The following is a 72,089-nucleotide window of genomic DNA, read 5'->3' on the forward strand; positions in this document are numbered from 1 at the left end:
CAGGCCCTGCCCACAATTGAGGCGGGGGATTGTACAAGAGCGAGGGTCACCAGGGGTTCTGTTAGGATGTGCCCTCCATAGAGCAGCTCAACTGATCTGGAAACTTCAACTTGGAACCAGACTCACCATTTCTCCTCTTCCAACTCCCAGGTATCTATTAGCATAACCACTAGTCTTCCAGCCACCAGATTTGTATCCTGAGTATTCATGTTGACATCTGTTTTTGTCATTTTATTATCTGTTCACTTACTGAGTCCTTAAATTTTCCTTGAAATGCCCTTTGAAATCTGTCTTCCTAAACCCTGACTTTTGCATCCCTGTGTCTCTCTGTCTCTGTCTCTCTCTCTCACACACACACACACACACACACACACACACACACACGCAAACACACACACACACACGTGTTGAGCCTCTCTAGAGTCTGGTGTTAGCCTGATTGTCCAACCTTTTCCCGACCAGCAAGTTGCCTCATTCCCACATTTCTGCCCAGATAGTTTGGAGCTTGTCTGTCCCTCCAGAAGAGTCCTCAGGCAGCCCCCTTAGGTTAATCCTCAGAAGCCATCCCCCCACCCCTCCCAAGCCTCCTTGATCATTCTTTTCTCTGAACTCCACTTACACCTGGTGCTTTTCACCAACTCCCCACTGCCCCCCATGTTGGAATCATCAAGGTCACTTGAATTGGATTATTCAACCATGTATAGACTTGGCTAACTTCCGTATACACGGCACTATTTTTTTTTTTATTAAAGTAATGTTGGGTGAATTATTTGAATTAAAAAATTCATGAGAAGAATATGATTTATGAAATCCAGCCTGCTCTTTGGCAATCCGAGTCGCCTCGCACGCCTGTCCCTTCAGGCTGGCCGTGTCTGTGGCCGGGCGTCCCAGACAGCGGCAGGCGTGACTGATGGCCGGTGGCAGAAGGCCTGTGGCCCACTTGACTGGCTGTGCCTGCCGCTCGAGGCCTGATTTGTGCTCACCTCTAACTATAAATCACCGCGCGGTACAATGCAGATGATGAGGTCTGTGCTAGCACGCGGGGCCTCAGCCTTATCCATCTCGCATGCACCCTTCTCCTCTCAAGTTCTCAGTTTAGCTTCTTAGCTTCATTGACTTCTGGATTGATGAAGAGCTCTCTGATGAGGTCTGAAGCCCCCAAGGACGGTTTTCATGGACTCTGGAAGAGGGAGAGGCCTCCGTATCTCTGGGGCCCCCTCTGCGGGTCAGCGCTGCTGGGTGCTCTGCACTTGGCAAAGGCCGGGAAGCAAGAGGCAGAGAGAAAGCACGCGTTCTGCCTTGAAGGCACTTAGATCTGGGCAGGAAGAGGGGCACCCCTGAAAAAGAGCTGCACTTCCTAATGGCAGGATGGGAAGGAGAGCTGCGTGGTTACACGGGACCTGCTTCCTACAGAACATCAGGGAACCTTGCTGGAGAAGTGTCTGAGACTTGCTTCTCTGGAGGAGAAGAGAGGCCCTCTTGTTGATGACAGCGATGTTGGGAGGGACCCCTTTAAAAGGAGATCACTGGAGGGATTCCGGTTCTTTTGGGAGGCTATGGAGTTGTCTGGGATAGGGGAGGGAACTGAGTCCTGCCTCTGGGTCACGACAGCCCATGGGGAGAAGGACAGTGATACTCTGCAGGGCTCAGCTGAAGCCTTCATGAGCATCTCCTCCCAACATCCGTGAGATTCTGCTCCCAGGGGAGAGGCGAGGCCGGCGGGTGTGTGCTTGCTGCCCGCTACCGGACAGGTTGCCCCAAGGAAGACCCCCCCCGCCAAGACCCCAGGCACCTGCCTTCTTCGTCCTAGCCTGCCGGACATTGGCGTTTCTGCCTCATCCAGTTACGTCCATGTGTGAGTACTTTCTGCTTGCTCTTGGCCCATCTGTAGGGAGCCCTGCTGGTACTTTATGTAGACTTGAGTCCATACGTTGTCCTGATGCCAAGACAGAAAAGGGAGCTGTGACACTGCCAGGCTGGTTTCTCTGTGGAAGCAACTGGTATTTTTCTGGATGGAAACTTTGTGGAGGGGCCTAGTGGTTAATGAAAAACAAAACAGCAGCTACTTATTTTTTTATTTTTTTGGAGCATCTACTATGTGTCTGGCGTTGGATTAAATCCTGACTGTCCATTGCTTCATTTGCTCTCCAGAACAATCCACGGAGATAGATGCGATCAGCACATCTGCTGTTGCAAATGGGGAAACCGAGGCAGGGAGCGGTCAAGTACCTTGGTCATAAGGATCTTTAGGAGTGGAGGCCGGGGGACTCAACTGGGTAGAGTTGGACTCTGACCCCAAAAACCCATGTCCAGAATATAGGGATTTTCCAGCCTGTCTTGTCTTAGTGGTCTTTGCCTTCTGAGAGCTGCCACAGTTCTGAGTGTGGAGTCCTGAGTGATGCGGAAGTGGTACCCCCACGTCGGAGGTGGCGTTGGGCATGAAGGTTTGCCAAACACCGCCACAGTGGGTCTCTGTCCTTGGGCTTCTCTGCGCCATGCTTCTAACTTAGACTCTAGCCTCTAACCTTGACCGGGATATATGTTTTAGTGGTGACCAGTGTTTCTCATGTGTTTATATTGGGGCCTGTTATACTTTCAGTGTTGTGATGGTCAATTTTATGTATCAACTTGCCTGGGCCACCTGGTGCCCAGATATTTGATCCAAATATTTTTCTGAGTGTTTCTCTGAGGACTTATTTTTTTTTTTTCCTTAAAGATTTATTTATTTGATGGAGAGAGAGAGAGAATGGGGTGCGGAGCAGAGGGAGAGGGAGAGAGACTCTTTTAAGTAGACTCTGCACTGAGCATGGAGCCCAAGGTCACGACTTGAGGCGAAACTAAGAGTTGAATGCTTAACCAGTCTGAGTCGCTCAGGCGCCCCTCTGAGGACGTTTATGAATTGAGGGACAGAGTAAAACAGATTGCCTACCTAATATGGGTGGGCCTGGCCCAATCAGTTAAAGACCTGAATAGAACAAAAAAACAGACCCTCTCCCACATTAGGGGGAATTCCAACTGTCTGACTACCTTCAAAGTGGGACTTCAGTCTTTTTCCTGCCTTTGGCCTTGACTGGAACTATACCCTCAGCTCTCTTGGGTCTTTAGCTTGCCAGTGGTGGATCTTGGCTTTATCAGCTTTCATAACTGTGTGAACCAATTCCTTAATAAATCTCTCTGTGTCTCTGTATGTGTATCTATGTATCTAGATATATGTGTATATATATCAACATGCCATTTTTTTTATTTCTAAAAATTAAAAAGCTATTTTTTCTGTATCTCTGGAGAACCCTGACTAATACAGTGGTCATGCCAGATCACTGCCCATCTCCTCATTTCTCAGGTCAACAGTCATCTGACTGCTTTTCCCACGGGTGCTACAGGGAAGCATCTGAGCCACAGTCTCTTTACTTCCATTGTCCACTTCTGTTGCCCCTCCTTTATCTCTGATCCCACAGCTCAGTTTTTAACACAGCTCATCCTCACATTCTTCCTCCTTGTCCAGTTCCTTTTCAGTGACTTTAGGAACGTTTCTTCCCTCTTTCTCTGCTCGCTCCATCTTCTCTGCTCTTTTCTCAATCATTTTCTCTTCTCTTTTCCCCTCCTGCTTGCTTTTCTTTCTTTCTTATTGTCCTATTTAGGATCCACAATGTCCCTAATTATTGTGGTTTATGAAGGTTCAGGGTAGTATTGGTATCATTATCTTCACCTGAAATTCTTTTTTTTTTTAAGATTTAAAAAAAAATTTATTTGAGAGAGAGACAGACAGAGATAGTGACAGAGAGAACAGCAGGGAGGAGAGGGAGAAGCAGGGAGCCAGACTTGGGGCTCGATCCCAGGACCCAGGGATCATGACCTGAGCCAAAGGTAGATGCTTAAAGGACTGAGCCACCCAGGTGCCCCTTCACCTGAAATTCTTTTTTTTTTTTTTTCCTGAAATTCTTAATAATAAATCAGGCCACAGGTCTCAGGCCCACTCTAGAATTTCCAAGAATAACTCTAGCCATCCTATTTTCTTCTGATTCAATCTGCTTTTCTTCCAGCACCAGCTTTTTTTTTTATTAAATATTTTATTTATTTATTTGACAGAGAGAGACACAGTGAGAGAGGGAACACAAGCAGGGGGAGTGGGAGAGGGAGAAGCAGGCTTCCCTCGGAGCAGGGAGCCGAATGCGGGGCTTGATCCCAGGACCCTGGGACCATGACCTGAGCCGAAGGCAGATGCTTAACAGACTGAGCCACCCAGGCGCCCCCAGCACCACCATTCTGGAGGGCTGGGCCTGAGGTCCAGCCTCTGAGGAAAACTTTCTCAGAACCCTGGGTTCCAGGGATGTTTGTTGAGTGCCTTCCTAAGTGCCACGCCCCATGCTAAGTGTTATGCTCACTTCATTTAATCCTTATAATAGCCCTCCAAAGCACATCTATAACATTCTGGATCGAAGGGGCTTTGGTGGGCTGGCTGAGAGTGGGCCAGATGCTTCGGTGAGGCCCATCACTGGAGCGGAAGGCCTTCGTTGTCCCACGTCCCGACTGTGGTGAATGAATATCTCCACTGGTATGCTGGGGACGCTCCATGTTTCTTCTCCGCATTTTTCTCATTCATACCTTGGTGCTCCGTGGGCTTCACCTAGTAGGACCCATCATCTTGCACTTGGTCATGTTGTGTGGAGGTCCCTCCGTGAAAGCCCGTGTGCAAGCCTCCACTGCCGGCCCAGTGAGCTCCGGGCGAGGGGACAGATGGCTTGGTGCGTGTCGCCCATGGAGTGGGAGTCTGGGTCATGATGCACAGGATAGCCAGAACTTACATCCCAGTCTTCACTAGATAACTGCTAGAGGTTGCTTATAATCTTTAGCTGCAGAAATTGTGCAGAGTTCGTTTAAAAAAAAAATAGCAACAAAGAAATCCTCCTGAAACTACCCTCCCCAAAACTCAGACCAAAAATGCAGCCAGCAAACCTCCAGTCTCTGCTTTGTTGCCCTCCTCCCTGGCTGCCTTTGTTTCCTCGGTCGGGTAGGGCTAATTGATAAATTCAATGGATATATGCCAACTCAGGAAGTAATGGGTGGTGGTGTCAACTCTTGGATTTTTTTATAAGGATTTGGGGTATTGTAGGTCTCTTAGGAAGAGAACATACTTTTGGGTGTTGCCAGGAGTTTGAGTGTCTGAAATCTCTGCCAAGGAGGTAGTGAGAGGGCAGCATGTGTGACAAGAGTCAGGATTCTGTGTAGCTGCTACAGGCCTGAGTCTCCATTAATTGGAGTTGTAGACAATATCCAGAATGGCAAGAGGAAGCTGAACATTTCCTTGATTTACTAGACCATTTTCCACAAAATTTGCACCTGCCATGAAGAGTCTTCTGGAGCAAGTATTGCCCCTCTTTCAGCAAAAACCAAAATGTAATATAATAGAGCTGTGGTAAAAAAACATTCTAGAACACACTTGTACTCACCACAGTAAGGCTTGTCGTGGCATTACAGAATGTTAAAGCCAACGGGAGCATAGTGATCAAATGAGTTTAGATTCTTTATTTTACAGATTAAGAAACTGAGGCCCTGGAGTGTAAGTGGTTTGCTGAAAGTCAAGATCCACTCATCACCATAGACCGTTTCTCAAATTAGCCTGTGACATTTGATGCATTCCATGTGCTAGGTGGTATTTCCCACAGAAATGTTACCTAGTTGTTACTGATGATAAAATTGTCTATAGCAGAAGCAGTAGTTGAATAAGTATTCTCTTATTCTTAGAAAGGGTTGCTGACGTACATTTTTTTATTGTTAAATATATAATGGTAGACACCAGTTAATTCGGATATTGGATCATTATTTATCTGAGGTTCTGATAAATGGTCCAGTCTCATTTTCCTCAAGCTGATAAATTTCGCCTCGGTGCTTTTGGGGAATGTAAATATGCAATTAATATTGTAGCAATTAGTCATCTATCCCGAATTTTTTCCTTGTAAATTCCCAGAGCATGATATGAGCATGAAATTCACTCGTCGTGACCCTCTATGCTTTAAAACCATTGTGGCATTGTAGATACATTTCACTCCTCCTTTGGAATTTAATGCAGTCAGGAATTGAGTAGAAGCCTGCCTTTATGGATCGATTACTTTTAAATCAGGAAGCTGTATTTCTCAGTGGCTGTTTTCCTGTGTGGGTGCAGGCTCTCAGCTCTATGCTTTCGCACAGCAAGAAGAGCCACGCAAATTCTTAATTGTAGTGCCTCTGCTTAGGAGACTGTATTAAAATCGTTTGACAACCACTGTTGTGATTTCTGCTGCCGTGTCTTTAACATGTCCGCATCAACACAGGTCTTGTTGCTGGGAGCTAAAGGGGTTAGGATTGATTTTCCCGAATTTTTTCACTTAATGAAATCTCATCAGTTTCTATCCTCCCGGCTATTTTAATTTGAGACCGAGGAGGGTCCAGGGATGAATGGCTTACAGACTGTGGTTTCTCTTTGGCTTTTTGGGAGGTAGCACTGCATGAGGCCAGCTGTCTTGAAATATGTTGCAAATGACTTGCAGGGGAGCCAGCTCTGTCTGATGTTTTATATTACATAACAGGTCAGATTCATGTGGCCTTCAGTGAATTCCAAATCCTAGTTTTTTAGGGATTTGTAAGAGGGGTAGGAATATTGTTAAGAGCATGAAAACTGGAGAATGAAAACTTGGAAAACCGTAATAATTCAGGGCTCGATGGAGAAACCATGGCTATGCAATAGGATTTTTTTTTTTTTTTTGGTCCCAATATCAGAAATTATACTTTGAGAGCTGAAAGAGATTCACAACTTGGACCCCAAGAGTCTAAGGTCTGGGGATTTTATTCCAGTGGTGGTGGGTCAGGTGAAATTCTTACAAGAGGATATTTAAACTGGTCAAGCGGGTCACCTAGGGTGGCTCAGTTGGTTAAGCGTCTGCCTTTGGCTCAGGCCATGATCTCAGGGTCCTGGGATCGAACTCCACACTGGGCTCCTTGCTCAATGGGAGTCTGCTTCTCCCTTTCCCTCTGTTGCTCCCTGTGCTTGTGCTCTGTCTCTCTCTCTGTCAAATAAATAAATAAAATCTTAAAAAATGTATATATACATACATACTTTAAAAATAAATAAATAAACTGGTCAAGTAGGGCTTGCTGGTCAACTAGGTCTTCAACAGGCTAATTGGCAAGGCAGGGGAAGAGGTTGGAAGCAGAAGAGGGCATCGAAGGAATAGTAATGCTTAACTCTGCATGATAATTTGTGAAAAGCCAATTTCAAAGAAATCAACCCCTTTTTCAAAGGGCAGAGCAGTAACCCGGTGAGGATATATATATAGAAGAGTGGTCAGTAGACTCTGAACCCAGTTCTAAAGTGTTTGGACTGTGGGGGCATGTGGCTCTCTAAGGTGAGGGTCTTGTGAGAAAAGGTTGCCTCCCCCCACTTGCCATTGTTTTATAATGTCTGGGGAGTCGTGAAATATCTGTTCATATTCCTTGCCCATTACTGGAGGGTCTAATTACTCCCAATGACTACAGGCAGTTGGGGAATCTGACAGGCCTGGCCATGCCCCGCATTGGGCTCTTGTGTAACCCATTCCTTCCCATACTTCTCTTTCCTTTGTTCTTCAGAGGTAAAGCTCTGACATGAAGGTTAAGAGTCCAGGATTTCCACTTTTTAGGTAAGGATGCTTTCTGCTTAAATTGCTCTAAGGTAGTTAGAAGTTGCTCTCAATCCTGGGTAACATACATGTAGAGAGACACAGCTGAATTTGGTATTTTGTATATTCGTTCACTGAAACACTGCATCGAACGTGATGGATCAGTGGAGACTTCTAGTCCTGGCTCTCTCCGTATCTGCTTGTGTGGCCTGCTGTAGTAGGGTATTTCTAGCCCTTCAACTTATTTTCCTTCCCACATCTCAAGGAGGTTGTTAACATGCAGGATTCCAGGGCCCTACCTTGACAAAGTCTCTCCTCTGGACCAAACTTTAATTGGCTTTCTTTAATTGGGCTCTCTGTTTGACTAAGGCCTCGACTTTGGTCCCTAGTTCACTCTTCGTTCTGCCCAGCCCAGTCTTTTCAAAGAATCCTGCTAAGTTATCCCCACCCTTGATATCTGATCAAATTCCTCATCCCCCACCTTTTAATCCTGGGCCTGCCTTCAACAAGAATCTCGTTATGCCAGTTTAGCAGGAATCCCCCTTGATGTCTCCTTGTACTGATTTTTCTATCCACCGACCCCCTCGCCCTGATCCTTTGCTCTAAATTCTCACTTGTCCTTGTTGTTATTGGAGTTTGACCCCTCTCCCTTATTGCAATACTCCTAATGGTACTCTTTTTTCCCCCCCGCTATTTTAGAGTTTATTTATATTCAAGTTAGTTAATATGTAGTGTATTTTTAATTTCAGGGGTAGAATTTAGTGATCCATCAGTTGCCTATAACACCCAGTGTTCATTTCGTCAAGCGCCCTCCTTGATGCCCAACCCCCAGTTACGCCATCCCCTCACCCACCCACCTCCCCTTCAGCAACCCGCAGTTTGTTCCCTAGAGTTAAGAGTCTACTCCTATTGATAATCTTAAATACGTCTTCCTTACCATTTCAACAGCTGTCAGAATAATTTATTCTTTAATAGCCTCTAGATTCTTACTTGATGGGTTCAAGACAAGACCCTATCTATGCATTATTAGCTAGGGAAGGCTAACTTTCTGAAAGAAAATCCAAAATTACGTGGCTTAACCCAACAAAAGTTTTTTTCTTATCCACATAACGTTCTCTCCCAAATGTGATTCTAAGACCCAGTCTCCTTTTACACCATGGCTCTATCATCTCCAACATGTGCCTTCACTGCTTGCCATATTCCTGTGAGTCAAATCATGGGAAGGGAAATAGCACAAAGGCTTGTATGAGGGAGGGCACATTTTTCCCACTCACATATCATTGGCTAGAATCAAGTCACATGGTCACATTTCTCTTTAAAGGAGGCTGAGAAATGTAGGCCAGAGGAAGAGGGAATACGTTTGTTGAACACCAGCCCATCCATCTTCATTTTCAATAAGTGTCCATGTAATTCTTGGGCCACACCTTGAGAAACGGTATACATAATGATTGCCAGGTATCTTCTAGACCCAAGGTTCTGTGATCCTGTCATGTTGGGATTATTCACACAGAAAAAAAGTGAGTCCTTCCAAAGTGAAGGGAGAAGTTGAGCAAACAAAATCCCAGTTGATTTTTGTGCCCATATTCTAAGTTTGGAAAAATGTGTTGACCTGTTCTGACCAGCTGATTAAATGGTCAGGGTTATCATCTCTTCTTCCCCATGGCCCATAATCATTTTTTTGACACTCCTCTGCTTTGGGAACATACTAGGATGTTACCTTCCGGTTCCTCCTTACATAATGGGGTCCTGGGGGCCAGAATGGGCAGCACAGGAAATATGCTTGTTAGCTGTTGGGCATCCAACAGCTAACATTGATAGACTACTTCCTGCCTATAGTCTTGGTTATTTTTTTTTTTAAGATTTTATTTATTTATTTGTCAGAGAGGGAGAGAGAGCAAGTGAGCACAAGCAGGGGGAGCGGCAGGCAGAGGGAGAGGGAGAAGCAGGCTCCCCTCTGAGCAGGGAGCCCGACGTGGGGCTCCATCCTAGGACCCAGGGATCATGACCTGAGCTGAAGGCAGATGCTTAACTGACTGAGCCACTGAACCACCTAGGCATCCCTATAGTCTTGGTTATTATTTGCTCATCCTAACAACACTAGAAGGTGTTAGTGCGATTTTATCTCTGTTCTACCAGCTGAGGGAAATTGAGGCTGAGGCCCAGGGAGTTTACTAACTGCACAAGGTTACATTGTGGAGAATTGAGACCCCGCTCACAATCAGAAGTAGAAATAACCCATACTTTTCTTCTTTCTCAGTTTGACTTGTTCTGCATTAGCTCTTATATTCTTGTACAACCAGCGGCTTTTGGAGCGAGCCTTCTCTTTCTTTGCACATAGATTACACGGAGCAGACAAAAGTGGTTCCATTTCCTTTCATGAGAATTATGGTTTTGGGGTTAGCATTCAGTACTGCCAGCTCTTTGAGGCTCTGTGGAGTAGAGTCAGCTCTATTTCTTTTTTTTTTTTTTTAAAGATTTTATTTATTTATTTGACAGAGATAGAGGGAGAGCACAAGTAGGCAGAGCGGCAGGCAGAGGGAGAAGCAGGCTCCCCGCTGAGCAGGGAGCCCGACGCGGGGCTCAATCCCAGGACCCCAGGATCATGACCCGAGCTGAAGGCAGCTGCTTAACTGACTGAGCCACCCAGGCGCCCCGAGTCAGCTTTGTTTCTTACCAGCCTTTGATAACACCCAGCTCGCTCAAATAGTATAGGAAGCTTATAATTAATGACTAGTCAATTATGTTTCTTTTCAGGATCATTTCATAGGATGTTAGCAGTGAAATGCATTTTACAGAACAGAATGTGTTTCAGGTTTTTTGTTATTTTTCTCATGGAGTCGCGGGCAAATGGCACTGGGTGTCTTCGCAGGCAAGTTGTAAACATGGCGCCAATCGGCACCTCCCGTCCAGCAGTTTTTGGCAAATGAATGGAGGGGGCAAATACCCATTCCCAGCCCATGGCAGACATCACCAACCAACTGTAGCCCTTTCCCCTGGCCATGCCATCAGGTGAACACTATCACTCAATCATAGTCAGCAAAGTAGTTGAGACCAGATTCTCACTCCTGGTTGGCCCATACCCTGCCTTTATTATCAAATAACTAAATGGTTAATTTAATCAGTGGTTCTCAACTGGAGTTGAAGTTGCTCTCTGGGAGACATTTGGCAAGGTGTGGAATTGGTTTGGTTGTTACAGTGTGGGGGTTTGCTACTGGTGCCTACTGGGTGGGGGCCGGGGATGCTGCCAAACATCCTACCATGCGCTGAATCTCCGCTACATTCCCCATGGCAAGGAATTATCCAGCTCTGTCCAGCCAATGGTGCTAAAGTTATGGAACTCTGATTTGACCTTTGGGGGGCTTCTGAACAATTAGTAGGGAGTAAGGAGGAGGATATGGAAGAGAGATATCTGGAAGAAAAGGAGGAAAAGCGTTTACGCCTTAACATGTTAGCTTAAGGTAGGTCTGTGCACAGAACTCTCCCCAGTGCCCTGTTTGAGAAACACAGCAGAGCGTGTCAGCTCACAGAGAGGATCTCAGTGTGTATGTCTGGCTTATTGACATGGTCTCCTCTTGGGCCTTTTTGTTGTCTGGTGCTTGGGGCGTTTGTAAGAACTAGATGATGAGGGTAGCTGCTCATTCATCAGCTCCTGTGTCTTCACTTTCAAATGGTAGATCTTTTATTAATAAAGCAATCTGAGATTTGGGCAAAGATCTATCCATACAGTGCCCATCCCAAGCCATTAGAAGTCATCTAACTGTCTAAACATGAAGAAAATGAGGTAGGCAGGCTGGATCTGAGGACCCAGAGGGGATCCCTCAGGACCAGTCAAGAGGGTCCTTGCATTCATGCAGGATAGAAATCAAATGCAAGCCAGGAGGAGGTGAGGGCAGAGTTTATTGAAAAGTGTAAGTGATGGAGTGTGGCAGACAGAGTGTCTGGGAGACTCGGGAAAGGAGAGAGAATCTCCCCATCGCTTGGGGGTAGGGGTTTATTTGGAAAGGGGTCCGGAGTACGTGTTCCTTCAGGCATCCAGGGGAGGGTGTGATCAAAGGTGAGTGTCAGGTGTTATTCCATGAATTATCAAAGGTAATGGGTACTGACATCGGTGGCAACCAAGATTTGTTTGAAGCTAATGTCCCAACATGTTCTGGACCTGGTTCTTCTTAGGTGTTATTAGGTGTATGGGGGCCTATGATGAAGTTCAGAGAATGATTAACTTTCTTGCCTCCTCCTTCAAGTGGGAACATAGCCTCTTTCGTTGACTCAGATGCAAGGTGAAATCTAGAACATGAGTAGATGGGGCCTAGCAGAGAAATAGCAGAAATGGAGTCTTTCTAAAATGGAGTTCCTTCAAAAAAAAAAAAAGAAAATAAATAAAAAATGAAATAAAATAGAATAAAATGAAGTCCCTTTAGTTTCTCTATCTCAAAATAGTTAAGTAAATGATAGAATATCCATGTAACATAATTTAAATCATTTTTTAATGACATGGAGACATTTTTGGATATGTTAATAATATATATAATGTGATCTTAACTTGGCTATATTTATACCAAAAATAGACTTGGAAGGCTTCCAGTTTCAATGGTAAAAGACTGTTTTCCCTATAGTTTGATGTATTTTCCAGATTTTTAATGAAGACAGGTTACTTTTGAGTTGAGAAAAATGTAAATATTTTAATGTTAGCCGCAATGATGAAGTTTCTATGTTTATTTTATTTTTTTGAAGATTTATTTATTTTAGAGAGAGAGAGCACGTGAGTGGGGGCAGAAGCAGAGGCAGAGGGAGAGAATCTCAAGCAGACTCCTTACTGAGCGTGGAGCCTGATGCGGGGCTCAATCCCATGACCCTGAGATCATGACCTGAGCCGAAATCAAGAGTCAGATTATTAACCGAGTGAGCCACCCAGGTGCCCCTGAAGTTTCTATGTTTAACTAAACTTATCACAGGGGACAAGGGTCATTTGTTTATCAAGTGACTGTTGTGTGGCCACTAACAGAGCTGGACACACCAGGCACGGATACGTGGATGGAAAGATTTCCCCACCGTGGACCAAGTGCTGGTGTAGGGATGGGAATAAAGTTCTGTGGGATAACAGAGGACAGTATAGCCAAGCTTCCTTACAAAATGAAGGAAGACTTCATGGAGGAGGTGACATGTGAGAAGGGTCTTGATGGCAGGCGAGGAGTTTACAAGGCGAAGGAGGGCTGAGAGACCCCAGTCCACTTTTCTCATCACTTCCTGGACCGTGGATGGGAGTTGCCTGGTCACTTGTATCACTGATCTGTGAGTTGCTCTGTGAGTGGAAGTTAACTTTATTTTTAGCTCTGTGTATAGCAGAGATGTGTGAGCAACCTGGAACTTAACTTCCCACTGGTCCTTTCTGTATGACAACTGGATTGATCATTTCCCCTGAATTCATTATAGTCTTGTTTGCGTTAATTGACAAGGAACTTCGTGGCCTTAATGGGCACATTATCTGTAGAGTTTTACATTCCTTGGGGGCCATAGAAGCAAACCCTTTTTTACCTGTTGCATTATCTTGTGGCTTTAAACTCTAGGACTAAGCGCCTTTCAAAGGCTAACTTGAATGAAGTTGGATGTTGGCTTCGAAGACATGAAAGCTGCCCGTGGTGGAATGTGGATTCCACTGTTCTTCTACAAACAGGTTCAATAGTGGCCAGTGGCCCAATGCTCTGGATGGAGCTGTGGTTACCGCTCTTAGTGAGGAAGTGCACAATTAGCCCTCTTGGAATCGACCAGTGTCTAACTGGTCTGTTCAGGTTGACCTGAACAGGAATCGGTTATGAATTTAGAAAAGGAAATATATGTTGCCCGAGACTTTAAGTCATAATATTTGATTCATTCACTAATGAACGAATGAATGAATCCAAGGGGATTGTGCCCAAGCACCCCTATTTTGACCATTTTTTTAACAATTATTTCTGGAGGTTGTGTACATCCGACCCGTTATTTTGTCTTGGCTGGATGTGGAAGTTCTGTAATATATTTGACCATGCTTTCTTTCTCTTTCAAACTAGATTTTAAGAAGTTAAAAAAAAAAAAGTTTGGACATTGGGAAATACTAAGCTTTAGTTGCATGGTAAGTTCACATATGTGGAATAGCGTGTTCCTTGACAGTCTTTGGTAATTAAGTTGTTTCGTGCGTATGAGCTTGGCATTAAGATGTATTGGAGTGTAAGTCAATTATTACCTTACCTTAAAGCATAATTAAAACCTCTCTTCTCAGCCATCAGGGGATCGGTTCCTTTTTAAAATCTGCCTCTTCTTTGTATGTTTTGAGAAAATTGTTCTAAAAGAAAAGCGTGAGTTTCCAAAGTTCGGCAGGCCTTGCCCTATCTTTGGACTAGAAATGTGGACTATAAAACATAATTGCAGTTGAAGTATAAATGAAACTACTTGATCTATTTTCCGAGATTGTACTCACAAATGGCATAACTGATGTGGGTTTTTGTCCTCTTTACACCCAGTGTGCTCATTTAATCACCTGAATGTTGTTAATTTGGAGGTAAGGTGCATTTCTGAAGACTTTGGCTTTTAAATAAAGAACAAGGTAAATTGAGCTCTTCTGCCAAGTCTCCGGGGATATTGACAGCTATACAAGGCATCGTTTCTCCTAGTGAAGTCTTTCTTAACTGTTCACGGCCGGGTTCGTACCTTGGAGCACTTGCCTATCTTCTTTGCTCTGGAGAGGTCTGGTATTCAATTAGTTATTTACCTCGCTTAAGTTGTTTCTGCCATGAACTGAGATAGAAGGAAAAGAGAAAATAAAAGGCCTTTATTCAGGGGTTGATAAAGACATACTTCTACGAATTTTGGGTTGTTTCCTGTTTCCTTTGCAATTTCACTCAGCATTTCTTTGATTATTAGTAAAGCTGAGCACAGCTTCTCCAAGGCCTTTTTTCTCATTCATTCAGCCACCAGAGTCGTTTCTCCAACATGTGGGTCTGATCATTGTCACCCCCCTATGACGGGAGTTCCCGCATCCAGATTAGAGTCTGTTTGTGACATGGTATTTTAGACCTTCCACCGTCTGACCCCAAATTGTTTTCCAGTCCTGGCTCTTACCACACGGTACATTTCAGCTATAGGGCAGACATCTTGGTGTTGCTGGGACATGCCATATGTTTTAATGCCTCTGTGTGTTTGATTCCATTGTTTCCCTGGAAAATCCTCCCTGTGCCCCCTTCTCTCAAATCATGCATGCTGGGATATCTTCCCAGCCTTCACAAGAGAACTGCTTCCTCTCTTGTCTAGATTCCTAGGACCCTCTCCCAAACTAGCATGAGGGTATGTCTGGGAAGGTGATGGTCACTGTTATCAGGAAGGTAATTTCTAAGCCTGAAGGTCAGATTACCTGAGCGCAGCTCCTGGATTTCGCACTGCCAGTCAGCCATATAATTGTACAGGTAGGAGAGGAGGGACAGAAGACAAAATATAGCACGGCATTTGGGAAAATGGTCTAGGCTTTTACCATTGAGAAGTTGGGAGCAAAAGAACAGCCAAGTGTTCTCTGTCCTTCTCCTATTTTGGGCTTCATTTCCTGTTGCCTGGAGCAACAGAGAAAGGACAACAGTTATGTAAAATGTGGAAGGCTTTTCACAAAGAGTGGGTACGAATAAAAGGAATCTTGGATTTTTTGACATTTTCACCTGGTATTTACTAAGGTCTCCAGATTTCACAAAGGTATGAACAAGAAAATAGTCCTAAGATTTTGTATAACTCTGCACATCATGTTCTATTGCATCCTAGTGATTGTTAGCCATATTATTTTAAACAGTAAAATAAATAAGAAATATCTTTAACCAATTCTGAGCACCTGCGAAGTGCCAGGCACTGTTCTTGGGCCTTTGGGATGCTCCAATGAATAAAGCCCAGTTCCCCCCCACCCCCTTCAAGGGTCTCAGCTGTTTTCACAGTGTGGTCCCCTGACAAGCAGCATCAGCATCATCTGGGAACTTGTTAGAAATGCCCATTCTTGGGCCCCACCCCAGACCTATTGAATCAGACACTCTGGGGGTGGGGCCTAGCAATGTGAATTTTAACAAGCCCTCCAGCTGGAGAGATGGACTCATTCAATACGGCCTGGCCAGAGAGGCTGAACGCAAGTCGAGTCTACTGAGGGGTACCTGGGAAGAGGAAGTTGATGCCGTTGGACAGTCAGGTGGATCTTCAGATGAAGGAAGTTCAAGTGAAGCCTTAATTGGTGAGTGGTTCTTCTTCAAATGAATAATGGTGAGAAGAAGAGCGTTTTTAGGCCGAGAGAACCACATGCAAGAGTGTAGAGCAATCAAAGGGATCACAATGATTATTGTCATTATGTCATTATTACTGTTATTCTTATGTCAGGGTCATGGATGAGGTCGGCTGGCAAGATCAGTGGCCAAGAAGCTTGACTTTTTTCCTGGAAAATAGCTGGATGGTTGTTTTAGCAGTGAAATGGAATAATATCAGATTTGCAATTCTGTTGGATATACACAAAAAACAGGGCCTTCTTTAAATTAGAAAAAAGTTCTTATGATATATTCAAAACCTAACTGAAGGAGGAAAAAAATCAAGAATTTGGAATTTAATTCTTATTTATAACTCTTAAAGAATTAACACAATTTTTTTCGTAGATTATTTTCTACAGCAGTTGTGGTTTCACAGCAATGTTGAGCAGAAGGTACCAGTTCCCCATTTACCCCCTGTCATCCCCCCCTTACATCGCCTCCCCCTTTATCAACACTCACAATCAGAGTGGTACCTTGGTTACGACTGATGAACCTACATTAACATTTCATCAGGGTTCACTCTTGGTCTTGCATATTTTATGGGTTTGGACAGATTCATAATGACATGTATTCACCATTCTAATTATCATAGTTTCACTGCCTTAAAAATCCCGTGTTCCACCTTTTTGTCATTGCCTCCCTCCCCCAAGCTCCTGGCAACACTGATCTTTTTACCGTTTCCATAGTTTGCCTCCGGTATGTCATATAGTTGGACTCATGCAGCCTGTAGCCTTTTCGGTTTGGCTTCTTCCACTTAGTAATATGCGTTTACGTTTTCCTCGTATCATTTTGTGGCTTGATAGCTCATATCTTTTTAGCCCTAAATAATATTCCCTCGTTTGGATGTACTATAGTTTATCAGTTCACCTACTGAAGGATATCTCAGTTGTTTCTAAGTTTTGGCAGTTATGAATAAAGCTGCTGTAAACAGCTGTGTGCAGATTTTTGTGTAGACATAAGTTTTCAACTCCTTCAGGTAAGTACCTAGGCATGTGATTGTTAGATTGTGTGTAGTAAGAATTTTTTTTTTTTAAAGATTTATTTGAGAGAGAGAGAGAGAGAGAGAGCAAGCAGGGGTGGAGCAGAGGGAGAGGGAGAAGCAGACACTGTGCCAAGCACGGAGCCTGATGAGAGGCTCGATCCTATGACTCTGAGATCATGATCTGAGCTGAAGGCAGACACCCAACCAACTGAGCCATTTAGGTGCCCCAGAATGTGTTTGGTTTTATAAGAAACTGACAAACTATCCTCCAGAGTGGCTGTACCATTTTGCATTCCCTCTACAATGAATGAGAGTTCCTGTTGCTCCACATCCTTGTCAACATTTGGTGTTGTCAGTATTCCAGACTTCGGCCGTTCAAATAGGAGTGAGTGGTATCTCATTGTTATTTTAACTTGCATCTCCCTGGTGACATATGACGTGTAACATCTCTTCATTTGTTTATTTCCCATCCCATGAGGTGTCTAGTAAGGTCTTCGGCCCCTTTGTAAAACTGAGTTGTTTGTTTTCTGATTGTTGAGTTTCAGGAGTTCTTTGCATATTTTGGGTAACAGTCCTTTACCAGATGTGTCATTTGCAAGTATTTTCTCCCAGTTTGTGACTTGTCTTCTCTTTCTCCTGAGATTGTTTTTCACAGAACAGAAATTTTTAATTTTAATGAAGTCCAGCTTATCATTATTTCCTTCATGGGTTGTGTTTCTGGTGTATCTAAGAAGTCATTGCCATACCCAAGGTCATTGAGATTTTCTCCTATATGATCTTTTACATATTTTTTTTAAAGTTTTCATTATAGTTTTGCATTGTACGTTTAGGTCTGTGATCCATTTTTAGTTAATTTTTGGGCAAGGTCTGTGTCTAGATTCTTCCTGTTGCATGTGGATGTCTAGTTGTTCCCAGCACCATTTGTCAAAAAGACCAAATTTTCTCCATTGCATTTTCTTTGCTGCTTTGTCAGAGATCAGTTCAGTCTATTTATGCAGATCTGTTTTTGGGCTCTCTCTTCTTTTCCTTTGATGTGTTTTTTTATTTTTTTGCCAATTTGTTCTTTCAGCACACTGTCATGATTACTGTCATTTTATAGAAAGTCTTAAAGTTGGGTAGTGTCGGTTCTCCACTTTCCTTCAATATTATTTTGTTTTTTGGGGGGTTTTTTGCTTCTTTGTATAATCCTAAAGAATTTTAATTCTAAGAAGATACAGGGGCACCTGGGTGGCTCAGTTGGTTAAGCATCTATCTTCGGCTCAGGTCATGAACTCTGGGTCCTGGGATCAAGTCCCATGTCGGGCTTCTTGCTCTGCGTGGAGCCTGCTTCTCCCTCTCCCTCTGCCCCTCCCCCCTGCTCATGCTTGATTTCTCTCTCTCTCAAACAAACAAATAAAAAACTTAAAAAAAAAAGAAAAATTTAGAATTAGAAAATACTAAAAGAAACAAAAGCTAATTCCTAATTCAACCTAGGTCAAACTACTGTTTACCTTTCAGATGTACTTTAATGTCGTCTTTTTTCTCTTTGGTTTTTGTTTATTCTATAAAGTATGAATAATAAATTTAAATTTTAGCTTGATATTTTCCCCCATTTAATGGGAAGAGTGGTCCTTAAATACTTTGTAAATATCTGTTTTAACAAGTGTTTAACATTCCATGGAGGGCTGTACCGGGGTTTACTGAACTCTCATTTTCATGCATTTTGTACCTCACATTGGGTTTGGTGAGTGTATTAGTCAGGGTTCTCCAGAGAGACAGAGCCAATAGGATATATTATATATATATCCATAATCATGCAATTATGGAAGCCAAGAAGTCCCATTATCTGCCTGCCATCTGCAAGCTGAAGAATCAGGATAGCCAGTGGTATCATTTAGTGAAGGCCTGAGAACCAAGGGCACCTGCGTCTGAGGGCAGGTGATGGGTGTCCCAGCTCGAACAGAGAGACTTTGCCCTTCCTCCACCTCTTTGTTCTGTTCAAGCCGTCAGTGGATTGGATGATGTCCATGTGTATTAGTGAGGGCAATCTTCTTAACTCAGTCTCAAATGCTAATCTTTCCCAGGAGCACCCTCATAGACGCACCCAGAAATAATGTCTTACCAACTCCCTAGGCATCCTTTGGTCCAGTCAGGTTGACATGTAAGATTCACCGTCACAGTGAGGGATGTGGAAGGGGGATTTACCAGGAGAATTTGACCCTGTGCACTTGTCGGGGTTAGAAGTCTGTGGAAGGCTGTTGTCTCTGTGTCTGACTGCGCATGCCGTCAGGAAGGAAATGCAGTTGGAGCCTGAAGAGCCCCGTGGTGCTGAAGCTCAGTCTGTCTCTCACTTTGATGACTTGGGGTGACGTGCAGAAGACCCCACGCCCTTGCCCTTGGAGCTCCCCATGTGCCTACCTCAGGAGCTGGAACCGCCCTGACCTTGTCTGCTTCTCCACTGTACTTTCCGATCCCGGGCACACTCCGCTCATGGCTGGCCCTAAGCCGAGACCCTCCAAGAGAGGGGATTCTGGGAAATGCAGCTCCTAGTTAGCTACAGCGACACAGAACAAACCCCTCGGTACTCCTCTGTAATTCTTACTGTATTTTTCCAAAATACCTCGGTGGCTGTCGGTATTCCATATGGCACCTTTTCTAAATTTTGGATCATTTCCTTAGGATAGATCTGCAGAAGAGGAATTACTGGATCAAAGAGTCTAAATATTTAATTTTTAATTTTTTAAAAAGATTTCATTTATTTATTTGAGAGAGAATGAGAGAGAGAGAACATGAGGGGGGAGGGTCAGAGGGAGAAGTAGACTCCCTGCTGAGCAGGGAGCCCGACATGGAGCTCAATCCTGGGACGCCAGGATCATGACCTGAGCCGAAGACAGTCGCTTAACCAACTGAGCCACCCAGGCACCCAAAGAGACTAAATTTTTTTTTTTTAAGATTTTACTTATTTATTTAACACAGAGAGAGAGAGAGAGAGAGAGCACGAGCACAAGCAGGGGGAGTGGGAGAGGGAGAAGCAGGCTCCCCGAGGAGCAGGGAGCCCGATGCGGCACTCGATCCCAGGACCCCGGGATCATGACCCGAGCCGAAGACAGACGCTTAACGACTGAGCCATCCAGGAGCCCCGAGACTAAATATTTTTAAGAGTCTTTATGTGTTACCAGTTGACGCAGAGAAGGTCGTATTAGTCATGCCACCAGGCAGAGTGTGAAAAAAATCTCATCTTACCGCCACGGGGCTGGTACTGAGCACTGTGTTCTCTCCCCTTTAGTATCTTGAGATTTCCATTTGTTTATTCCTGTCTGTTAAAGTAAAGGCCTTCCCCCTTTTTAATTAAATTGACATTGCAACAAGCAAAGACTGGTAGAAGGTGTGTGCTTTGAACCTTGAGAGAATCACTGAATAGATATTGTGAGTAATAGGTAAACCGCCCTCTCCTATTTTGGGGACTTGCTAATCATCATGGCAATAAAATGAAAGGGCTAATTAGTTGACACAGATAGAGGAATGGGGATTAGCAACTTTGTAGTGAACCTTAGAAGCTCATTTGGTGCAAAGCTGCAAAGTAGCCACACTTAGTTTCTATAGAGTGTTTTGGGATAGTTTTTTGATGGCAAGGAGCCGATTTTTTGCTTTCTCTTTTTAAAAAGTTTTGTTTTCTCTGCACAAGAACAGCTTTAATTTTCATCAGTGACTTTTAACCCTAAAAACATAATGTCATTTTTGTTTCTCGTTTTTTGTCTTTCCCTCTGTATCATCTGTCCTGTTGATCACAGGCTCTGGCCCTTACAAACCTCTTGTCATTACTGTTCGGATGACTTTTCTTCCTCGTTAATTTTCACTAGGAACTGGCGTGCAACCAAACCTTCATGGAAACCACTGTTGTCTACGATTCCGTGTCAAGCAGAATGCTTGGGCTCTGTGTTGTGGCTCTTGGCTTACCGAGAGTTGAGTTTGTGAAGCAAATGTTAGACCACATTCCACCGACTTCTGAGTTTTAAGCCTGATTTAATATTCCCTTTAAAGAATGGACCACAGTTGGTGACTTCCGCAGCTGCCCACAATCAAGCAGGCAACCTACTGACCCAGTTTTAACATAAATCAAACTTAACATTTTCTTATTCAAAAAATTAAAATGTGTATGTTTTCTAACTCACACAGTGAGCTGAGATTTATTGCCTTTGGCTGTGTGCTTAGTTGTCCCGAAAACAGAATGATTCTGTGGAGCCCCAAGCCCTTGAGGGTAGCTTCTCATGTGGGGAAAGGAGGGTGGGGTGGCCTTTCCTCTCTACCCTGGCCACCTGAACTGTCAAAGAGGGATCCCTGGGACCAGCATCACACCTGCATTATTTGGGCGCTTGTTAGCAGGGCAGAGTCTCAGGCCTCACCCAGGTGAACCGGCATCTGCATTTTCCCAAGGAATTGATCTCAAGGTTGATGCCTATGCTCGGTCCAGGGTAGGGAGCTCTGTCCTGGAGAAGGCTATGTGACCTGCTCTGTACCCATAGCCAGTTACCTTTTGCAGCCATCCGGTTACCTCCTGGCCGGGCTTTGCTCTAGGAAGACCCAGACCTCTGGAGTGGCCTCCATTTTATTGATCTGCATACTGAGATTTGTTAAAATTCTTGGAAACCCTTGGAAGCAGTGGCTTCAGTCCCTCTGACTTCTCTGTTAGTGATGTCAGACGGAGCAGAGCCTGCTCTCCTCACCGGGGCATCCTGCTGGGTCTGGGGGCATCCTGCTGGAGCGCGTGGCCAGGACAGGAATTATCGGGAGGGTGGGGGGGCTTGAGGTTAGGTCTCTTGTTTGTAAATTAGAAAATACACAAAACATAACATTCATCCCAACCTTTTCTAAGTGTATAGTTCAGTAGAAACAATTTACCTTGCTGTGCAACCAACCTGCGGAGCTTCATCTTGCAAAACAGAAACTCCCAACACGTAAGACAGCAATCCCCACTCTCCCCTCCCCTCACCCCTGGCCACCACCTTCTGCTTTCTGTCTCTGTGGACCTGCCTACTCCGCGTCCCTCACATAAGTGGAATCACATAGTATTCGTCCTTTCGTGTCTGGCTTATTTCACTTAGCATGATGTCCTCAACGTTCATCCATGTCATAGCACGTGTCAGACTTTCCTTCCTTTCTAAGGCTGAATAATATTCCGTTGTATGTATGAACCCCATTTTGTTTACCCAGTCGTCCGTCCATGGACATTTGGGCTGCCTCCACCTTTTGGTTGTTGTGCATCACGCTGCTGTGCCCGAGTTTGGCTGCTAAGCCGCCACAAACCGGACGTGAGATCTCCGACAAATCCCCGAACTTAGGCACCTCAGTTTTCAGTACTTTAAAAATGAAACGCAGACCCGATGCTTTCAAGCATTTTTTAAAAAAATGATTTATTTATTTGGGGGGGGAGGGGCAAAGGGAGAGGGAGAGAATTTCCTGCAGACTCTGTGCTGAGTGTGGAGCCCAACGAGGGGCTCAATCTCATGACCCTGAGATCATGACCTGAGCCGAAATCAAGAGTTGGATGCTCAACCAACTGAGCCACCCAGGCGCCCCTCAAGCATTCTTTTTTAAAATTCTAGTTATTGGATACTAAGTAAAATAAAATTTGCATTTGTTTATTAAAAAAATTATGTCTTCTAAAGATTTTCATGGTTTCTCCTAATGATATCATTCACTGTTTTTTTTTTTTTAATATTTTATTTATTTATTTGACACAGAGAGAGATACAGCGAGAGAGGGAACACAAGCAGGGGGAGTGGAAGAGGGAGAGGCAGGCTTCCCGCTGAGCAGGGAGCCCGATGCAGGACTCGATCCCAGGACTCCGGGATCATGACCTGAGCTGAAGGCAGACGCTTAACGACTAAGCCACCCAGGTGCCCCTCATTCACTGTTCTTGAGCAGACTTCATTTTTTTTTTTTTTTTTTAAGTGATCTCTTCACCCAAAGTGGGGCTTGGATTCACGACCCCAAGATCAAGAGTTGCATGCTCCACTGACTGAGTCAGCCATACACCCCCATATTGTTTTTGAATATCTGTAACAACAGAACTTCTTAAACTCTTTTGAACAGTTTTATTGAGATATAATTCACTTACTCTGCAATTCACCACTTAAAGTGTATGATCCCAGGATTTTTAGTATGTTTTCAGGGTTGTGGGATTATTACCCCAGTCAATTTCAAAACATTCCTATCACCTCCCAAAAACCTGTACCATCAGCATTCCCTCCACCCACCCCCCCCGCCTCCCCCCACTTGTCTATTTTCTGTCTCTCTGGATTTGCCCGTTCTGGACATTTCCTATTAATGTGATGATACAACATGTGATCTTTTGTGACTGGCTTCTTTCACTCAGCATAATGTTTGCAAGGTCTCTGTGTAACTTTCTAGGATTTCAGCTGATCTCACATGTGAGAGATTCATTTATCACCATCTGGGCGCTCCTTACCGCCATGAGCCAGATGCAGGGCTGGGGCCTAGACATTCGGCAGTGAATACTAGACTCATTCCCCGGGCTGCACAGCACTCTCGGTCTTGTGGGGATGATGAGCATTAACTGGATTATTACACAGATATTAGTCACCGGGGGCTGACGTCTGTAATGGAGAAAACTTGGATACTTTGAAAATGTGTAACGGGGAAGGTGAGGGAGGCTACTCTGAATTAATGTTTGCCAAATCTTTAAGACAGCACTGTCCAGGGGCGCCTGGGGGGCTCAGTTGGTTAAGCGTTTGACTCTTGGTTTCTGCTCAGGTCATGATCTCAGGCTTGCGAGATCGAACCCCGTGTTGGGCTCTGCTCTCAGCTCGGAGCCTGCTTGGGGTTCTCTCTCTCCCTCTCCCTCTGCCCCTCCCCTCGCTCATGCGTGCTCTCTAAATAAATAAATGAATAAAGAAATGAATAAAATCTTATAAAAAAAACTATAGCACTGTCCACACATCTCATAGTGGGAAATCCCTTCCATCAGTGTTTATACGAAGTGACCAGTAGACAGCGGTGACACGGTAAAGGGTGAGACTCAGTCTGTGTCCTTGAGGAGCTCACCCCAACGCAGGGGCAGACAGCCATCTGTGCTGAGTGCTGGTCGGCATGATGCTGGGCCATGGGCCAGTCTCCCTGGAGCACTCAAGGGAATCTTTAGGGGGTGGTGATGATGATGTTTGATTAAGGTTTTGGAAAATGAGTAAAAGTTCTTTTGGAAGCCAGTATGTGCATGGCGGGAAAGCAACATCGACGTAGAAGTTGCGAGCACAAGTGTGAAGATACTCAGTGGGTTCATGGGGCAGAAGCATTGAGGAGCGTCTTGTGGCTGAAGCATGGAGAACGGCCACAGAAGGTAGGCTGCTTCCAGTTTGTGAAGTAACTTAAAGCAAAGGTTAGAAGCTTTATCCTGTAGACCTCAGAGTTTCAGCTTTTAATTCTGAGGACCCTTGCTCAGTGCATTCCCCTCCTAGCCCTGACTCACCGTGAGTGGGAGTGGGGGTGGCAGATCCCATAGGGTCCCTTCTAGAAGGCCGAGACTTGGAAGTGTCAACGTGGAGGGCATCAGAGCTTTCCCAAGCAGTAAATGATCAGGCCGATCCCAGGGGTTCACGGGGACATAGAAACAGGACTCTGGGAGACAGGCAGAAGAGAGTTGAAAGGTACCAGCAGCTGTAGGCTACAGAGTGTTCCCGGGCCCAGACTTCTGGGTGGAGAGGGCTGCTGTGAGCTCTCCGTTAGGGGCAGTCACTGTCATATTCTACTGCCTGGTAAGCAGGTGGGAGTCTGTGGACAAGTCCCTCACGGCTTTAGGGCCCATTTCATCGCACAACGCGAGATCTAGGTTTCAACGGAATGATCCAGAATGGTCAGGAATGTCGTGGCATGCAAGGTCCATCTTAAGCTCCCATCTTAAGGCAGTCTGACCATTGTGCTGTATTTTGATGCATCACTGCCCAGGGCCATTTGCAGATTCTTTCTTTTATTCGTCCAACATGACATTTGTTGCATGCCCCAGGCTCCAGTCCGTGTGCATTCAGAGACGGATGCGTTCCTGCCCTCAAGCAGCTCCCTGTGTAATCAGAGAGGTAGCGCGGGTTGGCAGGCTTAGAACCCGAACGTCAGCAGGCCTCACTGGCATGTGGAGGCTGGTCGCATTCGGTCACAGCTTGTCCTTCCTTTGTTGGCATACCTCCATCAGCCCCACACTCTAGGAGCCGCTCAAAGGACTGTCTTGCTCGAATCTTTACGATGAGAATGTCCAAGTCCGTGCCGAGGGGCGAGTTGCATGCAGAAGTGCTGGAGAATGGCTGTCTGCCCCCTGAGATGTTGTCATCTGGGAACTGAAGTGACAGGGTCGGGTCTCGAGACTGGCCAAGCCTCATGACACAGCTCCTTCAAGGTCTACCGTAAGTCACGCTCCCCCTCCTATGGTATCCATCCCATGGGAGAGTACCGTGTTACTCTATCTTGGTACCCTATGATTTTTCCTCACAGTACAGTGTTAGAGTCTGAAATGGTCTCGTGTCTTTCGTAGTGGTGGCCTTAGAGTTGCACTCTTATGCGTATTGATTGACTCACTGCTTGAGCAGCTTGACCTGGGATTCGAGGCCTGGCAGTCTGGCCATAGTCCAGCTCCTAGCCACCATGTGTATGTTTGTTTTGTCTCTGTCAACAAGAATATCGGCTCTGTGCAACTTGTCTCACAGGACCAACAACCTTCATGCTTAGTGGGCTCACGAAAGATGGTGACCGAATGAGCAGGAGATCAGTGAGTGGTCAGGGAGAGCTCCTTGAGGCAGGGAGGCATGGGCTAGTGAGTGCAGGGGGTGGGGGCTGCAGGTGGACATGTGCGACATTCCTGGAACATTCATGGATGGGGTGAACTCGGGCACAAGGGATCATGCGCTTTAGGGTCGCAGGAGAGGGAAGTGAGAGAGAGACCAGCCTGGAGAGGTAGATAGATGGGCTTCTCCAAAAAAGATGTTCCTGTTATAGGTAGAACGCCCAACAGAGTCCTTCTAAGTGTGATCGGGAAGCCAGCTTTGTCAGAATGTGGGGGTACTTGTTAAAAATACACCATTTATTGCCTCAGCATCTGGGGTCAGGGGCCTGGTGATCTGCATTCTAATGCTCTTGCCAGGTGAGGCTACTACACCCTGATGCTTGGGAACCACTGCCCTGAGAGACAAGGAAACTGCTAGTAAGATCTTAAAATTATTTTTATCTTTCAGTTTTTCTTCATAATCCCCTAGCCCTCACCCCAGCACCGAGTCTGAAATGGAGTTGTAAAGTAACATAGATCCAAGCTAACACAGGAGAGTATGTTAAGTGTCTGTGGGCTGATTTAGTTCCTGGTGAGAGCCTTCTTCCTGGTTTGCAGAAGAACAGCTTCTGTTGTATGCTCATATGGCAGAGAGAGAGAGAGAGCATTGCTTTCTTTCTTGTCTTATAAGAACACCGATCCCATTCCTGAGGGCTCCACCCTCATGACCCCAATCACCTCCCTAAAGCCATCTCCAAATACTCTCATATTGGGTTTGAAGGCTTTTAACATAGGAGTTTTAGGGGAGGACACAAACATTCGGTCTGTGGCAATCCTTTGTGTGTTTAGCTCTTTGTGTGTGTCTTGTCTTTGGGACTTTTGCTTGTATGCTGTAGTTGTTTTCTAGGGCTCCTGTAACAAATCACCATCAACTTGGTGGTTTAAAGCAACAGAAGTTTATTCTCTCATATTTCTGGAGGTCAGAAGTCCAAAATCAAGGTGTTGGCAGGTTCATACTCCTTCTGAAGGCTCTAGGGAAGATTTTAGCTTCTGGTGGCTCCTGGTAATTTCTGGCATTCCTTGTCTTGTGATTGCAACACGCAGTTTCTGCCTATGTCTTCACATGACCACCTTCTCTGTGTGTCCTCTCTTCTTATAGTGCACCAGCCATTGGATTTAGGGCTTGTCCTAATCCATTGTGAATTCATCTTAACTTAATTATATCTGCAAAGACCCTATTTCCAAATAGGTTCACCTTCTGAAGTTACATGGACACAACTGGGTAGACATGAATTTTAGGGGGGCAGTATTTGACCCACTACCTGTAAGGTTTGGTTCTGAAGGCAGTTCTACTTTATTGATTAAAGATTTAAGAAGCATATACTTGGGGGGCGGCTGGGTGGCTCAGTTGGTTAAGCGACTGCCTTCGGCTCAGGTCATGACCCTGGAGTCTCTGGATTGAGTTCCGCAGCGGGCTCCCTGCTCGGCAGGGAGTCTGCTTCTCCCTCTGACCCTAACCCCTCTATGTGCTCTCTCTCATTCTCTCTATCTCAAATAAATAAATAAAATCTAAAAAAAAAAAAAAAAAAAAAAAGAAGCATATACTTGGTCAAAGGGACCTCCACGAATAACACTAACAACAACAAGGCAACAAGTCAGGTGGCCATTTCAATTCCAAATTTCAATTCTAAATTCGTCCATTGTTTTGGACAATCTTGCGTGCTTTCCTGAGAACGTATATTGAATTCATTTATCTTCAGAGTCTTCAGGGAGAACAGTTGATTGCATACGAGTTGCTGGAAAATTCTTTCATGGATATCCCTTAAGTCAGCTTCCCTGAAATAGTCAGCTGATTCTTTATGCTCAATTTCTGGAGATTTTTTTGGAGCTTGTTTTCACTGGCTTCCAGAAGGGGTGTCAAGAAGGTGGGAGGCTCTGGCCCACGGGTCCTTTCCACAGGCACAGTGGCTGATCTGACCATCCTGGGCCATGCGTGTTGGCTCTGAGTTTTCTTGCTTTCCAATCCTGTTTTCTGTACCATGACATAGTCTTATGTGACAAAATCGGGAGTATGCTTCTAATCCAGTTGCTAATCCAGTTCTAATCCATTTGCCAGGTTCTCAGGTAGCTGAGGCTCTCCTGAAGATATTTTTCCTCAAGTTACTCTTTCTTAAATTGCATAGTAGTTTCTTAAAAGGATGTGATGTGGTTAATTTAGCTGATTCTTCTGGTTCAGCATTCAGTTTTCCAGTTTTTGTTTTACTAGCTGTGGGGCTTATGAACTTCCTTACATATACATTTTTGCATCTTTTATTATATCTTTAGGTATAAACCTTTGTATCCTTTATTTTGTCTTTAGCTCTGTTCGTGAAGGATCAAGATCTGGGGGAGGGTGACATTTAGCTGGAGGTAGGTTTTCTGTTTGAATACACGTTTAAGATGGTACATCAGTATGCAAGATGTGGGGCGCATGGGTGGCTCAGTCAGTTAAGCATCTGACTCTTGATTTCGGCTCAGGTTGTGATCTCAGGGTCCTGAGATTGAGAGCTGGGCGTGGAGCCTGCATGAGATTCTCTCTCTCCTCCTCCCTCTGACCCTCCCCAACCCCGCACGCTCTCATGCTCTCTCTCTCCCTCTAAAATATATGTAATGACGACACATCTTTTGCTTATTGGTACCAGTGAATATTTCAGTGATTTTACTTTGCTTTAAATAAAATTTCTCATGCATTCGTGGACAGGTTAAGAGAATTGCCACTGTTGAGTGGCATCTTTTGTACTGTGTGTTCTCTTGCATGGTCTAGGTTCATTGCCACTGTACAGAGGAGGAGGGAGGAGGCTAGAGGTGTGCTGTTACATGGCCAAGGTCTCACACGCGGTGGGGCTGAGCTGTTTCCGGAACAGAAGCTCCTGTCCAGGACGTGGTGGGGACTGGCCAGCACGGCCATGCCTGGCCCTGTGTGGGGAAGGAGGAGCGCAGAGTGGTTTGCTTGAAACTTCAGCCTGTGATTACCAGGATAGACTGCTCAGTGGGTGGCTGGGGGGCCTGGGACAGAGCTGGGCTTCAAAGCCACCTGAGCTTGTAACCTTCACCCTCCTCTCTTCCCATCAGATGCAGTTAGAGAAAGGACAGTTCCGTGAGGCCTCGCCACCCAGCCAGCTCTGAAGGGCTGTCTTTGAGACTGAGTTCTGTGCAGAGGTCTGAGCCGTGGGTGTCAGTGGGCTGCCTTTCTTCTCTGGAGGTATGTTTTCCTCCGCATTGCCCGCAGGGCTCCCAGGAGAAGGTTGTTTCTCAGTTTCCTTTTCATTTGGGGTGACCCCTCTGACTTGTTTAAAGCTGGGCTAAGCTTGCTGCTCAACTTTCTGATCACAGCTTCTGTGTGGTTGTTCTGAAAGCTGCAGAGGGCTCGCCTTTCATCTGGAATCTTGTGCTCTCCCTCGCTGGGCGCTGCGGCCTTGCTTCTGTCCAGAGCTGCTGGGGCTGGAGAGGGGGACACCCAGGGGTGTCCCCACATCCATTTTGGTAGCTGGTGCGTACACCTGACTCAAGACGGCAGCTGTTCTGGGTGCATTTGGAAGCCCCAGAGCCTTCTGCCCTGGGCTACTGCATCGGTTCCTCTGCTTCATTCATTCATTCATTCGTTCGTTCGTTCGTTCGTTCGTTCGTTCATTCATTCATTCATTCATTCATTATTTTGAGAGAGAAAGACAGAGTACAAGCAAGGGGGCGGGCAGAGGGAGAGGGAGAAGCAGACTCCCTGCTGCGCAGAGAGCCCAACCTGGGGCTCGATCCCAGGACCCCGGGATCATGACCTGAGCCAAAGGCAGACGCTTAACGACTGAGCCACCCAGGCGCCCCATCGGTCTCTCTGCTTGTCTTGCCCTCTCACCATCTGTCTTAAGCCGATAGCCAGAGGGTGCCTTTTAGCTCAGTGTCACTCTGCTCAGAACCTTCCAGTTCTTTCCAGCCGCCCCGCATGAAGACCAAGGTACTCGCAGTGGTTTCCAGGTGGACACGTGCGGCCCTCTGTTCTCTCCCTCCCTCCCCTTGCTTACTGGGCTCCTGCCTGTTGCTCAGATGTCTGGGGACAAATGCCCTCCCCATAGCCTTTGTGCTGGCTGTCTTCCACCTGGAGCAGTCTTCTCTGGGGAGCCCCGTGGTGGGCCCCTCCACTCCTCCCGGTCTGGGCTCTATCAGGTCTCTGTTTCAGTGACACTGTCCCCAGTCATCCTGTTGAAAACCACCCCGAATGTGTCCCCCACGTCCCTGACCCGGTAGAGAGAATGTGGCCTCGAGTGGTGGTCACGTCCCTGGCGACCGTAGGTGTGAACTGACCTGCGGGTGTTCTGGAATGTACACATCTGTTCTGTGTGTGATGGCAGGAGTTTTCTTCTTGCAGAATCCTACTAGCTCCCGTGTGTTTCATTCCTGTGACTTGTGGGATCCTTGCTTGGCTTGTATGAAATGTAAATTTGATTCACTTGAGAGGCCACTACAAGGTGCCCTCCAATAGTCCCCCGGACGGAAGTGGCGTCAGAAGATTTCTGCATTTCCAGCGGTGAGGCCCTCTGGCTGTTAAGTCTGATGGTGGAATTTAACTCTCTAGTTAGTAATGGGTTGTGAGACACTTGTGCGAAGTAAGTCTCCAGGTTTATCTCGGCTCGATGAGAAGTATTGGGTCTCGCAAACCAACAGGTTAGTACTCCCTGGTTCAGGGGCCTAGGTTTCAGACCGAATGAGAACTGCTCTGTTGAATTTCAGGGGCAGGTGGATTGTTATGAAAGTCTCTACTGGGCTCCAAGCGGCTCTTTTCAGCTGGGTCTGATCCGCTTCCGAGGAGGAGAGGAGGGTCAACTTGGACGCCCCACTCTTTCCCAGCATTTTAATCAAATGTCCTCATTTCCAGTTTCCGTATGTATCTGTTTATTGTTTACTGCGTGTGAAGCAATGGAGTTGGGTATTGGGGCTCTTGGGGATGATTCCTGTCTTCAGGGAGCTTATAATTTGCTGGAGAAGGTAGACACGATCATCAATACTGAGGGTATACAAAACTTGAATATGCATCCAAGTATAAGCAAAGTGGGGTGAAAGCCCTGAGCAGGGAGATCGCTTTTGCCCAGGCATTAAAGATCACTTTGCAGGATGGACAGCACTCGAGGTGCATCCTGCTGCGTAAGTGGACTTTTAGCAAGCATTGGGCAGGGGCAGGACTTCATGGGGATGGGAAAGGCGTGCAGGGATGGATGAGCCACCTAAGGGAGATGTTGGAGTGTAAAAATGCAGGACTCCATAGCAGAAGAGGAGAGCTGTCCTCTGGGGCTGGTGTGTAGGGTTTGTGAGGGGCCGTGTGGGAGGGAAAAGGGAAAGTGCAGTTGGGGTCACGTTGCAGAGACCTTTTTAAAGGAAGCACCACGGAGCTTGAATTTTACCAGCAGAAGATGGATAACTACCGGAAGTCTGCCAGGAGGGGGGAATGAGATCCACGATCTGTCTATTAGAGAACCCTAGGGTAGCATCAGGAAGGCTAGCTGGCTGGGGGTGGTCTAGGTGACGGGGAGGCTAGTTAGGAGCTGGTTTCCACGACCTGGTTAGAGATGAGCTTGGGCTGGGCAGTGGCTGAGAAACAGTCATGGTGGAAAAAGGTGGAGAAGACTGGGTGAAGAAAGCATTCTTCTGGCTCGTGGCCCCAAACAGGCCACTTTTCTCCCCAAACCACTCAGGAGCTCAAAAGACCAAAATCTTGGGGCACCCGGCTGGCTCAGTTGGTGGGGCATGCAACTCTTGATCTCGGGGTTGTGAGTTCAAGCCCCACTTTGGATGCAGAGATTACTTAAAAAAAAAAAGACCAAATTCTCCTCCTTAGTCGATGAAATGGAGTTAAAACCAGAGGAGGCCATAGCAAGCCTACCTTCTCACTGTGTGGAGGGAGGATAGAAAACTCTTGGTGCCTGAGAAAAGCAGTGTGTTGACTTGAGTTGCACTGGGGACATTGGCTGCTAGCATCACTAAGTGATCACCCGCCTCCCTCACCCCTGGATTAGAAATGGGAGGGAGAGAAGGGGCACCTGCTTCAAGTTTTTCCATGTGGACCTACTGACTTGGAGAGAATATTTTGGATAGCTGTAGTTTCTAGAAAGTGACTCGTTAACTAACTCAGTGGATTTGTTTAGATTAGACCCTAGTTTTCATATCTGGAAGGAACACATGCTTCAGTGAGAGTCATGGATATTATTATTGGCGTTGTTAGTAAGATAATAAGATCTTAATACCTCACTTTACTAAAAATTCCCAGCCGTGTGTTAAGCATTTTATAAATGTGTCTTATATAGAATTCTATAAGGATTCTCTCTTTCTTTGGAGCCTGCAGGGTAAGAAGACCCTCTAAAATTCTCTCTCCCCCCATTTATTTTATACGGGGTGCTTTTTTGAGCTTTCGTTTTAGTTTTCCAGGTAGGAGACACTCATTTTTGGGAGGATCACACAGAACATTCCCCATGTCTCAGGGGTGCACCTTTTCTAGTGGCTTCCTGGCCACCTGACCACAGAGGGCTTTCTCGGGCCCCGTTGGCAGGAGGGCTCCTCAGAGTAATTGGCTGTTTCAAACTGGTGATTACTTTCTCCTCCTCTTGTGGGCGGTGTGTGTCCACCTACACATTCCGGGACTCTCTTAGTTGGCTTGATGGATTTGTTTGGACATGACCTTTCTCAGTTCCTCTTCCCCTGGGTTTTTGCCTGCTGAGGAAATGATCCCCAGATCCCATCCATCTGCACTGGTGGCAACAGAAGAGAGAATTTCTCTTTCCTATGGTCCAGGTCCAACCGCGCAGACACCTGTCCTTCAGAGGCTCATATGGTTCTGGTTGGTATCCCTTCCCGACACAGAGACTTTTTTTACCTCATGGTTCTGGAAGTCATCAGGTTGGATGCGGGACAAGGAGGAGGCGCTGGAGGGTCCTCGGCTGACCTGGGATGCTTTTATGGATTGCACCCTGGACACAGAGGAAGAGCCGGTCCCCCCCACCTCCATCCGCAACCTGGCCCTGTGAGGACATGTTTCCCGTTTGTGGTTGATTCATTCTGAGAGCTTTTCATGTCCTTTGGGAATGTTCACTGTTAGATTTGAGAAGAAAAAGGACAGTTTCTCTTTTAAATCTGATGAAAACCATGTGAGCAGGACATGTGTCCATTTGCCGTAGACTAATGCTTTTCTTATGGGCACTTGATGACTCCCCTGGCTATTGAGGAAATCCGTAGGAGGAAGGGAACCTGGACTTTGGGACTCTGAGATCGTGTGTCCTCATGTTACAAAGAAAATGAATCCTGACCATTTTTGAGGCTTGTCAGAGTTCTTTCTCTGCAGCTCTGGAATTTTCTCTCTGGTGCTTTCAGAGTGGCCAAATCCATGGGCTCCCGGGACTCTTGATCTGGAGAGATCCACTGGTGTGGGGATGAAGTGCAGAGCTGAGCCAAATCATAACTCTTGTAGGCCCTTGCCATCTGCTCAGTGTCATGTGTGCAGTCCCCATGAGCTTGGAAAAATGCTCCCCGAGCACTGCTCCCATCCACCGGGGTCGTTCTGTGGATTTCCAGATGCTGAACTTGGCGCAGGTGACGTAACCCCAGCTGGTGTTGCCGGGGGGCCCGGCTGAGTCACGCTCATGACTTTGAGATTGCAGCTCCATCTCGGTTAGTGGCAGGAACCCTGTGGAGGGAGATGGTGCTTGGTTTGTCTGTTTGCATGTTCTTCGCCTGGACCTTCCCCTCAAACCGACGTCCAGACCTGGTATGAAGTATAAACACACCTGTTAATACTGGAGGGGATTGGCCAGCTCTGGACGATACATTTCACTTGTTTTTTTTTCCCCAAGAAGCAGGATGATAATCCATTTTTATAATATCTCTTTCTCAGGGGCGCAAAGATGGGGGCTTGGTTTCGGGGGAGAATGGTGTAGTCTGCAACATGAGGCGCAAGGAGGAGACAGATTAGTGCGTGAGCTGGACCTTCCCATCCAGACACAGAAGTCTCTGAGAAGGGAACATTAGTTTATCGATTATCATCTTGTTTCTTGAAAAGAGCAGGTGAGTTACACTTTCTGGTTCTGCCGCGTCCTGCGCCACACACATACTTGGTAGGGGTTGGCAAACACGGGCCATGGGCCACATCTGTTCTGTCACCAGTTTTTGTAAATAAAGTTTTATTGGAAAGTGGCCAGGCCTGTTCCTTCATCCCAGTGGCTGCTTTCACACTTCAAACGGCAGAGTTGACAGAACGAATGAGTGCCCGGGCTTGAGATCTTTCCTCTCTGGCTTCTTACTCAAAGTTTGTCAACCTTTGCCCTTTATCCAAACAGTAAAATCTTGGACATCCATCCCCTTTATTTACAATCTCTAGTTTTTCATCTTTGCTGCTTTAAACCCAACCCATAGCTTCTCCTCGTTCCTCTCCTCTTAGCGCTTGGATTATTTTAAGGGTTGCATTTTTGGCTGGGTGCTGTTTCCCTCTTGGAATTGTGGGGGGGGGGGGGTGTTATCAGGAGCCACCACAGGTATTGAGAGGTTCCAGATATCCCCCAGACTGCGGGACAGCCTCACCCCACACGCCAGGAGCACACTTACTTTGAACACCACTTACCTGGTTTCTGTTTCTGTCTATGAAGCGTTTCGGTGGACCTTTTTTTTTTATTATTTTTTTTTAATTTTAAAGATTTTTATTTATTTATTTGACAGAGAGAGACACAGCGAGAGAGGGGAACACAAGCAGGGGGAGCAGGAGAGGGGGGAGCGGGAGAGGGAGAAGCGGGGAGCCCGATGCGGGGCTCGATCCCAGGACCCTGGGATCATGACCTGAGCCGAAGGCAGACGCTTAACGACTGAGCCACTCAGGCGCCCCTCGGTGGATCTTTGTAACATCTCTCCCAGTGATGAGATTGTCCTCAGTGGTTTGCATTCCAGAGGCTTTCCCACTTTGTGTACCTTGTTTTAGTTGCTACCTGACACAGGAAACACAGGTCATTTATGTGCCTGCCAGGGGCATGGAGATCTCACTGTAACTTCTCTGTTGCGTACACACACACTCTCTCTCTCTCTCTCTCTCTCTCTCTCTCTCTCTCTCTCTCTCTCGCACTCACTCTCTCACCTTCAGTGCTGCCTTGTGTCGACCGTAGTGACTCTGCTTCAGTCAAATCCCAGGACAGGATGCTTCTTTCATTTCTCAAGCTGCTGGAGAAAACTTGGATCTCCTGTTCTCTCATCGGAATCACCAGCCTTTGTAAATCCTGCCTAAAAACAACATCTCCTTCACTTCCCCCTTCACCTGGCCCTCATTGCTTCTGGGGCCAGGCTTATAGCTTTTACTCAGAGGAGGTTAGCTGGGCTTCCCCACCAAAGAGGGAGGCTCCGTGGGAGATGGATGTTTCCTCCAGCCCAGAGACGGGACAGCCAAGCCTCCCGCAGAGGTGGAGAGAGAGGGCAGGGCTGCGATTGCGATGCGATGCGATGCGATTGCGGGAGGGAGCGGGATAGCAAGGGGAGTGGGGCTTGGGGAGCGGTGGGGCCCATGGAAGGAGGGCTAATGTGCTTGGCATCCTCGGAGCAGGAAGTCGTGCAGAGTGACCGGGGACTGGGGACCCTCCGTCCATCTAGAGATGTGGGAGAGTTACTGGGACAGATGCAGGCAGCCTGTGACAAACAACCCGCTTCCGAGACTTCCAGAGAGACCTGGAGAAAGGAGGAAGTCTGAGTTCCTGCCACTTGGGGGAGGAGGGTGGTGGACATGGGTGGGGTGGGGGGCAGTGTGTTTGAGACGTCCTTAGGACCACCCGCCTGCTGAAGCCCAGGGGACATTTGTGTGACACAGATGGTGGGGTTTCCATGGCCGCAGAGGGTAGTGCTCACTCCATAGGGCACACTGGAATCACCTGGAGGAACGCCTGTCCCTAGGGGTTCTGACACAGTAGGTCTTCATTAGGCTCAAAAATTTGCATTTTTAACAAATTCCCAGGTGGTGTTGCTGCAGTTCTGGGAGCCACACTTGGGGAACCACTGGCCTCGAATAAAAGAGATGAACAGGGGCGCCTGGGTGGCCCAGTTGGTTAGGTGTCTGCCTTCGGCTCAGCTCACGGTCTCAGGGTCCTGGCATCGTGCCCCGCATCAGGCTTCCTGCTCAGCGGAGAGCCTGCTCCTTCCCCCACAACCCCTCGCTTGCTCGCTCGCTCTCCCTCCCTCCCACTCAAATAAGTGAAATCTTAAAAAAAAAAGAAAAAAAAAAAAGATCAGCAGTGAAGTGAGCCTGTTTGTGTCCGCAAAATGAAACTGAGCTAAGAAATGATTATAAGGGCTCCTGGGTGGCTCAGACGGTTAAGCGTCTGCCTTCGGCTCGGGTCATGGCCCCAGGGTCCTGGGATGGAGTCCCGCATCGGGCTCCCTGCTCCTTGGGAGCCTGCTTCTCCCTCTGCTTCTCTCTCTCTCTCTGTCTCTCATGAATAAATAAATAAAATCTTAAAAAAAAAAAGTTTAAAAAAAAAAGAAATGATTGTAAGAGGGAATATAAAGCTAACTGTGTATTAAGAGCAAGAATTTGGTCCCCATTGGGTTGATTACTGTGTCATAATTCCTAAGTTCTAGAAAGGCTTAAGCTAGTTGAGAAAATGCTCTTGAGCAATAACATGATAGTAGAGACTTCCATTAAAATCCAATTCCTGTGCATTTGGGGAATTTATTCACTCACTATAAACAGGAAGAGTGTTTCAAAACTGAGTTTTGGCTCTTTGTAATTTTGAGTGCTTTTAGCTGACTCAGTAAAGAGAGTCCCTCACTTGAACTTTTATTTATAAAAGAAGATAATTCAAGGGACTGAGCAGCTCCCTTCTTTGACGTCTGGGTTTGTCCTCTCAATATCAGGATGAACATTTGATGTCAGTGGGCCTAAAGTTTCAGCTGACAGACTCTGATTTTTTCTCTTTTAATTTCTGAATGTAACAAAGATTGATGCAGGATTTTGGCCACAAGGATAAAAATAACTAAAATGCAAACAAAAGAGTGCAAGACAGACACATAATATACAGTGTAACTATATGCTTCGAAAATACCCTGGATGCTCTGGAATGATCTGGAATAAATGCCAGTCTTTACGAGCACTGATGGCTGTGCCCTAAGTTAGGATTTACTTTGTGTAAGGGGGAAGTATGTCACACTGGCCAGGAGCCTTTAAAATGCAAATGTGCAAATTTCAGAAGAGCTCTTAATTATTTTTCTGTTCACATGAGGCAGGTCACTTATTCATGGAGTCCTTAAAAATCCTTGAAAGGATTAATTTGAGTGCAACTGACTACTTTGAAAAGGAGAGTATCGAAAACCTTGACCTTGGAATTGGCACCTACTCCCGGTGGCTCGGGCCATTGACTTTCGGTTTTACCCCGGATCTGCATTTGGTCCTGCCTCAGCACCAGTGGTAACAATAGCGCTTGGGGCTGAGTAACACTCTGGGTCCTTTAGAGCTACATTTATTAACAAGTTGTTGGGATTTTGGCCAAGGCTCTCTGACATCTCCATGTATCCATCCCGCCATCTGTGAACCCTATTGATGGGGTATAAATTAATAAAGTCCTTTTAGGGTGCCAAGAGGAATCATAATAAATAATATTAAACAACTCCAGGGATTTTAACAATATTTACAGTTTTGGCTTTCACACGCTTAGGGATTTGGAGTCATTTTTATAAAACCGGCTTGAAAACCATGCATCAGGCTTCCTTTATGTGATTGGCAGTGTTTCAGAAACCACAGGGATCCCTGCTCTTCAGAGTTGTTCTGTGCTCGCCCCGTCTGTATGGGTTGAAACTGTGCTTCCCTGTAAGGCGTTTCTTTATGGGAATCGCTCTCTTGATCTGAGGGATCTCACTGGTGATGGTGAGTGAGAAGGAATGTGTTTGCTGCAGAAGAGTGACAAGCAGGGGAGAGAATGGTGTGGCTAGTAGTTTCGGTGTTATTGGGGTGGTTGGCGTTTTAATAGAATTATCTGCGGAACTCGAAAGACTTGTCTGACTGCTCGGGCTTTGTGAGAGACAGTGCACTGTTTTAGGAATTTGTTGATTTTTAAGGTGAAAGGTGAACAAAGGAGGGGTAGGGCCAGACATACCATTGTGACTTTCATAGGTTCGCCCTGTTGGGGTTTTGTCCAGGTTTTTAGATTTCTCAATCATAGAGTTTTACCATCTGTGACTCACAGGTTCTATGTTAAACATTCAGTTTAGAAACTGAAGAAGTGGTTCTTTGGGCTGGGGACACCAACTTGGTCTACTCCTTTCCCATATTTGGTAATTTGTGGATTCTTCCGGAATAATAGCGATGCCGTCTTTTACCTTGGATTTGTAGAGTTTGGGACCTGGGTGCTCAATAAAAGTTTCTTGCAATAACAATAACAATAAACATAATAATTACAGTTTACTGCACTAATATTAATAGTAGAGACAATTATTGCATTAATAATAATAATTATTATAATGGACAACACTTTAGGGTACTCGCTATGTGGCAGGTATTGTTCTGAACCCTTGACATGTATTCACTTTTCTTTTTTAAAGATTTATTTATTTGAGAGAGGGGGAGGGGGCAGAGGGCATGGGGGAGAGAGAGTCCCAAGCATACTCCGCCCTGAGTGCGGGCCAATGAGGGGCGGGTCCCATGACCCCGAGACCACGACCTGAGCTGGAACCAAGAGTTGGATAGATGCTCAACCAACTGGGCCACCCAGGCGCCCCGTGTATCCGCTTATTTAATCCTCTCAAGAATCTTGTGTGGTAGGATCCTGATCCTATTATTACGCCCATTTCACAACCGGAAGCCGAGCCACTGCAAGTTTAAGTGACTTGCCGAAGGTTATTTGGGTGGTAAATGGTGGGCTGTGCATCCAGGTGGATGGTACAGGGATTGGATACCTGAACCATCAGATTCTTGGTTCTTCATCATTGCATCATAGATCCAGTACCAAAGTTCTCACGAGTTTCATATGTTATAGAGATGCTGGATTTTTGTCTTGGAAACAGCTCGCAAGTATCCACATTAGGGCTGATAACGTTTTCTTTAAAGCTTGTAACTCTGAAGACAGGGATCTCAGTTCATGTTACCGGACACAGGTGGGCTGGGGAGGGGTGGAGAATGAGCTGTACACAGAACTGCTAAGGAGCCATCCCCAACGGGGCTTTGCATATTTGTGCGTCTTCGAGAAGAGTGAGGATGACAACCTTTTTGAGTATTTCTTGTGTTTTGAATTACGCAGGAGCTCAGTTCTTTAGACTTTTTTAGCCAACTGCTTGAGGTTCATTCATGTTAAGTCTTGGGAAGACAGAGGTGAATTTTGCAGGTGAGAGATTCTGTTGGGTTTTGCTTTTCTTAATGTCTTGTTTAAATGCCCCTTATCTGTGCTGTGTGTGTGTGTTGGGGGAGCGGGCTAGGGCGGGGATATCTGTGACAGAGCAAAGCAGAGAGTTCTGTAGGGAATCGGTCCATGGTGGAAATTAACTTTCTTAGACTCTGATGAGAACGTGAACTCTGGCAGCAATGCCCCTTTCTGGCTGCCCTTCCCAGGATTGGGGTAACATACTTGCAGAATTGTATCTGCAAGTTTTGAGGCTCAGTGTCAAAGTGGAATCTAGGAGGAAAAAGGAACTGTTGGATGTGGACAAGCCCTGCAAAGCCAGCCACATGTGATAAGTGGCTTTTCTTTTTGACTTAAATAATCACAGACTCACGAGAAGTAAAGAATACAGAGAGGTCTTGTGTACCCATCACCTAGTAATGACATCCTGTTTGACTGTAAATAGTGTGTGTCAAAACTAGGAAATTGATAATTGGCATGATGCAATTAACAAAACTGCAGAGCACACTGTGTTTTCCCTAGTTTTTGCATGTTACCTATTTTATGTTTTTGATAGTACTTAGTACATATAATTTGACCAGTGTTTCTTGATGGGCAGAACCTCTGACTAAGGCTGTCATAAATATTTTACAGACACCTGATTTTTAGTTTAACGTCTAAGTGTTTTTAACACGGCAAACAGTGGAGTGGAATGTGAAGTCCAGCAGCTGAGTTAATGGACTAACAACCAAACTGGTTATTTTCATTTATGGCCTGGAACTCTTTGGGGATATTATCTTCATTTTTGTTGCCTTTTCAGAGGGAGGAGCCTTTCGAGAGATAAAGGATAATTCAAGGTCAGTGTGTCATATGAAGAGCTCTTGCAGAGAATGATAAACAGATGTTGTTATCCCTGGAAAAGGGAGAGATTTTGATTAATCAGATAAGAGGTATGGTTGGACTGGTGGGACTCAAAGATCTTGGATGCCATTTCATGATAACCGTCAAGAGTGGATTTCCTTTTTTTTTTTTTTTTTTAAAGGTTTTTATTTATTTATTTATTTGAGAGACAGAGAGAGAGTGAGAGAGAGAGCGCAAGAGGGGGTAGGGTTAGAGGGAGAAGCAGACTCCCCACCGAGCAGGGAGCCCGATGTGGGACTCGATCCCAGGACTCCGGGATCATGACCTGAGCCGAAGGCAGTCGCTTAACCGACTGAGCCACCCAGGCGCCCCAAGAGTGGATTTACTTTTAAAATGACAGCCCTGTATGAGGTGGGCTAAATGTTGGCTGCCTGGCTCATCATGATTGATTGCTCCTGGCTCTGTGGTCCTATCATGCTTTGCTGAGACTTTCAATTAGCCTCTGTCACTGTCTGCCCTGGATTCAAGCTATTTGTGGGGGCCCCCGTCTTCTCGGTTAGACTAGGAATTCTTTGAGGGCAGGGACTAATTCAATTTTTGACTTTTCTCTTTCTCCCTTTCTTCCAGTATCGAGCAGGATGCTTAGAGCATAAGGGATCTCTGGTCGTCTGCCCCTGGCAATTTCCAGACTATTCCTTATCCTGGCTTCACTTACTTTATGTATTTAACTGGGCATTTGTTTGCATCTTATGTGTATTTGAAGTCAATACAGCTAAATTCATGATAGATTATTGTGTAATTTGGGGCTATCACGAGATAGGCTGACCTTGTTCTCTAGTGTTACTGAAACAGCATTAAAACAGCCTCGGAGCTTGGTAGATTTTCTCCCTGAATAAAGCAGTAGAAAGGTTTTGTTTGTTTGTTTCTTTGTTTGTTTGTTTCCTGCGGTATAGAATTTTTCCAAAAAGTTAATCATCTTTTACACTTAACTGTTAACACCTGGGATAATGATTTAAAATTCTTCTGACTCCTGACTTCCTTTTGGGGCTGGGTATTAAGGATGTTGGCTGTCATCTATGATTATGACCTCTCCAAACTGTCATTGGTGCTGTGGGGCCTTGTCTTCCGTGAGAACTTTAGGAAGGTAAGTTTTCCAGTCACTTTTTCTAATGTGGCAGTCACAGGGAGGGGAAATGCTGGGGCTTTGGGATCATTTGGCTACAACGCAATGGAAAGAAGTTCTCAAATAAATCTCCATAAAAGTGCACTACTGAAGCAAGATGGCGGAAAGTTGTGGGGAGCCAAGGATGTGCCCCTGAGGGGATGAGAGCAGGAGAATCAGGAAGGGATGCCATCCTCCCATTTTTTTCAGAGGGCCCATCTAATCTGTCATTTTGGCTTTTCTCGCAAGGCTCTACCATTCTCTGGCCTCTGCCTGCAGACTCGCTTTCTTGCTTGAGTTCTGGTTTCTCAGGTTCTCAGATTCAACTGCTTGCCAAGTGGCTTTGACTTGGTATAGAGTCCTCTAGTCCAGTACTACAAGATCTTTCCTTTAGAGAGCTATCTTGGTCTCTCAGTATCTCAATTCTACGATTTTAAGTGGGAGTCTGGCCCATGTTGAGTCATGTATCCACCCCTGGTCTCCCCCAGCTGTTGCTGGGATGAAGGGGTCAATTTGTGTGTCAGGTAGTCCCAGACTCGTCTAGGCAGGCTCTCAAGAAGGTGGAGTTGGTGGGAGGCTATGATTGGCATGGCTACCATATCCCAATCAAGGAACAGTTCACCATTGTTTATATTTGGCTCTAGATTGCATTAGGAAAGTAGGACCCATTCCTCTTTGGCCCAGTCTTGGCCTCCAGTCTTTCCCAGTTGGAATTTCAGGCCTAGGCTGTAGAATGAGGAAGAGGTTCAGAAGTTCTATGGTCTGTTTGTGGGTGATGAAGAGTTGGTTCTGAACACTAATGAAAACGGGGATGACTGGATGCATGGTGTTGCCAATCAATATTTAATTTAAAAGATAGTTTAACTCATGCCTCTGCATTAAATTAATGCATTTGAATTTTTCATTCTATATAAACTTGTTTACCTTTTGAGTTCTTAACTTTGACTTAAGACATCCATACTCATCATGCAGAGATTCCGGCTTTACAACCAAGAACTTCTATTGTGTGTCACAGTCATTGGATGCCAGGGGTGGGGTACAGTGACAGAAGGTCCAGAAGAGGAGGGGTGGGGAGGATCTGAAGGCTTCATTTTCCCACTAACAAGCTGTGTCATCTTGGTGACTTTAGTTTTTTTGCAGCTCGGTTTCCTTACCTGTAAAATGCAGTAAGAAGAGTATCCATCTCAGAATGTTATTGAGAGGGGTCAATGGGATAATATCCAAAGGCCCATTTTAGGTATTCGGGATGCAGGAGCGAACTAAATACATAGCCATCTTGTCTTCCTAGAGATTCTGTGTCAGCATGTTCTGCCACCCCTCTAGCTTATAAATCAAAAAGAGGAGTATCCTTGTATTTCCTTCCAACTCGATGAAAAATTAGGTCTTAAGAAAATAGGACATCATAGGAGGTGGGTGGGCTTCTTTGTCTTGTGAAAATTAGAGTATGTGAGTGCACGTGTGTGCACATGATCAGGAGCCAGTCAGAATCAATGCAAATGTCAACATTCTTTGAAAAAGGTCTGTTTTTCAAGGCAAACATTAAATGAGCTTTATTTGAGTTAAGAGAATAAATAAAACTTACCAGAGACATTTTATGAGCTGATATCTTGGCTTTGATGACCCAGGGAAAGACATTCCTCCTTGTGCAGGGGATAACTCATTTTGCTTTTATGAAATCAAAGTAAAAATTCTTTTTTTTTTTTTTAAGATTTTATTTATTTATTTGACACACAGAGAGAGACAGCGAGAGAGGGAACACAAGCAGGGGGAGTGGGAAAGGGAGACGAAGGCTTCCCGCCAAGCAGGGAGCCCGATGTGGGTCTCGATCCCAGGGCCCTGGGATCATGACCTGAGCCGAAGGCAGACGCTTAACGACTAAGCCACCCTGGTGCCCTCAAAGTTAAAATTCTTAATGGATTTTAATAACCCTAAATGTCATATTGAATTTAAATTTAGACAATTTCAAGTAACATGTCTTTATAGTTGCTATGGCTGACTCCTCTCTTGGGGTTTAGCATAGAACTCAAGACATAAAATCCTTCATTTTTAAAAAATTTCATGTTTTGCAACCTTTGCTATTGTGAAATAGAAACTTTGGGGGATAAGCTTTTTTAGATGGGAAGAAATATATATTTCCCCCCAGTGGATCCAAACAAATCATTCTACCAGCCAAAGGAAGCAATTTCCTTTCTTTGCCTTGGGATTTGAAGCAATAATATATTATATACAATTATTTAACTTCGTTGACCTAAACTTTCTTCTTTGTTTAGCATTTATAGATTGTTAAACACCCTGAATCCAAATGATTACATTTTAAAATGGTACAAAGAATTTAAGGATACGCTGGTTGAAATCTTCAAGAATTTATCCAAGTCAGTATAAAAAATGATTTCATTGCTTTACAGACAAGTTATATGAAAATATCTGTGGGGTCATCAATGTCACATTTAAAATGTTAAAGCAAGATCCATAGTAATAGAAAGTTACTACTCTCTATCATACATTGTTAGTATTAATCAGTAAGGCAACCAGTTCTTTGTAATTTCTTTTTGATTTCTGGCAGAGTGTCTTTAATTGTTTGAGAAGGGACAGAGCTTGGTGACAGGAGATGGTGGTATTTACATTTCTCTTTCTTCATCAATTTCACAGGACAAGCGATCAACTCCATATTTTTACATCACACTAAGCAGTTCTCTAAAATGGCCAATGTCCTTGTTATTGTAATTGGTCGTAATTTCTCTCCTTCACTGAAGGAGCACTGAGTGATCTTCACACCCAGGAACAATGAATGTTGCTGTGAGGATGGTAAAGTTCTGCCGGGTGCAGGAATTTAGCAGTTTAGCAATGCTACTTCTACCCCTGTCCCTGCTTCTGGTCACACGCTTAGGTATTTGGATGCGAGGGTGAATAGAAAGATGTGGCTACTTCCAAGGGTTGTATTAGTTTCCATTTTTAGTGGATTAAAATTATGTGGTGGTTTATTTTAAAAATCTGCTCGTTTCCATCAGTCATGTAAACCATGACCCTTGTGTGGGAACCCGGCCAGGTCTCCCTCAGGCCCTTTCTCATCCACAGCCATTCATTCAAGAGGACGGCATAAAAAGTAAGATTGTTTAAAAATTTTCCACGCCATTCTGAAAACAGGTGCTTCCTTTGTGAGTTCAAGCTAGTGAATTTATGTGGTCATTTCAACCCAATTTAAACTGTCGTTCTCAAGAACAAAGACATTTTCTTTGCCCCGAAGATTGACATTTGCTCGCAGAGATTAGGCACTTCCTGTGACCCTGGGTCCCATTCTGCTGGTGCAGTCGGGGAGGTCAAAGGGAAGCCAAGCCCATTGGTGCATGGTGTTTGGTTGCAGCAGGAGGTGCTTAGAGTTTGTGCATATCCACAGAGAGGCAGGCTGAAGCTTGCTGAGATATTTATCGGGTACTTTATGGTGCGTCCATTCTCTAAGTTAGCAGCGAAAAGTCTGCAGTCCTTTTGTTCTCAGAAAATGGTCAGTATCAAACCTGTTGCATCTGTCTCTCTGATCTCCTCCTGCCCTTTCACTTTCCCTGCCAGAAAGCAGCCCCGGCATCTTCACATTCTGACTTCTGGAGTGGAATGAAAGAGTTTCTTTCTGTATGGAGAGGTTTGTTTGACACAGAGCTGCCTTTGACTGGTAGGGCTTCCCCCCTCACTGACTTAGAACGTACAGTGTTGGCGCCAAGCCAGAGAGGACAGTCATAAATAGTCATTTGAACGATGTTTCATCACATCTTTGTCCTGCCATCTTACTTCTGGCAGGGACTATTGGGCACTCTGTTAAATCACGAGCTGCTTTGGTCAATGTGATTGCAATACTTTAAATCAGAGACACCACGTTGAGATCCACGGTATGAGATGAAGGTATTCAGGCAGTTAACACAATGTCCTAGAGAGTGGGAATAATGGTTCCAAATGGATGCTAAAGAATGCTTTTAATTTCTATAAAGCCCTAGCTTTACAAGGAGCAGGATGTCTTGCCAGTGCTTCCTTCGTCCTGTCTTTGAGTAGGAGATGAGGTGACAGGACTTCTGGTTCCTTTTAGAGAAAATGAGAAGAAGGTTTCTTGGCAGTTTTAAATTTCTAGTTGAAAAAAAAAAGGGTGATCTGGAGCCAGTCTAACAAAATGTAATGTGTTTATTTTGGGGGGCAGGTATAAAGATGTTTGTATATGGATCTCTACTTTTCTGAAATCTTTTCAAGAGAAAGGAAAAAAAAAATAGGGATGTGGTGGAGAGGAAGGAGGGAAGTCAGGAGACTGAAGCACGAACAGTTAACAGTGCTTTTTGACGCAGACGGACCTGTGTATGCATTTAGGAATGTATGTGTGGCTCTAGCCAAGCCAACTTCTCTGCCTGTTTCTGTCATTTACACAATGACATTTATAAATGGGCATGATAGTCCTTTAAGAGATAATATCTCTTTAAGAGCCAAACACAGTGCCTAGTACCTAAAAAATCCCCTCCCCCATCTTAGTTCCCTTCATTACCATTTTGATAGTTGCCTCTCAGATCTTTGGTCAAATAGGCAGACTTTTGTCTCCTTGGTCTTCTTACCAGTTTGGCTACATTGTTATTCACTTATATATAGTGATACCACAATGATCGAAGCATTTTTCCTTTTGTTTTTTCCTACCATCAAAAGGTGGTAGGGTAGAAAAGGTGATTTCCCCGCCCGCCCTTTCAATTTAACCATATTTATTGAGGACCAGGTCAGGACGGGGCTGGGCTCTGGGAGCGAAAGGAAACAGTGGGAACAAGATGGACCGAGTCACTGCTCCTGTGGAGCAGATAGTCCAGAGGGAGACAGATAGTAGAAAACAAATGTCAGGAGGCAGAGGGAGAGGGAGAAGCCGGAATGGATGAAGAAGACGAGCGTGGGATTAGAGGCTAGACATCAAGGAATGGTGGAAGGACTGGGAATCCTCTGGCCAGGTATCTGCACAGAGGGAGGGAGCAAACCTTGTAGAAATCTGGGGGAAAGAGCATTCCAGGCAGAGAGAACTAGGAACATGTTGAAGAACTGCAAGGGGCTTGGGTGGGAAGGGCAGGAAAGTAGCACTGGGGCCAAATCACCTGTAGGAGGTTCTCTCTGGGATGTGATTTGTGTGGGGTTCTCACCGGGATAGGATTTGCATGAGATGGGAAGCGACACAAGTCAGACCTCAAAACCGGCTGCTCTGCTCCTCTTCAGAGACTTTGCTAAACGTGTTTTGCAGAGAAGATGGAAAATAATAGTGTATCTGTTCCTTTGATTACAATTCCCATCATATAATAATTAACTGCTAGCTGTAATTATAGGACTTCCTCTAATTTAGTTTAGCACCCTTGGGACCTCTATTAGCCTATATCCCAATCAATTTCACAGCTAGTAAGAGGCAAAAATGCCGTATTTCCTGTTGAAATGATAAATCTAGCGGGAGCACGATCTGCCTATTTGTTTTCATTGTGCTAGGCTGCTTTATTTTCTTCCAGTGCATTAAGGCTCCCCCATGTAGCATGTCGTTTTCCTAATTAGGATATACTTTCACAGATAGTTGTTAATGAATTCCATGCATCTCACGTCCTTTCGGTAACCCCTCCAATTCGTGTAACAAAAATTCTCAGCTGCCAGCCAAGGGAACACATGTGTCCCCCCACCCCGCCCCCCCACCCCTCGATAGATGGATGTTTTAGTCAATATTTATTCTCGCGTCTAGCACCTTTTACTACCCTCATGTCCTCTTCGGAAATTCATTTATATAGAGAAATGCAACCACTTCTGTTTTCTCAGCCGGGTGCCACACTAAGTTCTCCTGGCATAGAAAACCCAGGGATGGTCCTTTTTGGCTCCTTGGCAAAGCGGGTGACTTACGGCGTTGAGACGACCTTGGCCTCCGGGGGCTCCTCGTGTCCAGTTTTCTCTGCTGCTCTGGTGGCAGAAGCGGTCCTTGCCATCGCACATCTCTGCAGAAGTGGGCGCTCCCTGTCCCTGTGGACGGCTTCTCTGCGGAGGCGGCGAGCGGCACTCTCTGGGCTGTTTGTGACTTCACTGGAGGTAGCCCCCTGAGACGCAGGGTCGTCTCCTGACAGCTCAGGCTCATTAGTTTTGAAATAAAGCCTGGAGCTTGTGCGTAGGAACTAGAATCGCTCCACACCACAGAGGAAGAAACTAGGGACTTGCAGGGAGCAGGTGGAGGGGTGCTTGCCCAGGGCCGGGAGCCAAGTCATCATAAACACGAGCCCTGAGTCTCGTGTTCCTGCAAGCCCGTGTGTGTGAATAAATGGATGGACTGTTTTTTTTTTTTAATATTTTTATTTATTTATTCATGAGGGAGAGAGAGAGAGAACGGAGGCAGAGGGAGAAGCAGACTCCCCACCGAGCAGGGAGCCCGATGTGGGGCTCGATCCCAGGACCCTGGGATCATGACCTGAGCAGAAGGCAGATGCTTAACTGACTGAGCCACCCAGGCGCCCTGGATAGACTTTATTTTTTAGAGAAGTTTTAGGTTCACAGCAAAACTGTACCCCTTAGTCCCCCACCCCCCAATCCCCAGCTTTTCCTACCCCCTCCCCTTCCCCCTTCCCCCCTTCCACAGTGGTACATTTTTTAGAATTCATGAGCCTACACTGACTCATCATTATCACACAGAGTCCATAGCTTACATTAGGGCTCGTGATGTACATTCTGTGAGTTTTGACATAGGCATGGTAAGAGGTATCCATTGTTACGGCATCACACAGAGTAGTTTCATGGCCTTAAAAATTCCTCTCTATGCCCCCTCTTCATCCCTCCCTACCCCCTAACCCCTGGCAACCACTGATCTTTTTACTGTTTCTCTAGTTTTGCCTTTTCCAGAACGTCATTTGGTTGGAATCATATAGTATGTAGCCTTTTCAAGTTGGCTTCTTTCACTTAGTAATATGCACTTATGGTTCTTCCATATCATTGCTATTTTTGCGGAATAATGTTCCATTGTGTGATGTACCCTAGTGTATTTATTCATTCACCTACTGAAGGACATCTTAGTTGCTTCCAAGTTTTGACAATTATGAATAAAGCTGCTGTAAACACTCACAGACAGATTTTTGTATGGATATTACATATATTTATATTCATGTCTATTACATATATTAATGAAGTTTTGTTTTTTTTTCTGATTATGAAAAAGCACATGCTCAGTTGTGTAACATTTGGAAAATATTAAAAAAAGGAAGAAAAATTTAAAAATTCAGCCTGAGTCTCTGTATAAATTTAATATAATAAAACACATGAAATTGGAGCTGTCCTGGAAAATGCAGAACATACGGTTATTACATATTAGAACAGTTGCTGGTAAAGACAGGAAAGATTTAGGGCATTCCAAATGCTGGTTCTGTTTCCATTAAAAGTGCTTTTTAAGTGACTTTTTATGATAATCGACATTCAAGCAGTGTCAGTTTTACAAAATAGCTAACTTAGAAGTCTCTTGAACAGCTGACCTCCAAGGAGAAATTCTTCCCTTAAAAAAATCCAGAACTAAAAAAAATCCAGAACTACTTTAGCGATGGCTCTTAGTGCTTGCCAGTGGAGGGGAGTCCTGTCATTCCTGTGGAATCCTGTGGTTCAGATGCACACATGTTTTATAATGCCCGATGTGATTGCTTTGGGTTGTGGGAGCATTTATTTGTCTGGCCATCTTCTGGGTGGAGAGAGGGACGGGGTTGCTGGGGAGGGGGCACTCACGGAGTAGTAACGCCTGAAAAGCAAACCCAGAAGTGGACTTAAGTTGACCTGGGCATCTTTTTGCTTTTCATTGTCCATTTTTAACAAGGTAAACCAAACGGAACTCAACTCAGAAATATTTTTTCATGATTTTTGTGAATGAGAGCATATGCCTAGAAATTTTTTTTTTCTTTTTCTTTATTTTTAAGTAGGCTCCATGCCCAGCATGGAGCCCAGCACAAGGCTTGAACCCTCGACCCTGAGATCAAAACCTAAGCTGAGATGATGCTCAACTAACTGAGGCACCCAGACACCCCCCCGCTTTTTTTTTTCTTTTTTGGCTGTAATTTATCCACTGTCTCTTTTTGGTGAAACGAAGGTCTGGGGCAAAAATACAAATGAAGGCTCATATAACCTATGCCTAAATATAAAAAAAGTTGAAATGAAGTTAACAAATTGTAAAATAAACCGTGTTTTATTCTCCTACCTTGACAAATAAACTTTTCTAATGACCTAGAAAGCTGGATTCAGATGTAGAATGATTAGACTCCTTGAAATACCACAAGGAATTATAGGGGATTGAGGGACAGCCAGCCCCGAGCCCATGGCAATTTTTATCCTCCTACTCTTGGCTCCATCTTGGACCATATGAGGCTTCATGGACCCTACAACTTACATAAACAACCTCCCTCTACGACCCCCACAAATGGCTGCCCTTGGCATAAGAGTGCACATGTCCCCTCCCCGCCCTTGGGAGGATAGAGCCAAGGAGGTCTTATGGAAGGGCTTGCATGTGGGCACTCGGCCCCCAGGGTAGGGGTAGGGAAGGCCTCTGTGCATATGGCTGCTGGAGGGTCAGAGAAGGCCCTCTGATGTGAGTGCCCAGGTCAGGAGCCCTTCTTCTGGGGATGATTCTGGAAAAGGGGATCCAGAGTCATTTGCTACTAGGAATCTTGTAGCTTTGGTTTTGATCTTGGAAAAGCTAGCTGTTACTTTTACCATAACAAAAGTAGAGTGAGAAGCATCCACTCTAAATACATGGGAATTCAGTAGCGTGCAGTTCAAAAGTTGTTGTTTTTATTTTATTTATTTTTTAATTTTTTAAAAAGATTTTATTTATTTATTTGAGAGAGAGAGAGAGAGAGAGAGAGCACACAAGCAGAGGGAGAAGCAGGCTTCCCGCTGAGCAAGGAGCCTGATGCAGGCAGGACTCAATTCCAGAACCCTGGGATCATGACCTGAGCTGAAGGCAGACGCTTACCTGACTGAGCCACCCAGGTGTCCCTCTTATTTTTTAATTTTTTTTTTTAAATTATTTATTTTGAGAGAGAGAGAGAGAGAAAGAGCACGAACAGGAGGGGCAGAAGGAGAGGGAGAGAATCCCAAGCAGACTTCACACTGAGCGCAGAGCCTGACTCGGGGCTTGATCTCACCATCCCAAGATCATGACATGAGTTGAAACTAAGACTTGGACACTTAACCGGCTGTGCCACCCAGGTACCCCAAAAGTTATTGTTTTTAATAAAGGAATATATTTTATTCCAGCATAGGTTCATTTAGAAAGCTTGAGGCTTGATCTAGTAGGGAAATATATAGTACATTTATACAAGGTTTTTTTTACCCCCAGAACAACCGTAATAAAGATTTTCACTTTTCACTTTTCAAGAACCTTAATGAAGATTTATTAATTTCAGGGCTCAGCCCCAGGACCTTGAGATCATGACCTGAGCCGAAATCAAGAGTCAGGTGCTTAACCGAGTGAACTACCAGGAGCCAATTTTATTGAAACAATTTTTAGAAAGCACGAAGACTTTCTGAAGCAAGAGTCTGCTTTTCTGCCTCTTCCTCTGCACCTCCCCCCTGCTCTCATGCTCTTGCACCTGCTTTCTCTCTCTCTTTCTCAAATAAATAAAAACCTTAAAAACTTTTTTTTGTCTAATAAGATTTTTAAAAAGTCTGTTTAACATGAGGAAGCTCATACAGAAAAGGGTTATGTTCCAGAGATTTTTCCCACTGCTGAAAATATTCCTGATTATGGAATGTAATGAAATAAATTTGTCATGTTGGACATAATGCGTGGTAGAGCACAGAATGAAGAGCCCAAAACTTACAGAGGAGGCCTGACATTTATAGTTATAAATGTGTACTTTAGGAATTGATTTATAAAGAAGAATATCAGGGCTAAAATAGATAAATTGAAGCTTGTTCTCACTAAGTAGGTTAGATAGTTCATTAAATATTGGTTAAAATCTCTTTCTCTGTGAAGGTTGACAGTAAGAGATTAAATGTCAGTGTCCAAGGCAGGGCACTTTGAGAGTACAGCCAACTGGTCAGTTCAGGTGAATATAAAATGTCGCTGGGTAAATGTGTATATGCCTCGTGCTTAGCCCACAGGTAAGCAACTGCAGACCCAAGGACCCAGTCTCGTCGCTACCTCTTTTTTTTTGTTTTTTGGTCCCTTGTGCTAAGAATGGGTTTTTCATTTTTAAATGGCTGGAAAAAAAAAATCATAAGAATAGTACTTTGTGGTAGGAGAAAACTATATGAAATTAAAGTTTCAGTGTCCATGAATAAAATTTTATTGGCTGCAGCCACGCCCATGCATTTATGTACTACCTGTGGATGCTTTCCTGTTATAGTGACGGAGTTGCAAAGCTGTGGCAGAGACCATCTAGCCTGGAAAGCCTAAAATATTTACTCTCTGTCTCTTTGCAGGAAACATTTGCTGAGCCCTGGCTTAGTGGAGCAGAGCTAGCTGCTGATGGTCTGTGCCCTCCTCCCTTCCCTCCCCTTATCTTTCTTCTGATATATGAGTGAATGGGTGCTCAATTACAATGGTAGATAACACAGAGTGCTTACCATTCTCCAGTTTATTTAACATCGTAACTCTGTTATGCAGAGACAGTTATTATCCCCATTTTACAGATAGAGAAATCAAGGCATAGGGAACATAGGCAACTACACAGATCAGTTGAGGTGGACATTTGGTGACTTTTTGTGGACTCTGATTTTTAAATTTAAAACAAACTCAAACTGTACAGTCCTGAAATACAAAATGAAATCTAATTTAAGGAAGTTGGAACATTAAAAAAAAAAATGTAGGCCTCTTCCTTCTTGATCTTTGACGCTTTTTTCATTTGATGGTATGATGGCCCTTCACATGTGATATATGAGCTTGACTATCCTGTTTGATTCATTCATTCAACGTGGACTGACCATGTGCCCCGCGCTGTGAACACACAGTATCTGGGAACACAACAGGGTACACGGCCCAGAGTGATTTACAAGAATATGGCCATCCACCAGCAAATGTCTTCACATGCTCTACTTAGATTTTAGCAATTTGTATGGCTCCTTAGGTGTTCAACTGGTGTGATAATGGTCCCAACAGATAGCAGAGAAGTTGTCAGATCAGAAAACCTGTCCATTGGCCCAGATTGTGCTCATGATTTGCCGCATAACCTTGGAAACATAGTTTAATTTTCCATTCCATATCTTCATTCTGGAAAGTGGAAAATACCAGCAAATTAAGCTGGTCTGGTGCCCCAAATGAGGTAATGTGCCCTGCTCATATATTTCTCATGCTTTCCTTGTTTACATGGACGCAGTTTGGTGGTGTCTAATTTTATTGTATAGATACTGTTTATAAGTAGATACATGCATACAACATGATACATACCATCTGATACAGATACAAGAACTGTTGTTTCCCTAGGCATACTTGGAACTGCTCTGGGAGAGGACTAGCCTGAACTAGGTAGGCATGCAATGTGGACAAGGGCAGAGTCAGTTTGGGAGGCTATGAAAGCACTTTTGGAACTTGTTTATAAGGCAGTGATAAAACTGTGGGACGTGTGAAGAGATTCTGGGAAGGATTCATCCTACGAATTTTTGAGTTCCTGGTGAATTAATGATAGCCCGGGGTCGGGCACAGAATAGGTGTTCAGTAAAGATCATTCTGCACAGTCTTTATACGGCACAGTCTTTATACTGCTCACCATATTTTAGATCGAGAGGGCCAGGATTAAAACATTTTATTCTGCTAAGTATTCTAAGTTTATAAAAATGGTGATTATGTTTTATACTTTTTAAAGTGTTTATGATACTGAGAAATATACTTTCATTTATTTTTGTGTGTGTGTGTTCTTTTTTGTAAGTTTTTATTTTAATCACCCAGTACTCATCAAGACAAGTGCACTCCTTAATCCCCATCACCTGTTTCCCCCATCCCCCACCCTCCTCCCCTCTGGGAATTGTCACTTTGTTCTCTGTAATGAAGAGTCTGTTTCTTAGCTTGTCTCTCTCCCCTTTTTCCCCCTTTGCTTGTTTGTTTTGTTTCTTAAATTCCACATATGAGTGAAATCATGTGGTATTTGTCTTTCTCTGACTTACTTCACTTAGGATTATACTCTCTAGCTCCATCCATGTTGTTGTCAATGGCAAGATTTCATTCTTTTTTATGGCTGAATAATATTCCATTGTATATACCTACCACATCTTCTTTATCCATTCATCAGTGAGTGGACACTTGGACTGCTTCCATATCTTGGCTATTGTAAATAATGCTGCAATAAACATAGGGGTGCATGTATCCCTTTGAATTATTGCTTTTGTATTTTTTGGGTAAATACCCAGTAATGTGAATGCTGGATCGCAGGGTAGTTCTATTTTTAACTTTTTGAGGAAATTCCATGCTGTTTTTCAGAGTGGCTGTGCCAGTTTGCATTCCGTGCATGAGGGTTCATTTTTCTCCACATCCTTACCAACACCCGTTGTTTGTTGGGTTTTTGATTTTCGCCGTTCTGACAGATGTGAGATGGTATCTCATTGTAGTTGTGATTTGCATTTCCCTGATGATAAATGATAATGAGCATCTTTTCATGTGTCTGTTGGGATTTGTATGTCTTCTTTGGAGAAATATCTGTTCATGTCTCTTACCCATTTTTTAATTGGATTATTTGTTTTCTGGGTGTTGAGTTTTGTAAAGTTCTTTCTATATTTTGGATACTAACCCTTTATCGGATGTCATTTGCAAATATCTTCTCCCATTCAGTAGGTTGCCTTTTAGTTTTGTTAATTGTTTTCTTCACTGTGCAGAAGTTTATTTTTATGTCATCCCAATAGTTTAGTTTTGCTTTATTTCCCTTGCCTTTGGGGACAAATCTAGAAAAATGTTACTACAGCTAGGATTTTTATGGTTTTAGCTCTCATGTTTAGGTCTTTAATCCATTTTGAATTTATTTTTGTGTATGGTGTAAGGAAATGATCCAGTTTCATTCTTCTGCATGTTGCGGTCCTGTTTTCCCAGCACCATTTGCTGAAGAGACTGTCTTTTTCCCACTGGATATTCTTTCCTGCTTTGTCAAAGATTAATTGACCATATAACTGTGGGTTTAATTCTGGATTTTCTCTTCTGTTCTATTGATCTACATGTCTGTTTTTGTGCCAGAACCATACTGTTTCTATTATAGCTTTGCAATATACCTTGGTATCTAGAATTGTGATGACTCCAGCTTTGTTTTACTTTTCCAAGATTGCTTTGGCTATTCAGGATCTTTTGTGTTTCCATATGAGTTTCAGGGTTGTTTGTTCTAGTTCTGTGAAACATGCTGTTGGTATTTTGATAGGGATTGCATTAAATGTGTATATTGTTTTGAGTAGTGTAGAAATTTTAATAATATTTGTTCTTCCAATCCATGAGCATAGAATATGAGAAATAGGCTTTAAACATGCAGCATACTGTAATAGTTCACCAAGGTGAAAATGATTAATTTTCCATATTGAAGATACAGAAGAATAATTCTTAAACCAAAAATGTTGCATGGGTAGCTATTTTACATAATTTTGAATCATATACTTTTATTTTTTAGTTTATGTGCTGTATTTTTGTAGCAGACATTTTGACTTTGTATTTTAGTTTCCCCAGCTTTATTGAGGCAAAATTGATAAGTAAGAATTGTATATGTTTAAGGCATTCAGCATGATGTTTTGATATACATATACATTGTGAAATGATTACCATATCAAGCTAATTAACATGAATTACCTCACATAGTTATTATTGTTTTTTGGTCTAAGAATACCAAAGATCTTCTCTCTTAGCAAATTTCAGGTATATAATACAGAACTATTAACTAGTCATTGTGCTATATGATACCATTAGAGCTCTAGATCTTAATCATATTGCATTAGCTGAAATTTTGTTCTCAGACCAATGTCTCCCTATTTTCTCTACCCCCCACCCCTGGTAACCATCATTCTACTCTCTGCTTTTCTGAGTTTGACCTTTTAAGATTCCACGTAAGTGAGATCATGCAGTATTTGTCTTTCTGTGTCTGGCTTAATACATTTAGCATATAATGCCCTTCAGGTTCATCCGTATTGTTGCAAATGGCAAGCTTTCCTTTTTTTTAGGGATGAATAATATTTCACTATATCTGTCTATCTGTGTTTATGTCAGTATCTATGTTTGTGTCTGTATGTAGGTATAGATGTAGACCACATTTTCTTTATCCATTCATCTGTTGATGGACACTTAAGTTGTTCTATATCTTTTTTTTTTTTTTTTTTAAGTAGACTTCATGCCCAGTGCAGAGCCCAGCATGGGACCTGAACTCACGACCTGAGATCAAGACCAGAGCTGAGATCAAGAGTCGGACGCTTAACCGACTGAGCCACCCAGGTGCCCCAAGTTGTTCTTTGTCTTGCCAATTTTGAATAATGCTACAGTGAACGTGGGAGTACAGATATCTCTTCAAGATCCAGATTTCATTTCCTTTGGACATATCCCCAGAATTGGAATTCTGGTTCATATGGTAGTTCTATTTTTAATTTTTGAGAAACCTCCACATTGTTTTCATAGTGGCTATGCAAATTCCCACCAACAGCGTACAGGGTTCTTTTTTCTCCACATCTTTGCAACACTTGTTACCTCTTGTCTTTTTGATACTAGCCATTCCAACAGGTGTGAGGTGGTATCTCATTGTGGTTTTGATTTGCATTTCTCTGATGATTGGTGATGAGGAGCACCTTTTCATATACCTGTTGACCCTATGCAAGTCTTCTTTGGAGAAATATCTATTCAGGTCCTTTGCCCATTTTTAAATTGGGTTATCTTTTTTTTTTTTGCTATTGAGTTGTTTGAGTTCCTTATGTATTTTGGATATTAACCTCTTATTAGATATTTGGTTTGCAAATATTTTCTCCCATTCCATAGTTTGTTTCTTCACTCTATCAATTGTTTCCTTTGCTGTGCAGAAACTTTTTAGTTTGAAGTAGTTTAACCTGTTTCTTTCTTTCTTCATTTGTCACCCGTGTCAGATCCAAAAAAAATCATTGCACAGACCAATGTCAAGAAGTTTTTCTCCTGTGTTTTCTCTTATTAGCTTTATAGTTTCAGGTTTTACATTTAAGTTTTTTAAAAAAGATTTATTAGAGACAGAGAGAGAGAGAGAGCACGCGCACATGCACGAGTGGGGGGAGGGGCAGAGGTAGAGGAAGGGAGAGAATCTCAAGCAGACTCTGCATTAAGTGCGACCCCACTCTGAGTGCAGAGCCCAATGTGGGGCTCAATCTCATGACCCTGAGATCATGATCTGAGTTGAAATCAAGAGTCAGATGCTCACCCGACTGAGCCACCCAGGTGCCCCAAGTCTTTAATTCATTTTGAGTTGATTTTAATATATGGTGAGATAAGGGTTCAGATTCATTCTTTTGCATGTAGCTGTCCAGTTTTCTCAACACCATTTATTGAAAGACTGTCCTTTCCCCATTGTATATTCTTGGCTCCTTTGTCATAAATTAATTGGCCATATATCTGTAGGTTTATTTCTGGGCTCTGTCATCTGTCCCACTGGTTTATATATCTGTTTTTATTCCCATATCATAGTGCTTTGATCACTGTAGCTTTGCAGTATATTTTGAAATTAGGAAATGTGGTGCCTCCAGTTTTGTTCTCCTTGCTTAAGGTTGCTGTGGTTATTCAGGGTCCTTTGTGGTTCTGTATGAATTTTAGTTTTCTTTTTCTAGTTCTGTGAAAAATGCCATTAGGATTATGAAAGGGATTGCATTAACTCTGTAGATTACTTTGGGTAGTATGGAATATTTTAACAATATTAATTCTACCAATCCATGACCATGGGATATCTTTACATTTATTTGTGTCTTCAGTTTCTGTCATCAGTGTTTTATAGTTTTCAGTGTACAGATCTTTTCCATCACTGGTTAAGTTTATTCATAAGTATTTTATTCTTTTTGATGCTATTTCAAATGAGATTTTTTTTTAATTTCTTTTTTGGATAGTTCGTTGTTAGGGTATGGAAATACAACTGATTTTTGTGCATTGATTTTATGTACCATAACTTTATTGAATTTGCTTTGTAGTTTGAACAGTTTTTTGGTGGAATCGTTAAGTTTTCCTATATATATAAGAACATAGACAATTTAACTTCTTCCTGTCTGATTTGGGTACCTTTGGATACCTTTTATTTCTTTTTCTTACCTAATTGCTCTGGCTAGGACTTCCAGTAATTTGTTGAATAGAAGTGGGCATCCTTTCCTTGTTTTTGGTCTTAGAGGAAAAGTTTTCTGCTTTTCACAATTGAGAATGATGTTGGCTGTGGGCTTGTCACGTATTCTTCTCTTCTTAAATTATTGAGAGTTTTTATCATGAAATGATGTCAGATTTTGTCAAATGCTTTTTCTGCATCTGTTGAGGTCCTTGTATAACCCCCCCCCCCATTCTGTTAATGTGGTCTATCACATTTATTGATTTCCTTATGTTGAACCATCCTTAACATCCCAAGGATAAATCCTAACCTGCTTATGTTTAGTGATCCTTTTAATGTGCTATTGAATTTGGTTTGCTAGCATTTTGTGGAGGATTATTACATCTCTTTATCAGGGACATTGGCCTTTAATTTTCTTTTCTTGTGGTGTTTTTGTCTGACATTGGTATCAGGATAATTCTGGCCTCATAAACTGAGTTTGGAAGTGTTTTCTCCTCTTCAGTTTTTAGAAGAGTTTGAGATGGATTGGCATTAATTCTTTACATGTTTAGTAGAATTTACCACTGAAGCTATGTGTAAAAGACTTTGACTTTTAGTATCTCCTCTTAAATATCACCAATTGACTGACAGTCCTTTTTCAAAAAAAATTGTTTATACAGTTTAAAAAGAAAGAGCATGGAAACTTCAAGTCTGTTTCATTTAGTGTGCTACATTCTTCTTATTGGCTATCCTTCAGAGAACAGTGTCATTGGAATTCTTCCATCTTTGGGAAGACACAGACCATAGAGTTATCAGGAAGTTGTCAGGCTCTGTGATTATTAATTTTATGTCTTTAATGAGATACAGAGGAGTCTGATAGCTAGTGGCCAGAAACGTTGAGATTGGAGATTTTATGTATTTGATTTGCTATTGTGACATGGTCAAAGTATACAGTTAATCTCTCTGCTGTTCATTTACTTGTGCCCTTAGTTTGGTACTAACCAGGGTGTGAGCCTCCATAGTCATGCTTTGTGTCACCTGTGATTTTAGGCAGTGGTTTTCATAATTTTTTGTGGTTCTTCATACAGATATACAATGTACTGGTGAGTGCTGAGACCTCCAGCCTCACGAGTCTCTGGTGTTTGTGTATGAGGTAGCAAAACATTACATGTAAGATGTGCTTATGATTTTGTTCCATTTTTTTCCCCTTTTCAATCTCTGATTCAGGAATTTCCAGTTGACCTAGTTTAAGTGTCTTCTTCTGCACAAATCACTGACCTGCTTGGCATTATAATCAAAGAAGGGGACTACATTACCTGTGTCCTTTCAAAAAGCTTGTTCATTGCACCTAAGTGCTTGTTGGTTTTGTTGTTAGTTTTATGTATGTATATGTTTATATATTCATAAAGTTAGTATTAGAGTGCTGGTCTGTGCCAGGTACTTAGCAGTTTATAGAAGTTATTTTGTTCATTTGTCACAACAACCCACTGGAAGGGGCACTGTTATTTTCCTCTATTACATATAAAGAAACTGAAGCTTGGAAAAGTGTAGCAGAGCCATTCAAGGTCATTTAACTTGTGAGCGGTGGGGTTGGGATTCAAACCTAGTCCTGATCCCAAAACCCCTGTTCCTAATCAATCTGAAATAGTGCAGGTTGTATTGAATTAAACATACAGACTGCTCTATGAAAGTTGTGTGTATGTCCAATTTAGGATCTTGACCGACATGTTAATGAACTAGAAAAACTAGTGTACCAAGTACATTTCTTTTCTTTATACCACAGTTGGCAATGGGATTGATCATATTCTGATGGACTTTTTCTTTTAAACAAGTTTAGTGAGCTATAACTCACATATCATACAATTCATCCATTGAAAGTAAACATTTTGGGGCGTCTGGGTGGCTCAGTCATTGGGCATCTGCCTTCGGTTTGGGTCATGATCCCAGGGTCCTGGGATTGAGCCCCGCATCCGGCTCCCTGCTCAGCGGGAAGCCTGCTTCTCCCTCTCCCACTCCCCCTGCCTGTGTTCCCTCTCTCGCTGTGTCTCTCTCTGTCAAATAAATAAATAAAATCTTAAAAAGAAAAAAGAAAGTAAACATTTCAGTAGTGTTTAGCATATTCACAGAATTTTACAACTATCCTCACAATCACTTTTAGAACAAATGAAGCTCTGTACCCATTACCCTCGTCTTCTTGTTTCTCCCCAGCCATCCCTACCCCATCCCCAGCCCCCGGCAGCCATTAACCTAATTTGCCTCCAGATTGCCTGTTCTGGACTTTTTCATATAAATGGATTTATACAATATAGGGTCTTTTGTAACTAACTTCCTTCACTTAGCATAATATTTTCAGGTTTCGTCTATGTTGTAACATGTATCCGCACTTCATTTCTTTTTGTTGCCAAATAGCATTACACTGTATGGATATACTGTATTTTATTTATCCATTCATCAGTTGATGGACATTTGGGTTATTTCTACCCCTCAGCTATTACAAATAATACTGCCGTGATACATCCATGTGCAAGCTTTCATGTGGACGTGTGCTCTCATTTCCTTAGGAATGAAATCGCTGGGTTGTATGGTGACTCTAGGCTGACTGTTTCTAGTAACTACCAGACTGTTTTCCAAAGCAGCTGTACCTTTTTACATTCCTACCGGTGACAGGAAGGTTTCTTCACATCGTGGCTAACACTTGTTATCTCTCTTTTTGTTTTTAAAGATTATATTTGTTTATTCGACAGAGAGAGGGAGAGAGAGAGCGAGTGCACAAGCAGGGGGAGTGGCAGGCAGAGGGAGAAGCAGGCTCTCTGCTGAGCAGGGAGCCCGATGCGGGGCTCGATCCCAGGACCCTGGGATCATGACTCAAGCCAAAGGCAGATGTCCAACCGACTGAGCCACCCAGGTTGCACCCATTATTTCTCTTTTTGATGACAGGTATTCTAGTGGGCGTGAGGTAGTGTCCACTTGTGATCTTGACTTTTGTTTCCCGAATGGCTGTTGCTGTTAGCATGCATCTTTTCGTGTGAAACTGACTTTTAAGTGTAGATTTTGTCTGTGTACACTTTCTGAAGTAAGGCACGCCTGTGTCAGTGGCGAAATTTTTCTCAACTCCTTAATTCTTACCAACCCAGAGTCGAGTCTGGAGTCGGATGTAACTTGCCTAAAGTCCACCCTTTGTGAATCTTTGGCTAAGGGCACGTCACAGTGTGTTGGAAGCAAAAATTATTCATTACTTCATTAATGTATTAGGTAATGTGTTGGCTGGATTGTATGGCTGAACACACGTGTGGGAGAAGGACAGGCTTTGGGGATTAGGGGAAGCCAACTAAAGATGAGGGTAAAACAGTAAAAGTCTTGAGGGTTGGGGCGCCTGAGTGGCTCAGTCGGTTAAGCGCCTGCCTTCCGCTCAGGTCATGATCCCAGAGTCGCAAGATTGAGCCCTGTGTGGGCTCCCTGCTCAGTGGGGAGTCTGCTTCTACCTCTGCCCCCCCCCCCCCCCCCCCCCCCCCCCCCCAAATAAATAAATAAAACTTGAAAAAAAAAAAAGTCTTGAGGGTTAAAAAGTTAAAATGTCTTGGGAAAAGCATAAGATACATGTAGGTTGATTCGAAGCTGGTTGGAACACACAAAAAGAGTGTTAATGGATCAGTACCAAACTGGGAGGATGTATAGTTTACCCCACAAATTGCTCAATACCTGAAGAATAGCTAGCAATGGTGATTTACATGGGACACTCACTTTTTATAGGAGAATACGGTTTCTGTGTTTCTAGGACTCCGGTTTGTAAACAACAGAAACTGACTCCAGATCACATAAGTTTTTTTGTGTATGTGTTTGTTCTTGGGTTTTAAAGAGGTTGCTCTCGGGGCGCCTGGCTGGCACAGTTAGTTAGGCATCTGACTCTTTCGGCTCAGGTCATGATCTCAGCGTTCTGGGACCGGGCTCCACATCGGGCTCCCCACTCAGCATGGAGTCTGCTTGAGATTCTTTCCCTCCCTCTCCCTCTCTCACTCCTGCTCTCTCTCTCTTTCAAATAAATAAATCTTAAAAAAAAAGAGGTTGCTGTTAATTTTTATAAAGATACAGAATGCCTCCTAGACATCATTCATAGTTATGTATCTGTCTAGAAATTGTGCCGGTTGGGAAGGCCACCACAATTCGGGATTCCCTGGTCTGCTTGGTTCCTCTTGTCTTTGTTAATCTGTCATTCTCTCTCCTGCAGGATTTTATTTTATTTTATTTTATTATTTTATCTTTTTAAGTAAGCTTCATGCCCAGTGTGGAGCCCAGCATGGGGCTTGAACTCATGACCCTGAGATCAAGACCTGAGCTGAGCTCAAGAGTTGAATACTTAACCGATTGAGCCACCCAGGTGCCCCATCTCCTGCAGCCTTAAGTTATTTTTCTCTTGTTCCGGAATTGACACTGCCCAAAATGTGGCTGCCCAAAGTTTCTGAACTTGAATGTCACATCAGGATGGGAGACCTGTGGGGCTTTCGGTACAAACTCTGAATAACCTCAGCAGCCCAGGATGGCAGGCAGAGAAACCTGTTACACAATACTTAAAAAGCAGAATGTAATGTCCTACATGAGTTTGGGGGAGAACAAGAAAGTAGAAGAGAGTGTTGTGTACATCTAGAACGGGGAAGGTAGGATCTGTAGCAATGTGTGTCAGAAGGCATGATGATGTTGGTCCGCAGAAGTAAGTGGACCCATTCATGGGCTAAGGGAAGCAGTATGTCCTGGTCCCACTGGATGTCCATCCAGTCAGCCAGCACTTGAGGACTGTATCGAGCTCCCTGACTGCCATTTGAAGGAAGACTTTGAGAAAGTGGAATAATCAGAGGAGCAGAACCAAAATGGTAATAGGAAACCTACCCATGGGTAGCACCTTCACCTGGCGGCCGGAACAATAAAGGGAAGATAAGACCGCTTCCTTCTGCTGTTTGAAGGGCTAGTGTGCAGAAAGGTAGAGATTGGTCTGGTTTCTCTAGCAGATGGGAATTACAGAGAGGCATCTTTTAAATTCATCTAAGAAAAGACTGTTTAAGAAACAGTCTTAGAAACAGCAGTTGCCTATAATTTTGTGCTTCCTAGTTGGGGCTGTATTACTTACCCCTTCATCCAGGGTATTATGGATATAGAAGGTGCCCTAGATTTCCCCTGTACTTTGCCTACCATTTGATCGTGACGTTAGTCAGCATTTAGGCTTTGTAATTGGGCCACATTGTCGTGTCGTCTGCAGATGGCCCCTGTGTGAGCGAGGTGTACGTACGTGCTTGGGCATAGATTGTCTTTTACGTGAACAACTCTCAGAGTTGCAAATCTGGAAAATGTCCCTTCTGTCTTATTTAGGCCTATTTTCTATTTCTGCCCAGAAAGCCTTCCAGTTGTTGCGTCCTCCTTATGCTGTGTGCGTGTTGGGGGAACACTAACTAATTTTGACGGTAGCCTAAGCAAAATGCAATTAGGGAAATCTTGTGCCAAACACGCATCTGCTCCGGTGTTTGCCTTCATGAGCGTGCATAATCAGGAGTTTGCTTTAAACACTGTATGGCCTTTCCCGTGAAAAAATGACGAAGTGAGCGTGCAGGAGGCATGGTTACCCTGCATCCACTGGACTTCAGGCAAGGAAGTGCGACGCCCTCCAAGAGCACCGGGGGCTTGGGGACAGAGACTCGGACGCGTGACTCAGGAATTGTGCGTGAGCACGCACCTGTGTGTGTCATGCGTGAGTGTGCACATCTGTGCGTACTGCGCGTGTTCGCTCTATGGGGGAAGCACAATTAGGGAAATAGAGAACAAGAGAGCTAAAAAAAAAAAGACAACAACGGGAAGGATGTGACATTGCAATTTATGAGACAGATGATTACAATTCCATTATAAAACTGAAAGATACTTGAAGGATGCGGATTGCCATGTCATTACAAAATGGCTTTCTTTTCTTTTTACTCTTGGTAAACAGACTTACTTTAGCAGCGAAGTGGAGTTTTTCTTTTTTGACTGTTGGGGTTATTTTGGTACCAGAGGTTGTGTGAAACTTGAGATATTTAGTGTCTGGTGTTTGTTTGTTTTGGTTTGGTTTTTTGTTTTGTTTTTGTTTTTGACATAAGGAGATGAATGCCCGTTGTAAACACGGAAGTCTTCTTATATCTGATAAAAGATAAAGTCATTTATTTTTCCTTTACTAAGCATGAGTGATCACGGCGGCAAGTTTGAAAAACCAGAAAAATATGAGGAAGGGGAAATAATCGCCTATTTACCTACTATTAAAAGTCATTCTCAGACTTCGGTATTTTTTCCCATTCTTTCTTCTTCTTTATTATTTGGACACACAGATGGGTAATATATGGAGGTATGGACATATATGCACCGATGATGTACAGTTTTGCACACAAATACCTCGATTTCCCAGATACAGATGATCATGTATGTTAGTGGTTTTTAGTCTGTTGGTGGTGACTGAAGTCACTTTTTCTATTAAACATTGACTTTCTGATAGTTTGTTTTTCTGAAATGTTAAATTCAACCCCAAATTATATGCTTCTTAGAATATTATTTAGTGGGGCGCCTGGGTGGCCCAGTCGTTAAGCGTCTGCCTTCGGCTCAGGTCATGATCCCAGGGTCCTGGGATCGAGCCCCGCATCGGGCTCCCTGCTCCGAGGGAAGCCTGCTTCTCCCTCTCCCACTCCCCCTGCTTGTGTTCCCTCTCTCGCTGTGTCTCTCTCTGTCAAATAAATAAATAAAATCTTTAAAAAAAAAATAGAATCTTAGTCTTCTTTTTTTTTTAGGGGGTATGGGTGGGAGCATAAGATACATTTAAAATAATTTAATGGCCAGAGGAATAATGAATAATTGTTTTTCTTGAAAAAAAATTCCAAAATTATTAGTTGGCTGGTGGTAACTTTGGTCCTACAAGTTGAATATACAAATTCTGGGAATCAAATCTTGTCCCATGTTACTTTGGGGAAAAATTTCCCTCTGCCGAGAACTTGATGTTTTCCTTCCTGCCCGATGGTGTTTGACAGGATGGGCTTCTCTTGACGGAGGCAGAGGGATGGGTGGGACACGCAGAACCTGTATCAGAATGTCCTAGATACACTGCTTAGTTCCCTACTCTCCCATTTAAAAAAAACAAGTTTTATTTATATAAGTAATCTCTACACTGCACATGGTGCTTGAACTCATGACCCAAGATCAAGAATCACATGCTCTTCCAACTGAGCCAGCCAGGCACCCCAAATATGTGGCTCGCTCCTTCCTACCTACCTTCCTTCCTTCCTTCCTTCCTTCCTTCTTTTCTTTTCTTTTCTTTAAGTAGGCTCCACTGCTTAGCTTCCTATTCTAATTTTTTAAAAAAAGTTTTATTTATTTAAGTAATCTCTACACCCAGTGTGGGGCTTGAACTCATGACCCAGAGATCAAGAGTTGCATGCTGTACCAGCTGGACCAGCCAGGTGCCCCTCTATTCTCCATTTTGATACATCCCCTTTTCCACCCTGAATTCTGATCAGTTTCAGGGGTATATCAGACTCTCGGTTCTGAGTGAGGAATAGGGTGTGCATGTGACGTTACAGAAGGTACTTAGAAGCTGTCAGTGTAGTAAGAGGAGAGGGCTCCAGTGGGCATGCATAGGGACTATTCTGTACACAAGGTGTCCAAGGTGGCACAAAGAAAGGGAGCTAAGCAGAGTCTGAGAAGAAATGGTCCCAGCTATAGGAGAGAAAACGTAGAACCTGGTAGTGGACATAATTTTCATTGTCTATGCAGCGTTCATTTCCCATCTTCTTATCAGCACCCAATATATGATTTGTGGCAGCCAGCTGTGCCGACTGACCACTCACTATGCATTTCGGGAGGAATGGGTTCTACATCCAGTGTTGATGTTCTTCCAATGTGCCAAGCACTGATCATATCAGGGCCGAAGCTCACATGAAATTTCCAGTAATTGCTACAGAGTTCCAATGAAGAGGCTTTCCCCGAAGGAAGGGCATGGCTATGGGTTTCAGGTGCCATGCAGATATTGAGGAAGGTGAAGACTTTTCAGAGTGATCATTGGGGTGGTGTCTGGTGATTTTGGCTGGGAGAGCCAAAAGATGCAAAAGCATCTAGAAGGAGCTGTTGCTTCTATGACTGTGATTTTCTGGGGGCAGGGGACGAGCAATAACTAGAGGGATTGTAGGACCAAAGAAGGGGCTTTATTTTATTTTATTTGTTTATTTTTTTAAAAAGATTTATTTAGTTATTTTAGAGAGAGCAAGCGCATGCATGTGAGCAGGGGGAGGGGCAGAGGGAGAGTGAGAATCCCAAGCGGCCTCCACACTCAGAGCAGAGCCCAACACGGAGCTCGATCTCAAGACCCTGAGATCATGACCTCAGTGGAAATCAGGAGTCAACCGCTTAACTGACTGAGCCACCCAGGCGCCCCGGGGCTTTTATTTTAAAAGACAGGAGAGTGGTAAGCACATTTACGTAGAGGAATATCTACATCGCGTCATTTTCTTGGATCATCCCAAGTTTCTTCTGCCCATTAGACTTCCCCTCAAACCTAACGTCTCTCTGAATGAGGTTACTCTTCTCATCCCCACTTCTCCCTTTCAAAACAACAGCAACAGAATCCCAACATCATCCTGCTTCTCTTTGTGTGTCTTCTCCTTGTTCTCTTCTGCTCCTTACTGTATCCTCGGTGTTTGGCAGAGTACCTGTCCCATGTTAGGTGCCCAAGAAATATTATTGTATGAACAGAATAAAGGTTGGTTTATATCATGTCATCTGGGTTTGCGGTGGTGTCTCTAGCTACCTAGCCTCTCAAGCCCCTCCCCTTCATCTGTGGCAGCTGTCCCAGTTTAGACTTTTGTCCTCCCTTGCCAGACAGGTTCCCTTGGCTGATTTCCACAGCGCTCAATGGTTCTCAGGTTCTGGCTGAGCGGGGGTTGGCCATAGATGTTCCTGTAAAGCCTCAAAGCCTCCATGTTTCCTGCTGGGCATTCACTTCAAACCTTGTCAACTCGCAACAGTGAGGAGTGAAGGAGGAGTCCTGACCTGTGCCTTCATCAGACTAATGTAGTATAACCACTGATGATTGGTCCTAAAGGCTTTTTTCATGTGCAGATGCTGAGGAGGCTGAGGAACCCCAGCCAGGCCTTGCTGTGGTGCCTTCTAGACCTTGGATGGGAGAAAAGTGTTGCTACCTTCAGGTATGTGGAAGTTGTGAGAAAGTGAATGAGGTGCTCCAGCATGTGAGGTGTCACCAGAGGTTGACAGGAGCTCCCCACTGGAGCGTTGGGGGTACGACTTGTATGCCACAGTCATATCTCATATATTGCCCAGGGTTGTTTTTTCTTCTTTTGACGTGTCTGCATTGAATTAATTAAATGTCAACAATAGAGTGTTGTTAACTGGGTCGGTTCACTTTGCGAAGTACCCAAGGTCACAGAGGGCTGGATTTGAGAATATGGCAGTCACTGTAGGACTCTGAGAACTTCCTTTGACTCAGCTTGGTGGAGCTGGGTCCAAGGAGTGAATGAATCTGAGAGCTGTTATAGAGAACCTAGGATCCAAGTCTTCAGAGAACCTGAGGAGTTAGAAAGATGGACCTTATTTGTTTTGTTGTATGATGAGAAGACAACAAGTGTTGCACAAGTGAGGAACGTTGGTCAGGTGTTTGGAGATCTTGCGAACAGTCATTCCACATAGAGTGGTCAGTTAAACAGGAATGTTAGAACCCAGGCGCTTCAAGGTTCTATTCAAGGTTCAAAGCCTATCTTTCTAGAGAAACATTGTACGAGAAAGGTATTTCACAAGGACGAAAAACACGCAGGAGCAGATTGTTGTCCAGTATCTGGAGCGGGTCTCATGCTACGTTTTCACCCCCATCCCTTCCTCTGTTGAACCCTAGAAAATGGGTAGATGAGTTACCCAGCTTCCATTGGCCTGACCCTCAGCTGTAAGATGAGGGGGCAGACGAGGAAATAAAAGACCTCTCAGCTCCTTCCTATCTGCACACTGGGAGTTTGGAGTAGGACAGAAGTCAGTCCTGTTGCCTGTGATTAGGAAAGGCAGCAGAGCTGGCCAGAGGTCCCAAGCCAGATCAGCTACAAGAACTCTAGAGTTTTCTTTTGCAGCATCTTCACTCTCCATGTGTTTCCAATCACTGCTTTGTGTAGTATAAACTAAAACTGTCCAAGTGCTTGTCTTGAGGAACTTTTGGTTACTGTTCAGAAAACAAAGCTCTAGTGGTTTGGGCTGATAGTGGAACATGTTAATTCTGGACACTCTGGCTCTCGTGTTGGCGCTCACTTACTGCTCTGAGGAGCCCTGTCCACTGGGGGCCAAACTCAGATGATCACAGACCAGGGGGGCCATATCCGTGAATGAATGCCAGGGAGGCAAAGGGTGGTGGCAGGCCATACTTCAGGGCTTGTTGCTATGGTCCAGCATTGCCAGACCTTTCTACTTTTCAAGAGAAGTTGGAAATCCTGATTTTTATGTGAAATCTTCTTATTTTTAAGTGTTGGATCAAAAAGGAAAAAAAAAAACACCACATTTTTTTTAAAGCAGTCCCACCATCCAAACAAAATATGTCTGCAGGCCACACACACCCTCAGGCCACCCTGAGGCCTTTTCTGGGCATACAGACCACAGTATTTCTTGTACATACCAATTTTTAAGAACCTTTTTATTATGGATAATTTCAAATATTTACAAGTGCCAAGAATAATGTAGTGAACCTTCATACAAACTCTTATATACCCATTACCTTGCTTCAGTGATTATCAACCCATGGCCAATTTGCTTTTATCTACAACCAACACACACACACACACAACCCCTAGATTGTCTTGATGCAAATCCCAGACACTGTATTATCTCATCTATAAATATATCAGTATATGTCATGAAAAGGTAAGAACATAAAAAAAATTGACCGTAACTCCTTAATATTATAAAATATACAGTCAGTTTTCAAATTTACCCTCTTGTCTTACAGTTTTTTTTAACAGCTTATCTTTTTGAGTCTTGATCCAAATAACACCCACATGTTGCAACTGATAGATATGTTTCTTTAAGCGTTACATAATCAGTAGGTTCCCCACTACCCTCTCTTTTTTCCCCTTTTACTTTATTAGTTGAAGAGCCTTAAGTCTCTGACCTGTAAAGTTTCCCATATTCTGGATTTTGCTGATTGAATCTCTGTGGATTTATTCAAACTTTATATACTCATTTAATATCTTTATTTTTAAAGATTTTTGAAGATTTTTAGTTTTATAGCGTAGAGGAGTCTAGACACTTGAATTTTAGCAGCTTTTTTCTTATCCTCCTTCGGAAACTGCATAGTGTATAAGTCTCTGTTTTACAAAGATTTTCTCCTGATAATATAATACTGTTAAATGTGTGCCTAATGTCCTCTTGCCTTTACACATAAAAGTAGAGTGGGGATGACCAGATCTAAGATCTTGTCAGCCTATAGCTGGCTTTTGGGATCTGTTCATGGATCTTTTTGAAGCTTGGATGCTTTCCCGAAGTGGTGTGTGCTGCCTCGTGATGTAAAAACCTCGTTGCTATTTTTAGCTTTTCAAACTCCTGGTAGCAAACAGGAAAGGCTACCGAATCATTTTGGATTGGGATATTTTGGACTTGAAATCAAGGCCCACTGTGGCACCCTAATTAAACATGGTGTGTATGTGGCTCAGCTCAAATGAAGAATTTGTGGAACTCCAAACAGTAAGCCATTGCAGAAACGATTCACCTGGAATTTTAGGAAAGGTTATTTGGAACGCTTAGGATCAATTATTTTGAAATGTTAATGGTCTTTAAAGAATGGAGCCTAAGAAACAAAGTAGAGAGTTACTAATATCAACCTTAAATGTTTTCCCTTAAAATCTTTCAGGAAGTTAAAAAACTGGTGAATTTCTTTTTTATTTTCTTTTTTATTTATTTTATTTATTTTTATTTTTTTTAAAGATTTTATTTATTTGACAGAGAGAGACACAGCGAGAGAGGGAACACAAGCAGGGGGGTTGGGAGAGGGAGAAGCAGGCTTCCTGCTGAGCAGGGGGCCCGATGCAGGGCTCGATCCCAGGACTCTGGGATCATGACCTGAGCCAAAGGCAGACGCTTAACGACTGAGCCACCCCGGTGCCCCAAAACTGGTGAATTTCTTTTGTCAGTTTACCATCAGGTTGTTCCAAGTTCCTTTAAAGTGACGCCATTAAGTTTGAATTCGAGTAAAGTGTTTCAACATTAATTATAATTATTATTTTTAAAGATTTTATTTATTTATTTGACAGAGACACAGCGAGAGAGGGAACACAAGCAGGGGGAGTGGGAGAGGGAGAAGCAGGCTTCCCACTCAGGAGGGAGCCCGATGCGGGGCTCGATCCCAGGACCCTGGGATCATGACCTGAGCCGAAGGCAGACGCTTAACGACTGAGCCACCCAGGCGCCCCTCAACGTTAATTATTTTAATAGGAATCTTTGCATGCAGTATACCAAGATGATCCTGCTTTAGAAATGTATATATAGGTCGGCTGTTTGTGGATCTCACACATCGATTCACTGGGACTCAGCTTCTGATTTTGTTCCTTGGGCATCCTATTTGTGGTCCCTGCGGCGGTTTAGAGAAGTCAAATAACCAGTAAAGTTATATTGATAATATGACTCATGTGAAGGTGTCCTTTGAAGTAAAATATTGTCATACAGTGGCCCATAAGGGTGCCAAAGGATAAATGTGTAAATAACGTGAACGGTGAGCTGATCCATGGCTGCGATGTGATGAATGATGGGAGGTTGCAGCCTTTGCGGGGAAGCAAGTGGATGCGTCTCGGTTGTCTATTAGCCTAAGAAGAATGTGTGAGACCTGTCGGGTTTCCTGGCTCCTCGCAACCACACTGCGCCTTTAGTAAGAAGAGACCGTTCTTGCCAAATTCACTGGGTGGGTAAGCTTGGATTGAATACCGAGGTATTCAGGTTTAGTTGCTATGGAAATTCCTTCACAAAGAAAAAGAATACACATACCATTTAAAATGGACAACTGATGAATTAAGAAATGCCATTATGTGATTTTGGTCTGCCTGCCAGGAACTTCTAGTTCCATTATGTTGACTAGGAAACTGAGTCTTTGTGCAATTTGATTCAAATCTAGCAGTGACCGATGGACCTTGAATAGAAGAGTGGTGTCAGCCGTGTCTAAGTTTTGGGCCCTATTTGCTCTTCATACTTAAGTATCTATAACCCCAGAGTCCTGTCTAGTACCTCTGTAAGGGCCAGGATGGGTCAGGGTGCCGGGGGGAAGGGCTGAACCAGCCTGAGTTATACCCTTGGTGTCCTCTCTCCCCTCCTTCCTCCCTCCTCCCTCCTTCTCTTCTGTCCTTCCTTTCTTTCTTGCTTACCTGTCTACCTGCCTGCCTGTCTCCGCTAACATCTCCGGAGCTATACTTCAGGATCTATTCAAATCTGAATAGTCAGGCATCATTTCCTATATTCCTTTTGTACACAGATTTGATCCCTGACACACTTCTATTTAAGATTTCCAATGACGTGGGCGCCTGGGTGGCTCAGTTGGTTAAGCGACTGCCTTCGGCTCAGGTCATGATCCTGGAGTCCCGGGATCGAGCCCCGCATCGGGCTCCCTGCTCGGCGGGGAGTCTGCTTCTCCCTCTCCCACTCCCCCTGCTTGTGTTCCCTCTCTCGCTGTGTCTGTCTCTGTCAAATAAATAAATAAAATCTTTAAAAAAAGATTTCCAATGACGTATTTAAAGTAGTCCTCAGCAACATCCTGTTATGGACGCTGCCTTCCTGAGAAACATGCAGATATTGTAGACGAAGACTGTGTGCAGGGTATAGTTACAAAATGCTCATTTGGAAGATGACATTGAACTCCCTCCTCATGGATGGATGGGTGAGAGAGGAAGGAAAATGCTGGAATGTGTTCCTTGCACATTGATCTCCAGACTCAGGAGTCAAGGGTGGTATGTTTTTTTTGGTCCTCGCTAATGGAGAGGCATGCTTCCTTTCATTTGGGACAGGCATAAATTAAGTAATATCCATGAGGCCATGGCAGGAATATAAAGTATTTTCTGCTTTGTTTAGTGTGATAAACTAAGAGTTGCTTTTGACAAAGGGCAAAATCCAGCTTCAGGATAATGGATGCAGTTTGCTTTCTGTGATCTTTGTCAAGCATCCCAAGGGAATAATATTCATGGCTGTGATATCAGACAGTGGGAGGCTTGGCAGCTGGGGTGTCTGTTCCTGGATTGCTTGGACATGTCACGCTCGGACAGCAGAATCCTGTGGTGTCAGGGAATATGACTCGATTCAGGGAATAGGTATTGAGTACCTGTTACGTTCCAGGTGCTATGAGAAGTGCTAGATACAAAGGAACATGTGAGACATCGAGCCTGCCCATAAGGTGCTCACAGCCCAGTGCATGAAACAGACTCGCAATCACATACATGGAGAATGGTGTGTGATCAAGGCAGAAGGAGAAGTATATAGGGAACACAGAGTAGAGAAATGTCTGCTTTGTTGGAATCTACTGGAGAGATTCTTTTCTGGTCACTGTCCTGAGTTGAGTGCTTGGAGAATGGATCCAGGATCCTCAAGCTATAGTCTGATGACCAAATTCTGCTTGCTTCCAGTTTTTGTGAGCCCTTTATAGTTGACATTTTTTAAACAATTGGGGAAAAAAAATCATAAGAGGTATAATAAATGATAACATGTGAAAGTTATATGAAAGTTATATGAAATTCAAATCCAAGAATAAAGGGTTATTGGAACAAGGCCATATTGTTTGCTTCCATATTGTCCATGTCGCTTTTATGTTACAATCGCTCAGTTGAAGATCCCCAGAGAGACTAG

The sequence above is a fragment of the Neomonachus schauinslandi genome, chromosome 1 (assembly GCF_002201575.2).
Source record: "Neomonachus schauinslandi chromosome 1, ASM220157v2, whole genome shotgun sequence".
Classification (NCBI taxonomy): domain Eukaryota; kingdom Metazoa; phylum Chordata; class Mammalia; order Carnivora; family Phocidae; genus Neomonachus; species Neomonachus schauinslandi.